This window comes from Magnolia sinica, chromosome 12 (genome assembly GCF_029962835.1).
Source record: "Magnolia sinica isolate HGM2019 chromosome 12, MsV1, whole genome shotgun sequence".
Taxonomy (NCBI): Eukaryota; Viridiplantae; Streptophyta; class Magnoliopsida; order Magnoliales; family Magnoliaceae; genus Magnolia; species Magnolia sinica.
The window spans coordinates 68101325-68173413 of NC_080584.1; the positions used below are offsets into that span (position 1 = coordinate 68101325).

The 72089-nt window shown below is 40.6% G+C and overlaps 2 protein-coding genes and 1 pseudogene across 3 annotated transcripts; 2 read left to right on the forward strand and 1 right to left on the reverse strand.

The window, feature by feature from the left end:
* The first annotated feature begins 1752 nt into the window (after window positions 1–1752).
* LOC131220202 (G-type lectin S-receptor-like serine/threonine-protein kinase At1g11410) lies at window positions 1753–8059 on the forward strand (annotated as a pseudogene).
* Window positions 8060–17739: 9680 nt separating this feature from the next.
* On the forward strand, window positions 17740–33109 carry LOC131221581 (cysteine-rich receptor-like protein kinase 10). 2 transcript variants are annotated; one of them, XM_058216864.1, is made up of 7 exons: window positions 17740–18609; window positions 29902–30021; window positions 30348–30541; window positions 30936–31146; window positions 31990–32227; window positions 32502–32652; window positions 32727–33109. In XM_058216864.1, the coding sequence occupies exons 1-7, from the start codon at window positions 17823–17825 to the stop codon at window positions 33033–33035; spliced, it is 2010 nt and encodes a 669-aa protein (XP_058072847.1). In that variant the 5' UTR covers window positions 17740–17822; the 3' UTR covers window positions 33036–33109. The 2 variants fall into 2 exon arrangements, with proteins under 2 accessions (XP_058072847.1, XP_058072848.1); XM_058216865.1 differs by lacking the exon at window positions 29902–30021.
* Window positions 33110–43660: 10551 nt separating this feature from the next.
* Window positions 43661–44647, reverse strand: LOC131220203 (uncharacterized). The gene is made up of 2 exons (XM_058215166.1): window positions 43934–44647; window positions 43661–43843 (listed from the first exon to the last, which is right to left on the reverse strand). Exons 1-2 carry the CDS (start codon window positions 44645–44647, stop codon window positions 43661–43663), a joined length of 897 nt encoding a protein of 298 aa, XP_058071149.1.
* Window positions 44648–72089: the final 27442 nt, after the last annotated feature.

Sequence of the window (72089 nt, forward strand, 5' to 3'; positions counted from 1 at the left end):
TGGGCACTTAGGATGTCTTTGTGTGAAAATTTCAGAACCTTTTTGGTACTAGGAGCTGTTCTAATGTCTAGACCGAGTAGATATATGAGCGCCCGAGTGTCGAATACCAGCAGGTCACGTCTCCCACTATGTCGTGGTAGGTTGGAAGGGGGTGTGGCCTTATCTGCCTAAGTGAGGGGGATATAAGCTACATTGAGTTTGACCAGCTCGCAAATGAGTCCGCTATCAACGAGCCGGGTAGGTATTGGCAAACAACTGGTCAGGCAGATAGTAAGGTTTATTCCGCTCACTGGGCTGTGCAGCTAGGGAGGCAGCAGTCAGTGTGGAGTGTATTAGACCCCGGTGATATCTTAGAGAGGAACTGTACTGATATGTATACTTGATGTACTGGCATGCTTGCTTTGCATCTCGCATATGACATTTGGCTATATAGGCCTCGCATCGCATGACCTTGGTATGGCCGATAGCATTCATGCCTTGCATCACATAGCTTTGGTACAGTTGATAGCATTCATGGACTTATCGCATATTTTCTCATTACTCTGATATTATACACTTGGCGCTTGCCTTGTGCACACACTTACACTACCCTCTAAGCTTTTGTAAGCTTATGCACGACCGTTGCGGGCAGGTGGCCTTAGATTGCAGCAGCGCTGAGGTAGTAGCGCACATCAGATCATTTTAGAGTTTTTGATTACCTTGTATTTCCCTTTCCGCACTGTACTTAAAGTTTTTGATATAGTGGATATGTTGTGATGTTGTTTTGTGACTTGGTTATACTTGTGGTTATGATCCATTACAAAAATAAAATAAAATTCATACTGAAAATCGTCCTTGTAGGATCCTAGGATCTGAATCTAGCATGTGAGTGCCGGGATCCGAGATTGGGGCACTACGGAGGCTGTCGGCGCTGGATTCGGCAATCGAGAGTTTTGTGAGCCCATTTTCCGAGTTTGGGGCCTGACAATAGTCGTGCTAAAGTAGTTATAAGGGCATATGGTAGGTTTAGGAATAAGGAAAGTAAGTAGCACTAAAACAATTATAATAATCGTGAGGATGTAGGAATCATCTAAATGATTAGCTTAAGGTTATAAATAGTAAGGGAAGTTAGTAGAAGAAAAGGTCTCGTACTAACCAAACAAACCAAATTAAATTTGTCTTTCAATATTATCTTATGCTCCTTAGTATTACCAATCAATTATATTTCATAATGTAATCAACATTTACAATTCATAGTATAATCTATGGCAGTAATCAAGTAGCTGTTAAGTTTAGCTATAATTTGTGTTTACACTCACGTGTTAGATTCAATTCGAGTATCAAGCAAAGTCCTCCATTCGAAAAGGTGCACTGTACTTGTTCTCTGCAGCTAACTGTGAGAATTTCCTTTCTGTTTCTAGTATATCTATATTGAAAAGTCTTTTTGTGTAGAATGCAAAGGTGAAACACATTTTTAAAAGACGAACCCTACCGTATAATAATCTCTTGATCATTTTAAATATTGTGTGAGTCCCTGAATAGGTAACCGATCTTATTCAATTTGGGTTACATACAACGTATCTGCTTATTTCTGCGCATAGATTCCTAATTGTTTGGTTTGAATTGAGTTGCACATTCAATTATGTCATGCTTGCATTCATCACATGACCAAATTTGAAATTTAACCACAACAAGAATATTATAATAATCCTTGGGTTTGCTGTTGTTACGGAGAAACACAGGAAGCGATCAACGACTCCGGTCATCGCTACCATGGCAATGGTTTCAGGGTTGGTTCTCTTTGGTTCTTGCATCTACCTCTATAGTCGGGCGAGTAAGAAATTACACAAAGGTAAACCCCAAAATCCAAATAAACCAATAGTTCCCGATGGAGGGAAGAGATCCAATCTCCATCCCTCTCTACAATGTTGTGTGTTTTACACGTGGCAGACATTTATGATTATCAGAACAGTGCATCCACCAGGTTTCCTCCATTTGTTCGGCACAGACCAAATTAAATTGCCAGATTAGATCATCACACGTAATCTAATGAACTCTCTCTCTCTCTCTCACCCAAAATGAGGCACTGCCGACTTGCCTTAAGCATTTCAATACTACAAACAGTGTGATACTTGGTATTTGTGATGCCCACTATTACCCTAATAAAATGAATGGTTCTGATCTCGTCCATGGGTGCCACGTGAATGGTAATTATATGGAAGCATTGTTCTTCCCAAGCTCTCCGTTAAATACAAAGTTGAGAGATGACGTTTTACATCAACTACACATGCCCTTCCATCGTCCTTGGGCGTTTAATTATGGCCCACCTGACTGAAATATCGCATGACACTGACCAGCCCTCTGCCAGGTCCTATTTTACACGGTCACCTTCACACAAAATACAGAGAAGACCAGTTCCTTTGCAAACCGTTGTCATATGGCCCACCGGGGTGTGTGTCTGTGACATCCAACCTGTCTTACAGAGCTGTTAAACCATGACAATGAAAGTTAGACGCCCACAAAAAAAATATGGCCTATCCAACCATCTATAGTGGGCCACCGAGGTTTTTGGGTGGGGACTCAACAATGATCACATGCCTCTAATCTCTGGTAGTTCAGCTACATTCAAAATGCAAAACTACTAGAGATATAGGCTCCAATTTCTACAGCTTCCAAACCTGATCTATGTTGTGGCCCACCTAATTATTGTATAGATTTGATTTTTGGGGATCTCACCATCATATTTGCCTCATGCAATTCGTGGTTTGGATGGCATGCACTCAACACCGCAGGAGGGTCAAACAAAAAAATAAGACAACCCTCTTAAGATTAGTTCCAAATTTGAGCGATGGGCAACATCATGATTGACTTTTGAGGCAGTCAAGTTTCATAGTTGGACTAACACAATGCAACGGCTGGGATGCCATGCACACACCCTACCAGCCAGTCGAGTAGATTTTTCGAATCTCAGGCGGCTCTCCGTTATATCACCAGAAGCCTCTTATTTATAGATATGGTATGATTGGATAATTTGAAGGAGGGACAATTTATTTGGTGTCTGTCTTTCTTTTTTTCATCATAGGCGGGTCTATCTGTTTTGTTGATACATTCGCCCGAAAGCTCTCTTGTAAAATTCATTAGATATGAATGAAAATTTTAAGTTATATATATATATATATATATATATATATATATATATATATATAAAGGCTCCACGAGTAGCCTTTACACAATAGCCATATTCTGCCAAGACTTAGTAGAGGAACCCACCTGAATACTTAATGCAAAACTTATGGCATTTAATTTTCTTCTTCAAAATTGTAGAGGTGCGTGACCATTTTTTTTTTCTATCCCTTATCAAGGGGGCTAACTAATGGGGACCCTCTAACCACTGGATCTATATATGTATTTTTACCCATCGAAAAGGTATGTAGAATAAGTCACTAGCAACTTCATGAAGGGCCAGGATCATAAAAGCCAAGACAGAAAAGAACAAAAGACCATAATGAACATTATAAATTCAACAGGCATAAATTTATGTCTAATTATCAAAATCGCACATATTATAATATCTCGTTGGAGAACTACCAATGAGCCCTATGACGTGCCAGAAGAAATGCATGTGCCCTAGTGTGCAATGGCTCTCAAAAAGTCAGTTGGCCTCCAGATATCTTGAAAAAAGGTTGTCCTCAAAGACAAAGTTCTACTTTAATTTAAAACTTATAATATTTTTAGTAAGTTTTGTAGTTGTTATTATTATTATTATTATTATTTTATTTATTTTTATTTATTTTTTCAATTTAAGGTTTTGAGTATCCTATCTTGTTTCAAAGTCCATTCTGGATTAGCTAAAGGTGGTTTATAAGTTCGAATTGGTTTAGACATCTTGAATTAGTAATCATGAATGTCATGCTTATATAAGTGACATTAGGAATGTGGAAAACAACAATTCATTATTATTCACAACAATATTCTTATTTTTGGAGAAAATTTACATTGCAATTAAGGTTGTTTATGGATTCACGGATCATCATATAGGAAGAAAGGCAATCACCTTCTCCTCTCCTTTGCATCATGCACTTAATACATTAGGGTATGATGAATGTGATGAATCGCTTGATCATAAGAACATGTAGCTAGAGCGATGCATAGATAGGCAAATGATGGACCATCAAAAAGGTACCCACAGGTCCTGACGACAGGCCTAGTGATGGACTATCCAAAGATCTACTAACACATCTTCAAATTTCATTCAGTGGAAGAGAAAAGCCAACAAGGCCTGTTACAAGATTTGCGTTCTCCACAGGAGTTCTTGCATGCAAGTATGGAAGGAAATGATGAAATGCATGCTCAAGAACTTCCCATGATCGACTTAGCTACAATACAAGCAGCTACAAATGACTTCTATGAAGGAAATAAGCTTGGATAAGGTGGATTTGGCCCTGTCTACAAGGTAAGATTGGACCAAAGTATTAAATACAATGCTAATGCTGAATATTTCAGTTTTTTCAAGTGAGCTCCATGGTTCAATGATCAAAACAATGACATTTTATCCCCATTGTGGGGAGTATGCACCAAAAGTAATCCTAGATGAGGATATTTGAACTGTTCACTGATCCTTGAAGGAGTAGACAGTTGCGAAGAAAAAACAGCGACAGGCAATCGACTTTCAAATAGAGGAAGTCCCTACTGGTCGTCCCTACAGTTGCCCCTCCATACAAGACCGTCTCTTGTGGTGGTGGTTGCTGCCCTGCCCTCACTGGCGCGCTACCACAACCCTTCATCTTGCTTCGGCCTTCATGTTATGGGAGATTTGGAAGGCCGAAAATGGGTTTAGATTCGACTGTCAGAAAGTCTCGGTCCAAAGTGTTTATCGAAGAGCCTTTTGTTGGCTGGGCAATATTGCTGCGTGGCACAGGCCCCTCCAGTCAACCCCTTCCCATCCAGCTGTCCCTTGCTCCGTGCCTTCCCCCCTGCCTCTCGCTTCGAGGTCATGAGGTGGACTAATCCCCCTGAGGCTCGTACAAGCTCAACGTCGACGGTTCTGCCATCGGGAATCCGGTGCCAGCCGAGGGTGGCAGAATTTGTAGAGATCACAACGGCTTCATGATGTTCGCCTTTTTCAATGGTTACGGCGTCGCCTCTAACAACAGGGCTGAAGTTCGGGCTCTTCACGACAGGGTGGAGTTATGTGTCCTTCATGGTCTCTCAAATGTCCTCATCGAATCAGACTCTAAATGGGTAGTTGATTGCATTATAGGAAAATCCTCTGTAGCTTGGAAATGGAAATATTGGACAGAAAGAATAAAGAAGCTCCTTTTTAGGGGATCGTTTTCTCTTGCCCTTATCCCTAGAGAGGCCAACGGTCCGACTGACTGCTTGGCTAAGCAGAGTAGTGCATCTCAAGACACCCAGCGGTACTCGGTCCCCACTGATCTCCCAGTTCTAGTTAGAGGTTCTTATTTTTTGGACAAAACTGGGTTGGGCTCAATTAGGAAGCTAAAAACATCTGCTATGTACAGGACATGATAGGCGGGCCAACCTTTTTGTCCCTCGTCTTCGCCCGAATATCCTCTTTGTAAATTTTTCCTCATCAATGAAATATAGTGGCTTTTTTTTTTTTTTTTTAAAGTCCCAATGGAGGTCTAGGATCTTCCAATATTGAGGATTTTGTGCATAGTCCTGTTCAAGTTCAATCATATCATTGAACCATGGCCCATTCATCGAAACCAAAAACCAATATGTTCTCTAAATTAGTAGCTATTGCATTGGAAAATTTTCAGGGTTTGCTTCCTGATGGGAAGGAAATAGCAGTTAAGAGGCTTTCGAGGAGTTCAGGGTAAGGCTTAGAGGATTTAAAGAATGAAGTTACCTTGATTTCCAAACTACAGCACAAGAATCTAGTGAGGCTCTTATATTGTTGTATAGAGAGAGGAGAAAAGTTTCTCCTTCATGAATACATGCCTAACACTAGCCTTGATGTCTTCCTCTTTGGTATGTTCCTTCTTCACTTAAGTTCTATAAAATTCACAAACTCAGAAACACACTGGTTGCACAGATGAATTGAATCTCTAAAATTCAATTTAGTCAAATAGGAAATGAAAAGAATTAACTATGTTTCCTTATACCCATAATGAACAAGTAGATCTAGAATATCGTCAGCTGGGAGAAACCTCGTAGGGGATGGACCAAGCTCAACACTGATGGCTCGGCAAGGGGTAACCCAGGGCCAGCTGGGGGTGGTGGTGTTTGCAGGGGTGATAATGGTGACTTTATTTTTGCCATTTCAGCTGGCTATGGGCTAGCTTCCAACACATATGTGGAACTTCGTGCGGTCCATGATGGGATTGCCCATTGTTTTAGATTAAGCTTCTCCCAGATTATGGTAGAGTCCGACTCTAAACTGGTGGTTGATTTCCTCAACGGTACTGCGTGCCCCTCATGGAAATGGGTCTACTGGATAGATAGAATTCTGAGATGGAGATCTTCTGCTCAAATTCTTTTCTATCATATTTATCGAGAAGGTAACGGTCCTGCAGATGGTATGGCTCGTATGGGCAGCGAGTCCCAGGTTTCTTCGCTCTTTCGTCGCTTATCGCTCCTCCCAAGGCATGTTAGAGGCAGCCTTTTCCTTGACAAGCTAGGCCTAGGGGCAGTTCGGCTTCGTCCTCTCAGTGGTTATATCTGTGTGCTTTGCAGTTTGCCCTGAGCTCTGTCAGTGGTTTTTTTTTTTGGCAGCTTTTGTCCCTTGCTCCCCTCACATTTTTTTTTATTTGTTGAGCTTCTGCCTCTTTCGTTTAGCCCAGCTTCCAGTCTGGCTGAGCTTTCCTTTTTCGTCATTATTGGGGTTCAATTATGCCCTGTTCACTGCAGGATGGCTGCAGTTTTTCTCTCTGCCCTTTTTTGCTTCATATTTAGGCTATATGATAGGTAGGGCTCGACCTTTTTGTGGTGCCCACCTGAAATACTGATCTGTTCTTCTCTGTTCATACCTTCAATGAAATTTGTCTCTGTTAAAAAAAAAAAAAAGTTAGATCTAGAATATTGCAGTTCAATTCGGTCCTGCATCCAAACGTAGCTGTACCGTCCAATCTGCCTGTGATCACTATAAACTTGTCAAATGCATGCTATTGTTTCATAAGAGAAGTGGGAAGAAAACAAGGGCCAATTGCCACTCAAACACAAGGGCCAAGTACACTGGTTGGAGTCAATTCTTCCATGGTACCCCAGTGGATGGAAAACCGTAAATACCCATATGGGTATACGGATTTTAGCCCCATGGATCCCTAGTAGTTTATATTATATGGACCCTTTTCATTTGCATGGTATTAACTAATGTTGTGACTTTTACTACCACCAATTAGGTGGGAGGATATATATGACAGGCATAAGTGAGCATATTGATGACTGTTATTATTATTATTATTATTATTATTATTAGGCTTGCTTGTGCAATGTTAAATGCACACTCACAAAATCAACACTCTCTGGCCGAACCCTAGTAACTTTGAGTTACAATCTCCTAGGCCACCCTTATCTAGGATCTGGGTCATTTTAGTTTTTCAGAAGCTATTTCTCTATACTGACTAAATAAATAAGTGGTGCTAGAGCCCTGATTTCACAACATTCTTTAATGGGGACAAAGTTTGAACCAGATGGAGGTCCATTGATCAGCTGCGAAGGTTGGCCCTGGGCCAGAGAATCCACCCAACTAATAAACACAATGGGCTTAGGCTGATCCCGAAACATTTTGTTGCCACCCGAACTCTCTTTTTTTAAGATATGAAGACTAAAATAAACAGAAATAGTTTATACCATTTTGCCATTTTCTCTCAATGCAGATCAAATTAAGCGTGTAGAATTAGACTGGGAATGACGCCACACCATTGTTGATGGAATTGCATGGGTCCTTCTTTATCTCCACGAGGACTCAAGACTCAGAATCATTCACAGGGATATGAAAGCTAGCAATGTTCTTCTGGACAATGAGATGAACCCAAAGATATCTAACTTTGGAATGGCCAGGATTTTCAGTAGAAATCAAAGCAAGGTCAATACCAATAGAGTGGTTGGAACATAGTAAGTTCATTTCCATTTTTTACTTGAGAAATGCATGCCATATTACAATAAAAACATTTCCTAGTTGCATGAGTATTAGTCCATCCATGCGTAGGTACGCTTAGTGGGCCCCAAGTGAGCAGTTGAGTGATCATTATGAAAATAGGCAAGCTTCCTGCTGCTCGGCTTAGAGTTCCTCTATTCAAGATAATGCTTGGACATTCTAGTCTATGTATGGATGCACAATTGAATTTATTCATGAAAATTCAGTTTTGTCAAGAACGATAGACAAAGATTAATGATGATACCTAGCATTCATAATGGATAACTAGTACTCAAATTACATTTAATTTTAAAGTAATTGCAATTTGGACCCTGACCACAACATAAATTATAAAGTTCAGTATGGTTATTTCTACTTCACTAGATTAGTAATTGCAATTCAATTTGCCAGTGCTTCAAAACACAAAGTTAATGCTTCTAGTCTTTTATGATCATTTTATTTCCACAGTGGATACATGGCGCCAGAGTATGCAATGGGAGGGCTAATTTCTGTGAAGTCTGATGTGTATAGCTTTGGAGTTCTACTGCTAGAGATTGTAAGCGGGAAAAGAAACACCAGTATCAATCTCCCTGAACATGCTCAGAGACTCCTCACTTATGTTGGTTTCTCTCTTGTTTCAATGAACTTTTTTTCCCCTCTTTCGGGGTTTCTGATGACAAACATAGTATTGAGATATAACACTCCATTGCAGACATGGAGATTATGGTGTGATGGAAGAGCTATGGAGATGGTTGATCTTTTTTTAGTGGAGAAATGCCCAAAAAATGAAGTGTTCAAATGGATCTACATCAGACTATTATGTGTTCAAGAAGTTGCAGTAGATAGGCCCACCATGTCGATGGTTGTTGTCATGCTGGGAAGTGAATCTGTGAATCTTCCGCGGCCTACACAACCAGGATTTTCGTGGCGAGGGCAATGGTTAGATCAGTTAAATCTTCAGCTAGTGCTATAATCAGCTCTACCAATCAGATTACTATCTCTACTACCGAAGCCATGTGAGTGAGACAACCCAGCACTCAACCTGATGCTTGAACGGGTGATGGTTCAATCACAGCTTACAAAAAGTCTAATGTTCACAAAGACACAATGTCCATATACAATTTCATTTCTAGCTTGAGGCTTGATGAGCCTGCAGGATTTGGTAATTTGGTTGCTTGAAGCCAATGTGTTAATTTTGAGTTTATTTTCCATGTTAATGCATATATGTACTTCCGTCGTCCATTGGGACACCATTTTATTTGCAATTGGGGTCTTCTTAATAAAAGAGATTAAGGAGTTATTCTCTCCCTGATAACAATTTTCTCCAAAACAGTATTGTAATGACCTTGAATTTTTGTGCACTTAGAACTAAAATAAATAGTTAAATATTTTTATTTTTAATTAAAAAATCAATAGTTAAGTTGGTAAAGACACTCCTGGTGGAGAGAGAGAGATCGAGGGATCAACTCTTACTACCGATTGTGGGTGAGGTCGGAGGATTGTATTAAGATAGATCTGAACAGGTCATTTAATCGTAAGCATTAAAATGGATCACTGGGTGTATCGATGGTACAGTTCGATCAATGACAATCCATTGGAACATTTTGTTTGATTTGTAAATTTTGATATTTTAACGTGTAATGTAAATTAATAATGACCCTCGATCATCTTAAAATGTTAGTGTGGTCAGATCACCGTAGGTTAATCGAATGGGCCCTATAATGAAGAATGACAATCCATAATCACATGTTAAGAATGGAAGTTAAAAGAATTCAAATCAATGGTTAGATTCCTCATGTGGGTCCGAAATTAAGTGATCAACAAGATGGAACAGATTATATAAACTACTGAAAATATAAATATATTTGATTGTGTTATGTATTTAGATGGTTATTACTTGATTGATTTTGGGTAATATCTTAGAATTTAAATCACCAAAACATTGGTGAGTAATCCCAACATGCATCTTCTTTATTGTTATTAAATTAGTTATATCATTGTTTTCCCTGATTGTGATTCCTTGTATTGAATGCTTGTTTGCTTAAAATTAAAATAACATGTATTGCTATATATGTGACAATTGTTTACATGATGCAAAATCATTCTCATGCATCCATGTCATGCATCGCATAACTGTGCTGAATACCTGGGGGCACTCCTTAGATGATATATAGGTATTTAAAGTACTAGGTGATTTAGGGGACCATTCCTAGATGCTGACAATATGTGAAAGCCTACGAAGATGATAGAATCCTACCCCAAAAAGGGAAAGATGCGGGTTGATGAGATTCAACTCAAGCAAGTGGACTGATCAACCCACTTGATGCATTTACGCATCTATGCATCTCATGACATTAATATATTTTTATTTTAATTATAATATGCATGAACCATGATGGATTTACTCACTAGGCCTGGCTAGCTAATGTTTTATTGATGAAAAAATCATACAAATTTAGTTGACAATGAAACAACTGCTCAAGTTTCAGGACAGGATGGTAGACCAGTGAATGATTTACAAAGGCTATTGCCATATCTTGATGAAAATGAATTGAATATGTTAAATCACTAACATATCTAATTGAACTCATGTTAATCCTTTAATTTTGTCTTTGAGCAAATTTTAATTTTAGTAGTTGAATGTTATGAATAGTTAAAGCTTTTGTTAGTAAATGGTTTAATGAAGCCCCAAATGGGTAGGCTGTGGTACTATACTTAACTTTTGTGAATGTTCAATATGTGAATTGAATGCCTATAAATGATTGTCATGGTAGATATATGTATATGTGATTGAAATAAATGAATGTGAGAAATTTTTCTGAAGGTTTATGTTTGGAAACTTAGTGTACATTTTAACCAAGCCTATGGAAAATGGTATAAATGAATGGTTTTAGTACACATGGTGTACAAGTCATGTGCCGTAACTTGGGTATGATGGTGTAGAATCTGTATCCGAATTTTGGGGCGTGACAAGTATTGTATCAGAGCTATGGTTATCTGAATCCTGGTTCCTTCTTTTCTAATCCTTTTTCATTTCTCTCTTTTTCTTTTTCTACTTTATTCTCTTTCTATAATACCCTGAACTTTTCAATACCCAAGTATCGAAAATTCTTGAGTGTTATCATGAAATTTAACTTAGTATGTACATACATGTCTATAATACCAATTTAGTCAATCTTAACCTTACATCTATTCTCTAACCTAAAATCAAGTCATCTGACCATTAATTTTAAGACAAGATCATCATATATCCAAGTATTCTCACTAGTCCCTCATAACCAACCGTTCAGTCAACTATTCACGGCTATTTAAAGATATTTGACCGTTCACTTTGAATTTGGACCACCCGATCACAGTAAACTAACTACCTGATCTTTACATTTGCTCGTACATGTATTGAATTAAGATTTCAATCTGTTTATCTTGCTCGCCACCTATGAATATGTTTAACCCACCATCAAAATTAAAATATGAGGAAGTTATATATTTGAACAAGTTACTTGAATCTAACGATATACATGTTCTACCCCCTGATCACTCTAAAAATCCACTTTTATTTAGCCGTTTACGAAATTGATCATACATCCACCTACATACATTATCAAAGTATTAACTATTAAGTTTTTCTATTTTTAACATGTCATTTCACTTTCCATCATATTTGTATCCGCCAAACGGGCTGCCTGTTGAGGGTCAAATATTGCATATTGGACCCCATTTATTACTTGGTTTTATAAACATGATAATGCTTAATGTCTTTTTTTTTTAATCATGTTTGTGTTGCAAGGTGAATTTAAGAGCTTGGATTGAAAAAGACGTTAAAAGCATGAATTTATTGCTGAAGAATCACCAAGCCAAAGATTAGATCTTAGAAAACCAAGAATGAAGAATTCACATACCAAAGATCAAAGAAAACCAAGTCAAGAATGAAGAGAATCGATGTTTTGAAGTAAATTTCTATGATCCTTGACTAGTCCTGACTTTGCTTCGACTAGTCGAGGCTCATCCTGGTTTTGCCTCGACTATCGAGGCTCCTACTAAACTAGTCAAAGAATCCTCGACTCGAACTTCAACAACATGAACTTTTAAATTCCCATTACCTTCGACCAGTCAAAGGTGGCCCTCGACCAATCAAAGGTTGTCCTCGACCAGTCGAGGGTTACGCAGAAGTTGCACGAACTGCGTAAATATGAGGCGGTTTCCAAGAGTTTTTCTTCCTTTTCCTTAGCGTTTTTATTCTTTTCTTAAGAGATCTGCAATAGCTTTGAGTATCTTATTTTTTTGATTTTGAGATTGTGGGATTGGTAAATCCTTTTGTTAGCCATCGTCTCATGGGCATGGTTTGGTGATGGAATCTCTTCTAATTATCATAATTCTCCTCCATTGAGAATTATGTCAAGGAAAGTTCAGATTGATCTTAATTGTATATCTTCCAATTGGATAGGATAGGACTCCAATTCCAATCGTGTGACTTGAATCAAGTAAGAGGGCTCCCTGACCCAGATGGGTTCTCGGGGGCGTTCTTCTCGGCGTGTTGGTCTATCATTGATGAGGATCTGCTCTGCGCTGTCCGCTTCCTCCACCAGGGAGGTACGATCCCTAGAGCAATTTTCGCAACTCTCCTTTGTTTAATCCCTAAATGTGTTACTCCCAAATCCTTCTATGATTTTAGGCCGATAAGCCTTTGCAACTGTGTATACAAGATCTTGTCTAAAGTCACTGCAGATAGGTTGAGCTCCATCCTCCCCAAGCTTATTTTAGATGAGCAAATGGCATTCGTCCAAGGGCGTTCTATAGCAGATAGCATCGCTTTGGCTCAGGAAATGATCAGGGACATAGACAAGAAGACAAGGGGCAGCAATATCATCTTCAAGATCGATCTCGAGAAGGCCTATGACCGAGTCAGCTGGCCGTTCCTCAAGGTGGTGCTCCAGAAGTTCGAGTTTTGCCAGGCGTGGATCACAATGGTGGAAAAATGCTCAGCGGGACCTTGGTTCTCCGTGCTTTTCTACGGGGAGACCTCGGGCTTCTTCAAATCGGAAAGAGGGCTTCGTCAAGGGGATCTCCTCTCCCCCAGCCTATTCATCTTAGTCATGGAAGTCCTTAGGAGGGGGATCACGAATCTGATTGAATCCAAGCAATGTCAGCCTTTTAAGACGCGAAGAGGCTCCTTGACTATCTCTCACCTCCTATTTGCGGATGACACCACTATCTTCATCAATGGTAGCAACTCTTCCATTAAGAATCTGAAGTCGTTCCTCAACCACTTTACCAACGAGTCAGGCCTCAAGATAAACTATGTTAAGAGTAGTTTCATCGCGTCCTCCAAGATGGCAGAAAACAGGATCCAGGGCATTGAAAGGCTATCTGGCATCTCAAGATCGTCGTCTAGCATCCTCTACCTTGGCGTCCCTCTTTCTAATGGTAGAATCAAATCCTCCTCTTTCCATCCCCTAGTGGAAAAGATCCTATCCCGCATCTCGGGATGGAAGGCTCGTTTCCTCAACCAAGCAGACCAGATTGTTCTAATCCAACATGTCCTCACAAGCATCCCTACACACACTCTTGCGGTAACAACGCTCCCCAAAAAGATGTTAGTCGCTCTGGAAAGAGGATTCGCCGACTTCTTTTGGGGGTGGTCTGAAGGAAAGAAAAATCTCCATTGGATTCGGTGGAGCAAAATCTCAACCCCAACGAAGGAAGGCGGTCTTGGAATAAAGGCTCTAAAAGATGTCTCTGCGGCCCTGTTGCTGAAGCAAGCCTGGACTTTGTTCTTTGGCCACAAGAACAACCTTTGGGCTAAGGACATACGTTCTAAGTATAGGAAAAATGATGCTCGAGTCACCCCAGCTCAATAGCACACGGATTCTCCAGCTTGGAGGAAGTTAAGGGATCTCGTTGACATTCTGGAGGAGAATTCTCGCTCACTTCTGGGGGATGACAATAGTAATTTTTTGAGTGAAAATGGGTCGGCCCTGGGCCCTCTAAAAAGGAGTATTTCCGGCAATATCCCTCCCCAATTGCTGAACCTGCAGATAAAGGACGTTATTGGTCCAGATGGCCTGATTCAAAATGCCCCATTACCAGCGCTCCTCCCAAATTCGGTCCGTCTCCACATAATTGCAGAAGGAATTTCCCTTGGCCAAAATGAAGATTGTGCCGTTTGGACTAGAGACAATTTAGGGAAATTTTCTATCAGTTCCGCTTGGCAGCACATCCATGACCATGGCTAGATATGCTCTTGGGCCAAGTGGACCTGGTTCCCCCACCTGCCCCCAAAAATCCGAGTCTTCGTGTGGAAAGTTTTCAACAATGCCATCCCATTCGATATGAACGTGAAAAGGAAGGGAATCCACTTCGCGTCAGCATGTTCCTACTGTAATTCGCCTCACCAAAAGGAGGAGCCTCCTGACCACTTGTTAGCAGATGGAGTTCTCGCCTCCTCTGTCTGGTCCCACTTCTCGGCCATCCTCTCTGTCTTTTCTCCCAGGTCAGTTGGGTTTTAGCAAAGCCTCCCAATGGTGGACCTTGGCCAACAACTCGTCCGTATTGGGGTTCATTAGAGGGCTGACCCCAACGCTTATCCTCTGGGAAATTTGGAAGACCAGAATCGCCCATCGCATTGAAGGAATCCTTCCCTCAGCCACGATCACCATTCGTAAAGTCTGGTCATGGCTCATGCGCATCTCCGTCGCTTTTCCTCTTCCCCCCGTTTAAAACCGGGCTGAAAAGGAGATCTTGTCTGACCTCCAGATCCACCAGGGAGCTCCCTCTCCCTCCTCGGTGTCTTATGTGAAATAGCTCAGGCCTAAACCTGGAGCAGTGAAGTTGAACGTGGATGGATCGTCTAGAGGAAATCCAGGGCCCTCGGGCAGTGGGGGTGTTTGTCGAGATGATCAAGGTAGGTTCATGTTCGCTTTCTCTAAGGGGTATGGTCTGGGCTCCAGCTTTAACGCGGAAGTCAAAGCAGTGGTTGACGACCTCATCATTTGTATTAACAAAGGGTTCATGATGATCGAGGTGGAAAGTGACTGCCTAGCGGTAGTCGACTTGCTCTCCAGGTCGGCTGATGCTCCTTGGAATGTCTTCTACTGGAAGATGAAATTTGAAGCCATGAAATCCTCTACATCAATTTCCATTAACCATATCTCAAGAGAGGCAAATAGGGTGGCTGATAGCCTGGCTCGCTGGGGCAGCTCTAGCCAGCGTTATGAGATTTTTAAAGAAATTTCTAGCCTTCCCACACTTTCTCACGGAGAGGTGTCCTTGACAGGATGGGTTTAGGTTCTGTGCATCTTTCCTAGGCCTCGTTTTCCTCTTCTCCTTTTATGATAGGTGGGCCTACTATGGGTTAGGCCCTTCCGAATGTGAATGTCTTGCCCAGTCGGAGCTCGGGTTTTTCTTTTTGTTGTTCCTGAGCTCCCCTTCATATTTGTATGACATTCCTCATTGCAATGGAATGATCTTTTGAAAAAAAAAAAAGTAAGAGGGCTCCCTTATCTCTACAAGTGGATCATTGGAAACCCTAGTTTCCTACCTTTGAATTTCTCAAGTTTTTCATTAAATCTCTCACAATTACTCTCTATACTTTCATATTTAGGTTTTCATCTTTTTCTAGTTCTTCTTCTAGTTGCTTTCAGAATACTCACGAGATTAGTCTATGTGGATTCAACCACAACCCTACACTTGGGGTTGTGAACACTGCACAAATATCAGAATAAACTGTTTAGTTCGAAGATCGTAAAATGGCCCTAACCATAGGATCACTTTCATCTATGCATTATGTATCTGCCATCCATACGTTTTTTCCAAATTATTTTATCAGATTATCTAAAAAATAAAATAGATCCAATTATCAGATGGACCATACAATAGAAAACAGTATTGATCGACGATTAATGACTTAAAAAGTTTAGGAACAAGTTGATATTTGTTGTTTTCCTTTCATCCAGCCTTATGGGACCTTTTCAATTTATTCAACGGTAGTTAATCACAACAAAAACATTAAGGTCCGTCTGAAGAAGTTTTTAATGGTAGGACAGTCAATAACCACTGTTTCTTTTGGTATGGTCCACCTGATAATTAGATCTATTTCATTTTTTTAAATAATGCCCAAAAATGATCTGGAAAAATAGACTACATGAATACATAATACATACATTGAAGTAGGGCCTTATGGTAAGGGCCGCACTGTCTTGGGTGAGGCCGGGGTCTCACCTAATCCGCTCTCCAGGCTCACAGGCATCTGCTCCCTTTTCGTAAGGTGGCCGGGTCGTTGGTACGGAAGAGTAATGCCAGGGGGATTCGTTAAAAGCATTCGCCTGCACTAGCGAAACATGTCACCTCCCCCTCCCGTTTGGGGCCCATTGTAATGTTTGATTTCCACCAGTTGCACCCAACTTATGAGGACATAGAATCCAAAAATCAGGCTGATACAAATACCAGTGGGCCGCAAGATATGAAACAGTGGAATGGATGTCCACCATTAAAATTAACGTTTCTTGGGCCCACTGCAACATTTACATGACATCTAAACCATTCATTATAAGGTGAGTGCATCCTGGATGGAGGGATCAATCAAAGATTAGCCTGATCCAAAACATTGGTGGGCCTAGGAGGGTTTCAATGGTGTGCGTCCCATTCCCATTTTCTGTGCGGTGTTGTCCACTTGGCTTTGGATAGTTGACTTTTGCGATGATGTTGATGGACTGATCAGATTTCGTACACACATTACGTTCGTCCCACATGTGTAGGAATAGAAGTGCTAATCGCCGTAGCATTACAAAGTCTAGAACATTGATATGTTATGTCTTACAATGTCCACTGCTCAAATTTTTCTCTAAAAGAACAATCTGAACCTTTGAATTTGTTGCCTATACCTAAATTTATGTAGTTCATCGTAACGCTGGAAGAGGATTAGGTGCTGTACCACACACCAGCGTCCTTGCTGGTGTATGTACGCATGCAGAACAGCCCGGCAGTCTTCAGTCCGTAATGGAATGAACGATGGAAAGAATATCAAAGTTCTGTGGGGCCCATCATAGTGTATTTAATATATCTACACCATCCATTCATTTGGCGGTAGAACCAGAATAAGGTAGAGCAATAATGAAAGAGACAATTGGAGATGATAAGGTGGAGCTGGTAGGACTGGAATTCGAATATTGCAGGTCAATTCCCCATAGTACGAGTAGCAGAGTATTGAATCAATCAGGTCCATCCATCCAGTGGCCCCTACCTTGAATAGATAACGTTTCCAAACACACAATTATCTAATCATCCTGTACGTCTGAAATAGACGGATGCGAGATGAAAATAGTTCATTCCCAAACAATAATTAATGGGAATTAGAGAACATGAGCCAACCGCCAACATTCTTAATGGATATTTGTAGTCGTTCAAACTCAGCTAATAGAATTGCTGTGGATGAGACGCGCATTGGCTTATGCTTAATGGATGATCCTAATCGTTGATTTCATGTGGTGGATGTTAGTATTGAATTTTCATCTCAATGTCCAAAATTCAACTATATATATTAATGATTCCAACCACCCAATCACCATCAGCTATGAATTGTCGGCCATCCACTGCAAGAAAGATGGAGTGCTCTAGTCAAATCATCTCTTCATGTGCGGCCCTATGGTGTGATAAGGACTGCAGACGAGATCATGGGAAATTTATACAAGTTTCAGAACGAGGTTTCATATTATCTTCCCTTTCCATACCAACCAAGGAAGAAGAGATGCATATTTTCCAACTATCCTTCTTTCTTCTTTTTCTCTTCAGTTCCCTCTCTCAAGCAGAGCAGTTCTACAATGAGTTCTACTACTCTAACTGCTCAGTAGCTGATTACACTCCTAATACAACCTTCGAAACTAATCTCAATGCCCTCCTCCCAATTCTAACTTTCAACGCTCATTTTTCCACCTTCTTTTACACTGAGAGGGGTGGAAATCCCAACACCGTCTTCGGCCTCTTCTTTTGTAGAGGGGATGTTTCTTTTGACACCTGCAATGCCTGCGTTAACCAGGCTACTCAAGATATCAAACAGAAGTGTCCCAATAGGAGAGAAGCAGTCATATGGTATGATCTCTGTATGTTGCGTTACTCAGACCGTAACTTCCAATCCGTGTATGATCCATCAATCAATTCGTTAGCATTAATGCGGAGACAGCAGAATATATCAGACCCACGACGATTTAACCAGACACTGAATGGTCTATTGAAAAATCTTTCTTCAAAGGCCGCATTTAGTCCTTCTGTTCGGATGTTGGTGATGGGAGAAGCTAATTTTTCAGCATCTCAGAAGATATATGCGATTATGGCGTGCACCCCTGATTTATCAAGAAGTGACTGCAACACATGCCTAGAAGCGGCTATTTCCGAGATTCCGGTGTGCTGCTACGGAAATGACGGGGCTGTTATTTTAGGGGCGAGTTGTGCTATGAGGTATGAGGTGTTCCCTTTTTATGCTGCTGCACCGTCCGCCTTTCGTCGTCCTCCTTCGTCAACAACTGATGCTCCCTCCGGTAAGCATGATTTTGCAAATGTTGACAATTGGTCCGAACCCTTTGGGTTCGAGTCGAGTTGCATTAGGGCTCGTTTGGACGCCCTGTAAGATAGTTGTTTTCAGCCGACACCCTGGTTCGGGATAGAATATCGAGGGTCGTTTTGTTGCCTGCATCCTGAATGTTTTTTGTTTTGTCTTTTTCTCCAAATCTATAAAAGCCCACTCAATGAAAACCAATTGGATTGATTTTCATTTAGTGGAGGAAAAGATTGATTTTGTGTAGAAATGTCTGTTCAAGAGTTGCACCCAAAAGTAGGACTTGAGGTTGAGTATTCAGTTTCCTGATAGGATAATTCCTCCTGAGGTTTAGTATTCAGCTTCCTATATGATAAGTCCTCTTGAGGTTGAATTTCGCTTGGATTGATAAGATCCAAATCCATATAAGCCCTTTGTAATGTTTATTTGCCATCCAACCTGTTGATAAGATCACAAAGACCTGGATGAAGAGGAAAATATAAATATCAGCCTTCTCCAAAACTTGGGTCCCACAAGAAGTTTTTAATGGTTAGTCACCACTGATTCCTATGGTGTGGTCCACCTGAGATTTAAATCAAGTTAATTTTGGGCTCATCCTCTAAAATGATTTGGAAAAAGAGATGGACGGCTTAGATATAGAATATGTGCATCTGGTATGTGTGACTTATTTGTGCAACGTGTAGAAAATAACAACTGTTTGATCGCAGACCACTTGATCAACGAGCCTTGTTGGTCCACTACCGAGTGATGCTTAGGAACGATTTTCTAAGTAATCAAGTCATTTGACACGGTCTGATGTAAATTTATGTGGGATCCAAGTGAGTTCACCTTAATTACAGGAGACAACTGAATTGAACTAATCCACGTGGAATTAAAATATTTAATAACGATAAAGGCGGGCCATGCATCTGTTCCGTTACAGGTCGTAACAAACGTTAAAGCCCATAATGATAATTTTTTAAATTTATATATATATATATATATATTAAAAAGATAAGAGTATTCAAAATATGTTTCTAGTTTTTGGTTTTAAACATGTTTGTAATAGTGTAATGAGTCATTGATTGGTAAGAATAATGTTGTAGGTTGTTTGATAATCATAACTTAAGAGGCTTAAACTAGAAATTCATGTGTGTGTGTGTGTGTGTATATATATATATATATATATATATATATATATATATATATATATATATATATATATATATATATATATATATATATATATATATATAGAGGCATGCTCTCCTACGCACCTACGCACGTGCGTACCTTTGCACATGTGTCATGGGTGTTGAATCCAAACGATCCATAAGATGCAGAATCCCATGAAACCTTAGGGGGTAAATTTTCACCCTGATCTAAGATTTTGGTGGGCCATGGTAAAGAGAAATTCAAATCAAGGGAAGAAACTGTTTGCATTTTTATGGCCCACTGAAGTTTTGGTTCAAAGTAAAAATTGGTTCCAGTAGCTTTCATGAGGTTCTGCTTCATGTGGACCGTTCAGATTTTCGAGAATCATCAGATATGATGAGTTCTCAAAAAAGTTCATAGGTAGTCCTTGCGAACTGGTTCGCAGGTGAGCGTTCTGCTACATATATATAGATTCATGCTCATGCTATCTCATGTTTTCTTATTTATATTGTGTCAGTGGTATCATATATATATATATATATATATATATATATATAGAGAGAGAGAGAGAGAGAGAGAGACATGGTACTATAAGGTCAACCTCATGGGAAGTAGCATCAACACGGTGCATTTGATGGGTCCCTTTTAGGTTATGGGATATGCCAAAAATCAACAGTATACCAAACTCAGGTGGACCAATCCATACCATCTAAAACAATGCAAAGACATGCATAAAACATATAAAAGTACTTGGTGGAGCCCGCATGAGCTTTTGATGCGGCTCAAACTTGGTTTGACCACTCTTCCAAGTGGGGCACACACAATGGATGGTTTGGATTTGTGAACCACATCTCGATTGGCCCAATAAATGATTGTGAATGTTTTAATGGGAGGGTAAACCCTCCCCACTATTGTATGTGGTGTGGCCCACCCAAGTCATGGATTGACTTGATTTTTAAGCCTGTGGCCCACCAAGGAATGGTGCATCAGACTGATGGGATTGATGTTTGATGCACATCACGGTGGGGCCCACACAGCTGGACCTCATGGGAAGTTCCCACGAGGTTGACCTCATAGTACAATTTCCCATATATTGTCATTTTACTACAGTACCATCACAGCCGTATAAGTCGACATGATACCAGTCCATGTAGCATGAGTCGACATGATACCAGTCCATGTAGCATGAAGTGAAGTTAAAGCGATAAAGTGATATCAAATAAAAAACATGAATACAAAAACATTACTTATCAATTATGTCACTATAAGAAATTTGAAAAAAATAATAACAATAATTTAATTTGGATGAATACTAGAATGGTATTTTATGACCATTTAAATTATCCAAGACATCCCAAAATTCATGCAACATGTGGAACTCATCACAGTAATGCATCTCTCTAACTCTCTAAAATATTATTTTTTTTCTCAAAAAATTTGAGTAAAATTACAAATTAGATATAGATGAATAGTGCTGGGCCGATTTAGGATCACTAAAATACCCCCAAAATAGTTGAAATTCATACAATCTATAGAAGTCAACTCACTAACATGTATCCCTAACAATTTCGTACCATTTCTTTTAAGAATTATGAGAAAAATAAAAATAAAAACTAATTTCGTGTTGTCAAACAGCCATTTACTCTAAAAGCTTAAGCTATCAGAGTGTGGTGTGCGGGGTGGGAACTCCACACGGGAACATATTGACGAAGGTGGAGAGACACTCACACCATAAATAGGCCGGGCTTAATTTCCCAGTCCCTGAGCCGGACTTGATTTTCCTAACCCCCTGTGGGAGAATAATATATTAGCGAGGCATATTTGCTACTCTCAAGATTCGAACATATGACCTTCTGCTCTGATACCATGTCAAACAACCATTTACTCTAAAAGCTTAAGCTGTCAGAGTGTGGTGTATCAATGTATATCAAGGGACTTTATCACATCAACACGTGTGAATAATGTTAAGCTGATATAAAAGACTACTCAAATGCTCGAAAGAACCAAAACTCATGCAAGATGTAGAGCTCATCCCACTAATATATATTCCTAACCATTTAATACCATTTTTTTTTGAGAAAAAATAAAATTCAAATTAGATCAGTGGACTGGATTGTTAAAGCGTCCCAATAAAGTTTACTACAAGAGAGCGTGAGCTGGATCAAGGTTTGAAATCTCCTTGGGTGTCGATCGCCCAACGAAACCCTAGATCTCGCCCCTCCTTCACCGTTTTCGCCACCAACCTCGCTTTCGACACCATCTCAGAAGACGTGCATCGCATCTTTAGCCGCTATGGAAAACTGGTGGATGTCTTCCTCCCCTGGAACAAAGCCCTAAACCGAGCCAGAGGATTTGCCTTCATCTGATTTCGATATGAACAGGCAGCGCAAAATGCAATTAATTGCCTGAATAGTCGACGTATTGACGGTAGAGTGGTTACTGTCACCTGGGCGAAGAGCTCTGCAGGCAAATCACCCCAACTACAGCATCCTATTGATTCCAAGAAAACAGAACAACCTCAACAAAAACCGCTCCCCCAACCGTCCCATATAAACCCTCCTCTCCAAAACGATTGGCCACCACTACATCGGCATCCTCACCGATTCGAACCTTCGGGTCCTTTAGCCTCCTCGCAGATAAGATCCTTCTCCCATGCGGTCCGAAGCAACCCTACCCTTCCGAAGCCAACTCATTCGTAATGCACAGATCAGTAATCGCGGCTGAGGTTCAACTTTCGGGCAGACGATCAACTAGTGAAACAGCTCAGATGCTCCTTATCATATGCTCTAACGGCAACAGCTAAAGACGACACAACTTCGATTCTTCACCTTAGAGATGTCTTCCGAAAATCGGACATTGGCAGCCTGCAGGTAGATTTCTCAAGGCTCTCCCCCACATAGCTCCTTATCAAATTCCAATCGCGTGAGGACTTGGAACTATTCGCCTCCGACCACGATCTGCATTTTCAAATGAAGCTTCAAAATGTTAAGCAGTGGGCTCCGGCAGCAGCTGGCCTTCTTCAAGGTACCTGGATCCATTTGATTAGAATCCCCCTGCATGCTTGGCACCTTAATGTGATATTAGACATCGCCAAGAGCTTTGGAGAGATCCTGGAAATTGATCCTATGTCTATCCATGGCATTTTCCTAAGTTTTGCCAGAGTTGGGATAAAACTCTCCAGCTAGCACAATATTCATCTCTCCAGGCAACTGAACATGGAAGGGGTCATTTACCCTGTTTTTGGATTTCTGGAAGATCATAAACTCTCATCCTCTCACCTGCATCCCCACCTAAGTAACCCTCCCTATCTCAGTTCCACCAAAGACTGGGTTCTTCAAACCTTTCATACCCAACATTAGCCCTCCCCAAAATCCCCTTCACCTGCTTGTCAAAATGCCCAACCTACCTTGAACCCAATAGATTCTCCAGCAGTTCTATCCACCCTACCCTCCACCCTTATAATTACACCCCCCAACCCTCGACCACCCACCCTAATATCCACCCCAAATTTTGGGCACTCTTCAAATGCCATCCCTTCGCAAGATATCCATTCCTCCCCAATTCCCATCCCTCTCATGGAATTTCCTGATCCTACAGATGCTCACACTTCCAAACCTCAGCTAATGTTGGTACCTCAACCCGTCCAATACATTTGTAGAACCTGTAGAGTCAAAACTATTTCTCCTAGTCCAGACCTAACCCCACAAATAATTACACCCCTTGCCATTGAAGAAGCTTCTGATATCAACCATTCCCAACTGCCTAATTTGGAGGCTTTACTCCTAACAAGTTTAGACCATCCCCCACCCCCAACCCCTGTTCCTACAGATATCCATGCCATGCCTGATACTGAGCCGCAACTAAAGACAGACTCGCAACAACCGCGGTGCACCCCCAACCAGGACAAGACCGTTACCCCTTCTCCCAATCAATTACAGAAACTTGGTGCTACCCATCAATCACCTGACGAGAGTGCCCACCATCCCAGTACCAGAATGGACGAGGCTTCTCCCTTGTATCTAGTGCAGAGAGAACCAAGTGATTTGTCTAATTCTCCAACTATTGATTTGGGAATTACGTTGCAAGAGCTCAGACGATGGTGAAATGAAATCAGCGCAAGGATGACTGAAGATATGGGTGATATCTTAGTCGATTTATCTCCTTACTTCCACCAAGTAAGTCCAAATAACCCCTCCCTGTCAACAGCTTCAGAGGAAGTCGATCCAACTAGATAGCAACAAGTTCAGAAACACTCGTAAAAAAAGCTCCCCTTAACAGCTCAGCACAAAATTAGAAAATCATCGATCAGAACAACAGCAGATAACCAAACCATTACTGTTTGCTACAGCAGGCTCCGAAAGCTAAAGAGACGGGCAGTGAACACTGGATGTGTTACTGATGGATAACGCCATAATTTGGATTAAGCGCGGGGTAGGAAACGCTCCCATGACTCGTGTGCTCAAGAAGCTAGTGAAAAAGTTCAATCCTCAGTTAGTAGCAATCATCGAACCGTTGCTCGGGGACAACAGGAGAGTGGCAATGGGACTAAAGATTGGGTTCCATTCCTCTCTCTCTAACTCTGATATGGGAGGTCAAATATGGATTTTCTATGAGAACCAGCTGAATATTTCCATCATTTCTATCTCTAACCAAATGATAACCTTTGAAGCAACCATAATGCCACTTGCACAACCGATTACTCTCTCAATTATTTATGCTCGATGCAGTAAGATGCAAGGTAGAAGTTTGTGGATTGACCTTTGTTCCCTAAGTTCTCTTATTCAAGGAGCATGGGCAATAGCTGGAGATTTTAATGCTGTGACTCAAAGTGAGGAAAGAAGGGGTATCCGGCCCCCTGACAACTCTTCCATGTCCGAATTTGCTGATGCCAATCTACTGGTCTCATGGATGCGGGTTATGATGGAAACCGTTTCACCTGGTGTAATAATTGAGAAGGCAATGCTCAAGTTTGGGTCAGACTCGATAGAGTCCTTATCAACAGCTCGTGCGCCACCACCTTTCCCTGTTTCCGGGTGGAACACCTCCCCAGAAACAAGTCAGACCATGCTCCTTTGCAACTGCATCTGTCTTCTCAATTTCTGTCTAAGCCGAAACCTTTTCGCTTCCTTAGAATGTGGACTCTTCATGAGACGTTTCAGTCGGTGATCTCGAAGTCTTGGGAAGGAGTCTGTGATGCTGATCCCTTCACAAATATATTTTTTAAAATGAGAAAGACGAAACAACTGCTGAAATTTTGGAACAAAGAGTAGTTCGAAAACAATTTCCAGCATATCAAAAAAGCCGAAGAGGACCTAGACATCCTTGACAACAGGATGTAGGAGGACAACTCCGAAGAGTTCATCAATCAAAGTCTAGACTTAAAATATAAGCTTGAACGTTTGGAGTATATGGAGGAGATTTTTTGGAAACAAAAAGCAAGGAACTCTTAGCTAGAGGAGGGTGATAAGAACATGGCCTTTTTCTATGCGTCGACGACTGAAAAGATTAGACGATCGACTATTCAATCCATCACATTAGAGGATGGAACAACTATATCCAACATGGATGAAATCAAGTTGGCAGCGGTGAACTTTTTCCAAGGCCTGTTTCAGGAGGAGGAAGTATCTTTCTTAGCTGCCTTTGTCCATAACCTCCCGCGTCGGCTACATCAGCATGATAATGACTCTCTCCTAAGTCCTCCCACGAAGGAGGAGCTCTTGTCTGCTATCAAGTCTATCCCTATTGATGGTGCCGTGGGGCTGGACAATTTTTCAGCTGCTTTTTTCAATAGTTGCTGGAGTATCATTGCTGACGATGTCCTCGAAGTCGCTCAAGTGTTCTTTTTAGGGGAACCTTTTCCTCGAGCTTTCAAAACCACTCTTATCTGCATGATCCCTAAGTCCCCCTCAACATCCAAGTTCTCTGATTTTAGGCTAATTAGCCTGTGTAATGTTGTGTATAAAATTCTAGCAAAACTCCTTGCTAACCGTCTCAGCTATATTTTGCTTAAACTCATTTCGCAGGAATAAGGAGCATTCGTCTAAGGGAGGTATATTGCCGAAAACATCACATTTGCACAGAAAACGATGTGAGAACTAAACAGGAAAACCAAGGGGGAAGTCTTATCCTTAAGATCGATCTCGAAAAGGCATATGACAGGGTAATTTGGTCTTACCTAAAACAGTCCTTACTGAAATTTGGATTCAATGATAAGAGTGTGAAGCTCCTGGAAGCCTGTTGGGCAAACAATTGGTTTTCCTTCCTCATCAACGGAGAAGCTACGGGATTCTTCCAATCCTCTAGAGGTCTCCGACAGGGAGACCCCCTCTCCCTGGCTCTCTTCATCATAGAAATGGAAGCATTTTCAGTCAATTTAAAGTCCCTTTTTGAAGAAGGTCGCTGCATCCCTTTCAAATTCCCTCAAGGTAGCCCTTCTTTCTCACATCTGTTGTATGTGGATGACATGTTGATCTTCCTCAACGCAAGTAAATCTTCGCTCTCCTCAATGAGGGACTTCCTACGATTTTTCCAAGCGGCCACAGGTTAAAAAATCAATTCCAGTAAGAGTGTTTTTATTGGTCCTGCTAAATGGACAGCAGCAAAAATCAGAAATACAAAGGCAGTGTTAGGTTTCGGCCAAGTGAGGGGCAATTTGCGATATTTGGGGGCGCCCCTGACTAGAGGGAGAATCAAATCCTAGGATTTTCAAGCTCTTTAGGAAAAGATCAGCAACAAAATCTCTGGGTGGGCAGCCAGACACATAACTTAAGCAGGTCGAGCGACTCTGATTTGACATGTTCTAGGTAGCTATCTGATTCATATTATGGCAGCTATGCATGTCCCAGCGCAGGTAATTCACAATTTAACTAGCAAGTTTGCTGTTTTTTTTGGGATGGGCTGAAGGGAAAAAGAAACTCCATTGGATTGCGTGGCAGAAAGTGACCAAGCCTAAAGCGGAGGGAGGGCTAGGAATCCGTAATATAAAAGAGGTGCTGCATGCACTTCGAATGAAACTTGCGTGGAATGTGAAGAACGGTAAAAACAGAGGACCGTGGGTGCAACTGATGCAATCCATACACTCCAGTGATCTGATAAATGGGACGGTAACGGTCAGGCAACACAATTCATCCCCAATGTAGAATCGAATCAGGTGTTTTCTACATTCAATACAAGATAACTCTCATTAGACAGTGGGTCGCGTAGAAGCAAACATTTTGACAGATAATTGGACCGGTCTGGGGTCGCTGCAATATCTCGCTTCAAGCTATATCCCTCAGGATCTGCAACAGTTGCAACTGAAACATTTGCAAGGGAAGTCAGGCCCGTTACTCCCATCTAGGATTTTTGAATTTCTGCCTCAAGAGATCATTGATGTAATCTTCGTCAGGGGATTCGTCATCACAGAAGAACTGGTGGAATGTGTCTGGCCTCATGACCCATCAGGGGAATTCACCCTCAGGTCTGCTTGGAAGCTCATTAGGGGATATCAACCTCAGCTAATGTGGGGAAAATGGATCTGGTTAGACAAAATTCCTCCAAAGGTAACTATATTCATCTGGCGTCTTCTGCATAATGCCATTCCTGAGGATAGTAGAGTTCAAGCTAAAGGAATTGCTCTTCTCTTAAAATGCCATTGTTGCCCTCAAGAAAATAACTCTGTTCCAGACACGGAATCAATCAACCACCTATTTTTAATGGGTCAACAAGCGGTCCAAATCTGGGTCCATTTCAAGGGGCTTTGTGGAGTCTCTTCGGTCCCTCAACTTTCGGTGCTCGGTAAAATCAATCAGTGGAGAAATGCGTCTGTGCTGGGAGCTGCTTCTCAAAAAATCAGATCGTCTCTCCCTCTGCTGATTCTCTAGGAGTTGTGGAAAGCGAGAAATGAAGCTTCTTACCAAGATAAGTTAATGGACGGCCGTAGGTCCATAGGTCGGATAAAATGGTGGGCCACCCAGACGATCCAAAACTTCCAGGTGCAGCTTTCATATGCCTATTCTAATAGAGTCATCTCCTCCTTCCCCACGCCCAGGCGTAACAGGTCAGATTCTATTCTGGTTAAATGGAAACATCCCACTCCAGGATGGGTGAAACTAAATGTCGATGGATCCGCTAGGGGAAACCCAAGTTTCTCAGGAGGAGGGGGTATCTGTAGAAAGGAAGATAGCTCCTTCATCTTCGGTTTCTCTGCCGGTTATGGGTTCGGTACCAATAATAGTGCAGAATTATGTGCAATCTTTGATGGTTTAGAGTTATGTCTTCTTAAAGGGATCAAAAGGATAATTGTAAAATCGGACTCAAAACTGGTAATTGACATTCTTGTTAGTGAGTCAAGATGCCCGTGGTTCTGGAAACCTTGGGTAGATAGAATTAACAACTTGAGGATATCCGGCACATTCACATTCCAACACATTCTTTGTGAAGGGAATGGTCCAGCGGATAGCTTGGTGAAGGTGGGAAGCGAGACTCAGGTGAAAAAATGTCATGACCATTTTGACTCTCTACCCAGACAAACTAAGGGTCTCGTCTTTCTTGATAAGGTCGGTTTTGGTTCGATTCGAACCATTGCTTACCCCTCCAGATCCTGAGTCCAGTGTTTTCCATTTTAGTGATTTTGTTGTACAGTGGTTGAATACGATAGGTGGACCACCCCCTTTTCTTGTTGGGCCACCCCAAGATGTACATTGTTGCCTATTTCCTATTGATTTAATGAAGTTTTCTTTTTTGAAAAAAAAAAAGTTTATTATTTACAGTAAGTGGATATTTTTAGGGTGTTTGAGTTGTAGTCTAAGTGTAAAACTCCGTCCTAGGTTTGAGTTCCTTATTTAAAAAGTTGTAAATTTTTTTTTTGTTTGTTTTATATATATATATATATATATATATATATATATATATATATATATATATTATCAATCAAGTTATTTCGAATTAAAAAAAAAGAAAAAAGTGTCCCAATAAAACTAGGTGCATTGTAACTTATAATGGTCCGAGAGAATTAGAGTATTTTCCCAAAAATTATGCTTATTTTATCGTTTCACATGGTCCCACAATAGTCAACTCCACACCTCGACATGAGGTCCTTGCCTCGGTGGTAGACTCTGAGGAGTTTCAACACGAGGTCTTGGGTTTGAGACCCATGGGTGGTGAAATTCCACTACGGCATGCATGGTGTGTGTGTCGGGTGCGTGTGAAAAAAAAAAAAAAAAACTCCACACCTCAGCACCATGGTTTACAAAGAAATTAATGGCTTCAACATTTAGAACTCCATGTATTTAGGGAAATCAGCAATAAATAAATAAATAAATAAATAAATGAGACAAAAAAATAAATAAATAAATGAGAAATACTCGAATTCTCCTGGAGCACTATATGTTATAATGCTCCTAGTTTCATTTGGACACTATCCTATCGCTTGATCTAGACTGTACATTAAGTCCAACACAGGTTCTATGGGCTACCATACAGGTCCTATCGCATTAATCTGACTAATAATCATACCTATCTGATAATTATCCCTAAATTTGGACAGTCCAAATCATTTACACAAAAATAGGTCCAATCCTAAAGTAATTGGGGTCGATTACACAAATCCTTTACACCATCATTAGCCTTATCTTTGCAGCCCAACCATTATAGATTGCTTATTTTTCTCAAGTGTCAAAATGTTCAAATAATCCTAACTATCCCATCAACGGCTCAGCAAAAGATGGCAACAAAAACAAGGACAAAATCAAAGATGGATTTGATAATCCAATCAGTGTTGTTTTTTTTTTTTTTCCTAATAATCCAATCAGTGTTATTTCTTGCATTGTAGCTCATAAAATGAATTATGGACTTTGTCGATCAATTGGACTGTCCAAGTGACAGATGCAACTAGGAACGCTATTAACTTAGTCTTGGAGCATTGGAGCATTTCTCAAACTAAATTAAACAAGATTAAAATATCAGAAATTAAAAATAAATAAATACAAAAAAATACAAAAAACCACCTTTTTCTGGTCTTAAGAAGGCAATCAATCACCTTATCCTGTAAGTTGGAACTTATCTTTTTTTTTTTTTTTCCTATGTCCACAATGTACATTGAAACACTGACCTAACAATGTGTATTGCAGTTGAAATCAGAAATGTTTTGCTTTTCTGACAGGGCATGGAGGGAACCAATCAAAGATTATAATCTTCACTAGTGTAGCATCGGTTCTGGTGTTGGCTCTATTCAGTTGTTATGTTTGCTGCTACCGACGGCGAAGGAAGAGGTCGCCAAAAGGTTGGGAAAAAAGAACAAAAAAAGGCTGGGCCAGACCATTGGGCTCTTGGGTGAAGCCCACCATGGTCCAGGGTTGGATTTTATTTTTAGGCCTGTGGATTGGGCTTTGAACTGCTTTTTATGCCAGAAAAAGAAATAATAAGTATGTCATGCCTAGACCAGAAGATATTTCCCAAGTCCTGGCTTCAGCATGAATCTAGGAATGTACATCTTCCATTTTCCACAAATGATCCGAAGTTCAGGCCCTAGACGAGGGCAGGGTCTAAATTTTAGGCTGAAACAGAAATGCCAATGACTAATTTCATGTTTTCTCATTTCTAAATCAGTGAAAGAGAAGCGGCACCATGCACTATTAAATTATTCAGGGCCTCCGGTTGGCTTGGAACTCATGGACTCAAGCATGAATGGTGAGGAAACACAAGATCTGCCGTTGATTGACTTGGTTACAATACAAGCTGCTACGAACAACTTCTCTGATGAAAATAAGCTCGGAGAAGGTGGATTTGGCCCTGTATATAAGGTAAAGGCACTTGTATGAATGTATTTGGATTCACAATCGAACCAATTAGACGTTTTTATTCTATGAAAATGGAATGAGGAAAGTTTTAGGCTGCGTTTGATTGCACCAAATATCATGAGTGCAACCAACACAGCCTTAATTTGTTGAGCATAACAAGGACGCAGACTCTAGGTTGTACTAACATCTATGTAATTGCAATATAATGGCTACATCCTCATTACAATTACTGAGAAAACTCATTAATTTGGTGAGGTCATCTCGAATCAACTGAATGTTTGAAGTTCGATTTGCTCTGGCATCCAAACACATCTTTTCTTGGAGTAGTTGAATAAGTCCTAAACTGAATAGGCTACATGAATTTTCTAATTAACCATTGCATGGAAAATCATTTCAGGGAATGCTATCTAATGGGAAGGAAATTGCAGTTAAAAGGCTTTCAAGAAGTTCAGGGCAAGGTCCGAAGGAATTCAAGAATGAAGTCACATTGATTGCCAAACTCCAACATAGGAACCTTGTGAGGCTCTTGTATTGCTGTATAGAGAAAGGAGAGAAACTGCTCATCTATGAATACATGCCAAACACTAGCTTGGATGTCTTCCTCTTTAGTATGAATCCTTTCTTTCTTCTTCAAATTTTGAATTTCACCACACAAATACACGTGTAAGTTACATGTATGCATGGCTATGTGGTTGTAGGTGCCCACAAGCACTATAAACAAACCTAAACGGCAAAGCTGGTAACATGTGAAATGGGACCCAAATTGTCAGCCCAATATGACTACTCTTTAGAAGCTCAGTCACCATAACAGCCAATTAACAAACAAACATACTATTGGATCATAATGTCAAAAGGAAAACATAGGTAAGTGGTTAAGATCATCTAAATTAGTAATTAGTTGCACCGGCCAATCTCCATTTCTATTGTAAATAGAACTAAATAGTATATATGCCCCAAACTTTTTTTTTTTGGAGGGGGGGGGGGGGTGTGTCGGGGAACAATCATGTAGCCCGGCCTACAATGGATCATTGGCCTTTAAATAAATAAATTAACTCCAACCCTGTTGTGAAATTTCCTTAACCCTACTAATTGTGTTAGTTACAACAATCATGAAATATCATGATATTTAGTGCAATCGAACACACCTTATGATACGCAGTGTAAATTTAATTGAATATGAGTTCTAACCAACCTAACCATGATCCAACTCATCATCATATAAGCCTTATCCCAACTAATTATGATCAGCTACACAAATCCTGTTACTATCAACATTCATGATAAAAGTTACGGCAGAAGTTCGAATGAACTGCCAACTTGGGCAACCCTAATATTTTATTTGGGCTTGACAGCACAAAACTCTCACAAGCATTATGTAATAGTATATCACATAGTTTGATTAAAATCAATGAGTAGAATATGATCCAACTCAATATGCATGTTATTTTCAGATCCAATCAAGCGACCTCAATTAGGCTGGGAAAGGTGTCATAATATTATAGGTGGAATTGCAAAGGGCCTTGTTTATCTCCACGAAGACTCAAGACTCAGAATCATTCACAGGAATTTAAAAGCTAGCAATGTTTTGTTGGACCATGAGATGAACCCAAAGATTTCCGACTTTGGAATGGCACGCTTTTTGGGAGGAAATCAAAGTCAGGTCAATACCAACAGAGTTGTCGGAACATAGTAAGTAGGCATGCAATGTTCTACTTTGGCAATACATATCACACTTTCCTTCTCATAATCAGACTCATCATTCCATGATTACTAATGAAATCGTTAATTAATAATGTTGATCACACACCAAATCATTGGACTGGTTCTGATTTCTTGGACAGGACATTTAGACATTGGAACCACCTGATGATATTGCACGTCTGCCAGCCCACAGTCCTTAGGAATTTCTCATTTTTTTAGACACTGTTTCTAATGCATCTTCCACCATGGTCATTGCCAACAGTGGCTACATGGCACCAGAGTATGCAATGGGAGGGCGATTTTCGGTGAAATCTGATGTCTACAGCTTTGGAGTTTTACTGCTAGAGATTGTAAGCGGAAAAAGGAACAATGGTCACCATCTTCCTAACCATGCTCAGAGCCTCCTGACTTATGTATGTTTCTCAGTAACTCGAATTAAAACACCCCTTCTTAGTCTCATATTCTTACATGAAATGTGATATTACAGGCATGGGAATTATGGTGTGATGGAAGAACTATGAAGTTGATTGATCCTTTGTTAGCCCAGACATGTAAGACAAGTGAAGTGTTGAGATGGATCCACATTGGGCTACTATGTGTTCAACAAGATGCGGCAGATAGGCCGACCATGTCCTTGGTCGTTCTCATGCTTGGAAGCGAATCTATGGATCTTCCACAACCTACACAACCAGGATTTTTTGTCTCAAGAGTGGTCATTGAATCAGATCAATCTTCAGGAAGAGCCAAAATGGTCTCTATGAATGAGGTAACTATCTCTACTTTCCAACCCAGATGAGTGGGCCTATCTGATCAGTCAGTCTCATGCTCTATTGGGTTGGGATGTGATCTCTGCGGGCCATTGTTCAACCTTGGCTTACCATGTATATTTGTAATGATGCCTTCTCCATGTAAGTTCCCATCTTTTATCGATACATAGATGCTTGATGGACTTGAAACATTTGGGGATTATGTTAATTGAAGTTTTAATATATATTTCAAGATCCTATTTGTTGAGAATCATTTTCCAGGTCCGTTTAGTCTCGTTTGCTTCCATGTTTAGTTTGGCTAGTATCTGGTTAGCGAGTAATTAGCTGACTTGGACATCAGGTCTACATATCTTAGTTAGAACATGAGCTGCTTAATGGGTTGTCATATCCTAGTTTGTCTTGAGTTTGGATAGCATCCTATATAGGGTTTAACCCATCAATAAACACATGTGCATACATGTTCACTCTTCCATGGAATGCAAAGTAAGTTTTTGTTTCTCCTCTTTACATACTTCTCTAGGCCACCACCCATTATCCCCTTTGATGCCAAGACATTCATCTTCATAGTCTTGTTGTGTAAATTTCAACATGATGTCACTCCTCATATGCAAGATCTAAGTAGTTCATGTTGAGGCAATGGTGTTTATATGCGTGAATGAAATGCACAGTGTTTCCTAAGAGGCAACATCTCTCTCATTATTATTAATATTATTAATTTTTTAGAAAGGTGGGATCACACCACCTATAACCTCGTTGATTTGTCAAAATTCCATATCATATATCATGGCCTATCTTTTTTGTTGTTATTGTTGCTGGAGAAAGGTGGGACCACACCACCTGTAACTTTGCTGATAAGAAAGGCTACATACACAGAGTAGGCACCCACAAAAAAGGATTGGGCCTTGCCTCCAAAATAACCAATAATAGCACTATACAAACTAAATACAAGGCCCCAAAAAAAAATAAAATTGTCCTAACTAGTCAGACCCAAACAGCAAAGGACTCAAACAGACCAGGCAACCAAACAGTCTTATCTGATACCCTGGCCCAGGTTTAGAGAAACCGTTCTTCCTTATCATCCCTAGCCCCGAATTATCCAAAGAAACCAGGCCCCGGATTTCACACGGAAGTTCTGTTTTCCCTGTAAACAATCTGTCTTCACTCCCATTAGTCCCTAGCCTACCCAGGCCATCTGCTACTACATTGCCTTCTTTTGGAGTATGAGACATTTTGAGATTCAGATTCATGCACTCATGAGTGATTTTGCCTACCCTATACCAAATTTTCCAAGGAATGGTAGCAAGCGGGTTGCCAAAGGCAACCGTAATGTTTATAGAGTCTGATTCTGCTATAACATTAGTCAGACCTAATTAATACAAATCTTCAACCCATCCAACAATACTAAGCCTCTGCCACTGTGTTGGATACCGACCCATAAGCATGGTGGAAAGTAAATAAGACCTTACCCAAGTGGTCTCTACAAACACAGACCCTCTCCCCTCACAAGGATTGCCAAGGGAGGAACCATCCACATTTAATTTGAGCCAGCCCAGTACAGGTTGAATCCACTTAATCACTCCAATTGTGCATGCCCTTCTTTCACCTTTTCGGAGGCCAAAGGCTTGAAGGCCCACCTTTTCAATCAACACACTATTATCAATCCTTGTATGCAGCGGCCAACCTCCTTCAGCCATGCTTTCGTCAAATTTCTGGGCATTTCTCCCAATCTATAGTTTGTATACAATGAAGATTGGAACCATCCCACGAAGCAACTTGAATTTTGAAGAGTCCCTTGCCCGACAGCACCAGTGCTCAATATGATGTTGAATGGATTGATTTGGTTCAACATGCATATAAGAAAGACGGCTAAAATGGGCCCAAAGCTAAGATGGAAGCTTACCTTTGCAGAATAGATCTGCAAAATCATAATAAGAAATTGATTTTCCAAGAGCTGACAGCCCCTGGTGGTTGGTCAAATTCAAATTATCAGACGGCAGAAGTTCACCATGAAGCAACTGGACATTGGATGTGATATCAACTCTCCTCCTCAACTCTGGTCTAACGGCTCTGGAAGGAAGCTCCTCTTCAGGCCAGTGATTACTGCCCTGCAGAGACAATTTATCAAAATGCCTCAACAACAGATCAACATCCTGCCATTCCTGCTTGAGCAGCAGCCATTCATGGATGTGATCATCCCAACAGAGAGCAAATCCCGACTAATAACATGGACCCCAAATCTGATGTTACCTTTGTCCTGATTCTCCATTTCAAGATCCAGTTGCTGATCGCCCCTCCTCATAGATCCATTCAGTAGAGACTAGCCAGGATTGGCCGGGCCCTCTTCTGCTGACAACAGAGGATCACTTGATCTTGCAGCAATGAGCCCACGAGACCAGCCTTGGGACGAAGGTAGAGACCTTGTACTTGACCAAGAAATCCCTGGATGCAACAGTTTGTCCTGGATATATAAATTCCTCCTACACCAGTCCTGACAGCAGAATCTGCTTCATTAGGACCATGATCTAATGTCGACACAACAGACGCATCTGGATGCAAGATGATGTCCAACCTGCCGAACTCTTACATCAACTGGAACTTCCTTGTTCATGATTTTCCAAACAAATACTGCAAGTTTCAGGGCACGAATTTATTCTGAACCCAATGGCACCAAGACAATTTTGCTCGTTTAGCAAGCACTAACTCCCACACTGCTTTAATGGAAAATTTCCCTACTGCTTCCAGGGCCCAAATCAACCTATCTCCCCTATCCACAATTATAAAATTTATCCTCCAGATTTGAAGAATCATCTCAGTAGGCAATACATCCTCTACAGAAAAAAAATCCCACAGCCCCTCTTGCCTCCAGAAATCCACAACTTTTGCATGACTCAGATGCTCCAGGATGCAAACATTTACCTTTCCAGCTAGAATTCCAGCACCTGTCTAGTTCTGTGTCCTAAAAATAATTCCACAGCCAATCATCCTTGTCGAGTTGTGGATGGTCATTGGGAGTTTCCTAGCTAACTCTTTTCATATGCTTGAGCCCCACTACGTGAGCTCCCCTAAGTTCGAATAATTTTAGACCAGTACTTCAACCCAATGAACCTTTCTCATAAGGAATTTTCCAACAACAGATTCCAACACATTTTAATAAACAAGCTTAGCATAACCTCCTCAAGCCTCCTAATTTGTAACCCCCCTTCCGAAAAAGGAAAGCTAGTTTCAACCCTTTTTATTTATTTATTTACGCACATACCCTCATACCCACACACACCATAATGGGTACTCGAACCCATGACCTTAATGTTGAAACTCTTGTGAGTCTACCAGTACGCCATTAGTAGGGAGTCTGTTTTTCTGATTCTTCAACTCACCCAAGAAAAAATCAAAGAATAATGCTTCCATTTTTTTTTTACAAGCGGAAATCAGGATGTCAAAGGCAGCCATGATATGTATAGGATAGCTTGCCAGGACATGTTTGATTAGAGTAATTCTCCCCACCGGGGATTAAAGCTTTGCCTTCCAAACCTCTATCGTTCTCATCTCCTTTTTTATTAGGAAAAGCATCTGGTAGGCACGAATCTTTCAACTTGAAACTGAGACCCCTAAATATGAAAAGGTAAATGATGCTTTATTAAAAGCTTGAAACCTTCTTTACAGTTAGAACCCCACGAACTGGATTCCTTCCTTGACATGATGAAGCAACTCCTACCTTCATTTATTTTCTGGCCTAACACCTTGTCGCAACTGCCTAGGAACTTCTTCAATCTCCTAACTAAGGATTGCCTTCCATTGATGAAGGTAATAGTGTCGTCTGAAAATAAAAATAAAAAATAAAAATAAAAAGATGAGAAATCATAGGGATGCACGTGGCAACTAAAAGGGCGGACATTGTCCCCTTAGCATGATATTTTTCACTCCCTTACTTAGAACCTCCGCCAATATAGTAAAGATGCTTTCGAAACCGGGTCTCCTTAACACAACTCTCTGGATGATTCAAAGAAGCCTGAAGCCCTATCATTAACTATAACCTAGAACCAGTTATTATTCTAGCATCTTTCTACCGTAGCTACTCATTCCTCTGCAAAGTCAAACTTGTCTAGAAGCATAAGAATGAAGTTCCAATCTAACTGATTGTAGGCACTGATAGGCCTGAAATCCCTTAAGAATTCAGGATTGGATCTATTGGGTACCAGACATAAGAATACATTAAAAGGATCTAGGGATGATTCCTCCCTCAAAGAATTCACACTCTATTTCACAAATATCGTCACCAACAATGTCCTATAACAGGGCTTTTTTTTTTTTTTTTTTTTTTTTTTTTTTTTTTTTAAATCCTAGAAAAACCATCTGGCCCAGCGCACTATCCTTTATGATAGAGAAGGCTGCTTCTTTCCCTCATCAATAAGGGGGTTGCTCATCAAAACATCATTCATCTGCTTTGACACCAGCCTAGGAATGCAATCAAGAATATTAGCCATCATCTGAGTACCTTCCAAGGTGAAGAGATGGTTAAAGTACCTCATGGACTTTGCTGCAATGGCATCATGAGGTTTTAGAATATCATTGGGTTCCATTTTGATTCTTTGCACCACGGACCTTTGCTGCCTTTTTCTGAGATTCATGAAAAAAAATAATAACAATAATAACATGTGTTACGATCTCCCTCTTCTCACTCCACATGTTTCTCGCTTTCTACATCCAGAAAATTTTCTCTTGAAGCTGCATCGTAGCCAAATGTGCTTTAGCTTGATCCAACTCACAATCATGCTTAGACCTAGAGACCAAAAGCTCATGTTCTGCCCCAGTCACCACATCCTCTGCATGTTGATTGTTGTGAAACACATTCCCAAATGTTTTTTTTTTTTTTTTTTTAAGACACAGGGTGTCCCTGCCCCTATTATAGGCGAGACTATTCCATGAAGATACAAACAATCACCCACAACCACGTGTGTCGGGTAGTGCCAAGGAGGAGGGTGGAAGACACACTTGTAGGGAGCAAACCCATGGTGAGCCCAAACATTCCCAAATGTTTTCTTATTCCAATTCTAAAAAACAACTTTGAGGTTCCTCATGCTAAGAAATAATTTCACCATAAGAGACCCTTCCACCCCTTCACCCCACCAGGCCCTAACTTCCTCCGGGAATTCATCATCTGTCACCCACATTCTTCATAACTGGAATGATTTGGGAAAGTTCCCTAAAACATCCCCCTCGGTTAAGTGTAGGGGACAGTGGGGAACACTTGAAAATGTGAGAATTGTCAAAGCCAATCAAGTTAACCTACATTCTGTCAACCTAGCACACATAAGACTTTTGCCTTTTCTATCATTGCACCAAGTAAATTTAGAGCCCAAAAAGCCTGCATCTATTAGCCTCACATCATTAACAACTTTGACGAATTCCTCCATAGCCCTCCTAGTTGGATCGCTGCCACCAGGACGGTCCTCCCCACAAAGTTACAATAAAATCACCACACACTAACCACGGGCCATCAAACATCATTTGGACCATTTGCAACTCATCCACTAGATTCCTTTGACCACCCTTGTCACAAATAGCATACACAACCAAAACCGAGACCTCTTTGTCGAACTCTTTTAATTGGAATTTAAAGAAGAAATACACTGCCTAGACGATGCTATATATGGTGCATACCTGGGTAAAGCTCCGATAAATAACCCAAATCTTGCCTTCTGCCTCCTCTTCAACGAATAACATTTCAAAACCAAGCTTAATAGCAATAACTAGAAGTCATGATTCATTCACCAGGGTTTCATGCAGTAGGAGAAGGCAAACCTTGTATTTAAGGATGATCTTCCGCAAATACCGAAGTGTCGTAGAGTTGCCCAACCCCTTCACACTCCAACATAAAATCGCTAATCAGTAGAAACCCAGCCAGTTCGATGATCCCGTCTTCTAAGCCTCAACTGCAGAATGCTCAAGTTTCTAGTCACCATTCTCACTTAATTTAAAGCTTTTTTTAGAGTCTCTCTATTCTTCTTCCATCTCTGAACTACTCATGGAATGAAATGATTCGACAATTTCAGAGTCCCAATCTTCTCAAAGGTATACTCAAAGAACTGAATTTTCAATGAGCACCCAATCCTTGGTTTGACACTACAATTTGGTTAAAATTATCTGTTAATATATGTCAGCTCCCCACCTTATCTTTTATTGTAACTCGAGCTTTGTCGCCAAGGCAGTCCTTTTTTGCAGCCCTGGATTAATCGAACACACATATCTGAATACCGGAGTTACCCTATTCTTTTTTGTCTCCCTTCCTAAAGCATTAGTGGACACAACCTGATTGGCCTATTGCCCCTCCTTGGGGCCATTCTCCAAGTCTGATGCCACACAACCATTTTGTCGAACACCTACTGGGAATGAAGAATTCACCTACAGGGATTTGCTGGCAGCATATCCACTATCCATTTGCCCCTTCCCCTCATTTGTGAATGTTCTCACCACCCACTCCTTAGTACCCTCCTACTACCTTGCATGTTGGCCTCTTTAGTCCATCGATCGTTTACCTGATCGGATCATTGATATTTGCTCAAAATATGACATAATAGTTATATATAAAAAAAAACCATATATTTCCAAATCAGATACCTAATTTAGAGTTGCTGCCTCCATTTGCTAGCATTGATTAGCTCTGTTTTCTTCTGCAACTCTTTATCCCTCTGTAAGGCGGTGATGGAAAATACATACTCTCACAATCTGGTTACTTCAACCATGTAAACCCTAAATCGATAACTCTAAAAGCTGTCAACCAGATGTAGGGCCGAGATTTCAGAGTCCTTTACCTCGCCAGCCAGAGCATTAACCAATTCTTCTCTTGTTTTATTAGAAACCCGTTTAGGAACAACAATCGCCTTCTCTTGATGTTGCAGTTTGCCCCCATTGTATTCCATCTAGAGATTGAGCTTGAGAAGTTTCCATCTGCAAACAATATGAGGCAAGGCCTACTATGATTCATATCATATTGTTTTATCACGGGAGACAACAACTTCTCCTCCAAGGATGGGAATGGTGTCAAGAGAAGGGAGCCTCAGATTGTGGCTTACAGGCCTCAAAAGATCAATGTTGCTTATGCTGTGTCATTCAGTGCAGCTTTCTGTGTATGGCCCATAAGAGCGCCAAGCAAGAGTTGAGACAAAGAAGAGGAAAATCCACTCTTCTCTATGTGGGGCACTGTGAATAATAATGTAGCAATGTTATGTTTTCTTATTTTAGTGGTTGGAGATGGTTAGAGATCATGTGCCATAAGAGCAGCAATTTTTGGAAATTGTACCATAGATGCCTTGATCCTTCCTATTCATGGACAAAGGAAAAGAAAGAAATAAACCCTATTTGGAGGAAACAGAGCTTCAATTGGCCAGAAATTTGACGCAAATCAGCCCATCGAAGGGCTGACCGTAGAGATCGGGTGGATAGGAGTTGAGATCGAAGAGATCTATGAGAGAAGGGTTTCAGATTTCTAAGGATGAGATCGAAAATCTCTCAGGGTTTTGGTTGGATTTTTTAAGCTTGGAAAAGAGAAATGGAAGGATGAGAAATGACTACCTTTTTTCTATAGGAGAGCGTGTGAGGGTGAGAGAGGAGATTTCGAGAGAGATTTGAGTGATAGGTTGTTTAGGGTTCAGGTATCAGAGATTTATGACGGATCAAAACTTCAGCCCAAACACCTCAAAATCACTACTTTTAGCTGTCGCAATTAGCGACGGACAAATTACAAGTTTTTTTTTTTTTTTTTTCAAAAATGGCAACCTTCATATCATGAGAAGAAATTACATGGATTGTACTTCGGGAAGACCCGAGGCTAGCAAAAAGATATAGCCTCGTGAAAGAAAGAAAAACTATATTGGATCCACCATCCTAATGGCACCCAAACCTACCTTGTCTAAAAACACCAAGCCACGATTCTCATGGGGAAGGTCCTGGGAGGAGGAAAAATCCTTGTTGAGCTGGGTGGTGCCTAACTGGGCAAGGGCATCTGCTGGCATGTTCCCCCTGTCTAAGGGTGTGAGAGACGCGGAACAAATCCTTCAAATTGAGGGAGAAAATACAAGCCACCCAATGATGCCACTTCCACCCCGCCTTAGAGATGTTGTTGAGCAAATCCACCACCAGCTTCAAGTCTGACTCGACCAACACATTCCACAACCTGAGGCTTGTGCAAATAGAGAGACCTTTAAAGACCGTCATAAGTTTCGTCTTGTTATTTGATCCTACCCCGAAGCCCCGAGAGAAGGCAAAAAGCATATCACCATTATCTCTCCTGCAAATACCACTGCCACCTGACGGTCCCAGGTTGTACAGGGTAGAGCCATCAACATTCAATTTGACCCAGCCCTAATCCGACCTATTCCAAACCACGACAATAGCTTTCTTGCTCACCTGCTAAGCCATGGGAATATGGAGATTCCTGTGTTGAAGTTGGTCTAACCAGGAGGGATGGCTGAAAACCAACTAAGAGTCCCCATTAAAAGTCCTACCTAGCCACCAGTTAGTTCGAGAGATCACTGTCCCAATAGTTATCTTCATATTATCAAATCTGGAGGAATTGTGAGCCTTCAATATTTCCCAAAGCAGGAAAATGGGACTGAGGGCTCTGATATGACAAAGCTGACCTCCAATTGGAGACGCCCCCCATAATTGATTTAGCCTTTCCAGCGGTGAGGCGTGCTTAACGAGGGAGATCCCAAAAATGCCGCCGAAATGACTCCAAGCCATCGAAGCCAGGTGACTCGAGACAAAAAGATGCCCCAGAGATTCCCGATGGCCGGCAGATGGGCAGCATACACACCGGGAGGCCATAAAGATGCCTTTAGATTGAATATGATCGTCCACTGGGATCGCCCCTCCAACCAGTCTCCAAACAAAAATCGACAGCTTGGGTGGGACTTGAGGGTGCCAAACCCATCTCGACCAGGCATGCCTATCCCCTGGCAGCTTGAGGTTGAGCCACGCAGACTTCACAGAGAATGAACCTGCAGGAGTAAAAGGCCATATGAAGGAATCGTCCGAATTTGTTGTGCACAGGCCACTTTGGAATATGAAGTTGACAGTTTCCGGAGAGAGATATTCGAGGACAGAGGAGGGAGGGGATGGCTCTTGGTTCCCAAGAAACTCTTTGACCTTCATGCTGCTGAGGGCATGAGGGATTAGTTTAATGACCATGTCCTGCAGGGGACCTAAACCGATCCAGTCAACATCCCAAATGTTGCAATCACCTCTCCCTAATAGACATCTGACATTGGCTTTCATGAAAGGGAGCAATCTAAGGATGCTGTTCCAGATGGGGGAGGCAGCTGATCTGATACGCCTGGAGGGAGAAGAAACATTTTCAAGCTCAGAAGGGATCTCGTATTTGGCCCCCATGTACCTAGCCCAAACTCTCTTACTATTGCCATGAGTGATTGCCCAGGCCATCTTCAAACGCAAAGCCTTCATCATGTCGCACAAACATCTAATGCCCAAACTGCCTTCTAAAAGTGGGGCCGCAATCTTCTTCCACCTGATCCAATGCAGCTTCTTCTTTCCCTCCATCCAGCCCCAGAAGAAATTAGCGAAGCATTTCTCCATGTTTGAAAGACATCTAGCGGGAATAGGGGAGGTAGCCATCGCGTGGACTGGAATGCTGCCAAGGACGTGTCTAATGAGTATAGCCCGACCTACTTGCGACAGAATCCAGGCTTTCCAACCATCCACCTTGGTCAAGATCCTATCCAGTAATGGTATGAAAGCGTCTCAAGAGAGACTACCCTTTGCAATCAGAACACCCAGGTAAGACTCAATGGTGGACGCCCTGGGAATGTTGAGGAGGTTACTGATGCTTCTGACAAGTCTCATAGGGAGCTTGGAGGAGCTGTAAAAGGTACCTAGCGAGATTGATCTTCTGGCCCGACACCTGTTGGAAAGAAGTAAGAAAACCCTTGATCGCAACCAAAGAGATAGCACTGCCGTTAGCGAAAATTAGGGTGTCATCTGCATATAATAAGTGGGATATGATAGGACATGCCCTTTTGAGCTTGAACGGCTGGCAGGTTTGGAGCTTAAATAGATCTGAAATACCCTTGCTTAAAACCTTTGTCGCAATGATGAAAAGGTAGGGGGATAGAGGATCTCCTTACCTCAGCTCGCGCGATGATTTAAAGAAACCATTCACTTCCCCATTAAGCAGCATGGAGAACCAACAGTTATTCTAGCATTTCTCCAAAATATAGACCCATCTGCTGTTGAAGCCAAAGAGAAGAAGAACACTCTTGAGGAAGCACTAATTGACCCTGTCATAAGATTTCTCCATATCAAGCTTAATCACAATGTTGCCACCACGAGCTTTTCTATCTAGTTCCCTGAATAATTCTTAAGCCAGCGCGATATTTTCAGTTATATTGCGGCCCTGAATGAACGCTCCTTGTTCGGGGGAGATAATGTTGGGCAAGATAATAGCCAATCTAGAAGCAAGCACCTTGGAAAAAATTTTAAAGATATAATTGCAGAGACTTATAAGCCTGAACTAGTTGAAGGAGGATGGGCTTGCTGACTTGGGGATGAGCCAAATTAAGGCAGATGTAAAGGCTCTAGGGATTGTCCCCCCGTTAAACAGGGAGGTGGTGGCTGCAGGAATATTAGGTCCAAAAATCTTCTAAATCTCCTTGAAGAAAGCACCACCAAAGCCATCTGGGCCTGGGGTGCTGTCAGAAGGAAGCGAAAAAACTGCTTGATGGACCTCCTCTATGGTGGGCGGGTTCAGCAGAAAGGAATTATCCTCATCAGAGATGCTGATGGGGATGTGGGCTAACATAGTTTCAGTCTGCTGGGCGAAGACCTGATCAGTGCCAGTCGGCTCATCATCAGACAGCAGATTGCTAAAGAACAGGACTGCAGCGTTTTGAATTTCTTAAGGATCATCAAGCACCGTATCATCTTCCAATTTGATTTCCTTGATGTTCGCTCTCCTAGCTCGGTCAGTGGCTGATAGGTGGAAGAACTTAGTGTTGCAGTCTCCCTCCCTTAGCCAATTATTACACACCTTCTGTTTCCAGAAAATTTCCTTGGCTAGTTCCCACCTGGCCAGGGAGTTTTGGGCAAAAAAATCTTCTTCCAGGCAGGGGACGACACTGTCCTGCTGGCTGTGTTCTAGCTGGTCTAGCCTTTGTTCATCCTCCTTTCGCTTTGTGAAAACATTCTCGAAGGATTCTCTGTTCCAGGTTTTGAGAGCCTGCTTAACTTTCCTGAGTTTGAGCAAAATCGAAATCATTGGAGAAGCAGAGGCTTCACTATCCCAAGTAGTCTTAACTATATTCTGAAAATCTTCATAAAGACACCACATACGCTGAAAACGAAACGATTTCAGACAAGGTGGAGGGGAGCACGGGAAAGAAATCATCAAGGTGTCATGGTCAGAGTTCGAACGAGGCAGGTGAGCAACTTGAAAGAGGGGAAAGGACCGCAGCCAATCAGCATTATAAAGTGCCCTATCGAGCCTCGCCCAAGTTCTGACGTTCTCGCTCTGATTGTTGCTCCAAGTGAATCTATTACCGGAGAAGTCGACGTCAATCAACCCCGCATCGTCAACTGCGCGCCTCAGCAAAATCCCTGTCTCTTGGGTTAAGGAGGGACCTTCTACCATGGCGTTCACTTGAATTTGTCATGGCATTGAAGTCGCCAGCAAGCAGCCATGGCCAGGAACCACTCTGCTGACATCTGCCATCTCATTCCACAAGTTACGTCAAAGGGACCTATTACATTTGGCATAGACGAAGGAGAGAAGGACAGACTCCTGCATGTTTATCAAAGAGCATCTAATAGAAAGCATTTGGTCAGAACAGAATTCGACAATTGCAGAAATTGGGGAATGGAAGAAAACCCAGATTTTGCCGCCAGCCTCCCCATTGGACAAGGAGGAGTGGAAACCGAGCTTGAGACCTGTGGCCACCCTTCTCGTATCCCTGAGCATAGGTTCAAGGATAACAACAATGTAGGGCTTATGAACTGCGATCAACCTTTTCAGAGTTTCGATGGTAGGGGAGTTTCCTACGTCACGAACATTCCACATTAGGTAGCTATCCATCAGTGATGCAACCTATGTTGACAGCCCTTCTCTTTAGACGCCTCAAATGATCATTCCAAGCAGCTAGACATGAGGAGCGTGTGTGAGGAGCTCACGCCTTAAACCTACCCCTCAGCCTTCCTCGAGCTGCGGTCACTTTGGCCTCTCCCATATTGGTGAGGTTCAGATTTTCCACCTGACCGAGGGGCTGAACCATGAGGTTCTTTGCTATAGGGTCTTGACTGTTATCCTGCCTCTGCTAAGAGGAGAAGAGTACATTCTCTTGGAGAGGTCTACCAGTCCCATCGTCAGCAATGAAGTTATGAATTGGCCTAGTAGTCTGGACATTGGTCGAATATGGGGAGAGGTCCACCATGATATTAATTTCCTCATGTATCTGAGCAGCAAAACAAGGAGACCCACCATTTTCCTTTTCAAAACAAGGGGCCGAAGGCAACACGACCCAGGAGTGATTGTCAATGTCACCATCGCTATCTCCAGTGGGGTGTAAGGGGGAGCTTCCAACTGACTTTGCTCTGGCCCTATGGCCCATTCGGAGAACTGGGGGAGGGTGCATTGAGGGCTACCTTTTCGTTGGGACCTGATAATACCCCAAGTCAATCTGATCATATGTTGTGAACTTAATGGGGACGCCCCTACCCATGAGGTTGAGAGGCTCGACTTTAGCACTGGCAGAAACGAGGTGAAAAGGAGAATGTAAGGTATGGGATATTAGTGGGGGGCTAGGGGCCTCTGGATGGAAAATGAAGGAAGGCAGTGGCTCTCCTGTTGCATTGGCAGTGGATAAGGGACATGGATGGTCTGAAACAAGGGGAATGGGTGGAGGATCAGGGACCTCTGGATGGGAAGGTAATGATGGAAAAGGCTCTGCTATTGCACTGGCAGTAGGTAATGGAAAATGACGATCACGGGTTAGGGGGGGCAGGGGCTATAGGAGAGGTAACCATGATAGGTAGGCTAGGAGTGGTAGAGGTGAAGGCCACGAACCCCACCTGTTCCTCAAATGATAGACCGCGATCCTCCTCCTAGGCATTTCTACAAACGGGTTGGCTGAAGACATTGTCAATGTTACTGGCTATTGCAAAGCTTCTGTCCTCCTGAGCATTTAGAAAAACAGGTTGTGAGAGGCCTTTGTCTATGTTACCGGCTGTTGCACAGCTTCTACCCTCTTGGGCATTTTGACAAACAGGTTGACTACGATCTATGTCTTTGTTAGCCGCTGTTACAAAGCACCTGTCCACCCATTCCCTAGTGGTCTCCGTGTATAGTTGATGCGTACTGATATGCCATCTACTGGGTTTCTACAAGTTGGACAGAGGTTCCATGTCTATACCCACACAGAAAGGAATCCTATCCACAAGTAGTTTTTGAGTCCAGCTAAAAAGCTGGCCAGGATGAAGAATAACCCTTACCTGGGCAAAGGCCTAAAACAAACCATATCTACTATTAGGATCAATCTGGGTGACGATACCATATTTATTACCAATTTTATGGAGGACATGTTCATCTTAGGCGTGCGTTGGGATGCCAAAGAACCTCAGCCAATGTCTCTCATAAATCGGAGTATGATCTGGTGTCCACCGGACCACTTCATATAGCCCCATAGAGTGGTGAAGACCGTGATCAGTGGAAAATCATACTGCGTCTTGCTCCTCCTTGAAACCAAGCAGAAACGCGTCCCTAGATAGTATAGTGACATCCACCGCCAAGGTGTTGAAGCTGGAATTCCTGATCACCTCCATTAGATATAGGATGGAGGTGTTAGGCTCCACAACTCTACCGATGAACGCTTTCTAGAGTTCCGCCCGAGCCTTCTGAAGGGCCTGCCGATTAACCCTTATACATTCTTCGGGTGGAGGTGGGGGGGCCAGACAATGATGGGGCGATGGAGAGACCCTACTTGTAACTGGTGGATGGGCTGTGCATGGAATGGCAGGGGAGGAAGCAGGCCTGGGAATGGCAAGGAAGAACGCTGTCCTGGGAGGGGTTATTGGGTGAGTTGGGAATTTGGTACGCACTTCACCTCTGGCCACCTGCACTGTTACAACTCTGCCATCAATCCATTTTCCATAGAGTACCCCAATTGCCGCCCTAGCATCGTCCTTGTACTGGAATCTAACGAAAGCAAAACCCCTAGGTTTGATCGTACTCGGGAAGAGAGGGGTGTAGACATCAACCACCTGGCCATATTTCTAGAAAATCTTCACTACATCCTCATTAGAGCATGAAAAGGGGAGGTTCCCAACAAATAGATTGAAAACTCCTTTGTTGCTTGATTTGTTGCGAGGAAGAAATGGTGTTCGGTTCGGTGACCGACCCCTCTCTCCGGCACAAATATCCACCCAGCGTCGGGAGTGGTCGCCTCTGGATGGGGCTCAGCTTCTACGGCGCCAATCACCTTCCCTATGCGACCAAACCCTAGGCATCTCAACACATCGGCGCTCAAATCCTATTTATTAGGTAGAAAAGAATGTTTGATCCCTCATGCACCCTACAAGTTGCGATGGATAATGTCCATTGCTAACTTGATGGATTTCAAATTACCCACGAGACAAGTCATTTATTATACCAAGCCCTTTTACGACGGTCGATGTCTGTTGCATAATCCACCATTTATTTAGTACCTTTCAGCGTCATGTAATATTTTGCTCAAGTAATAGATGGCATGCTCCTTCCTGTCATCATTTTCTTGCGCAAGTAGTACTTGAACTGATTCTGCCATGGTCGAAATGTCTAAATAAAATGGCTTATCCTTTCTTAGGAGAATCAGAATAGGAGGTTCCATGTGTTACCCATTTAATAGGTCGAAAGTGGGCATATGTTCTGGTTGCTAAGAAAATTCATGGCCAGACTTTAACTTAATTAGCTATGATAAGGGACTGATCTTTGTTGTCGATTTTGAAATGAATTAGTGTAGAAAATTCACGTGGCCAATAAACCTCTAAAATGCGTTCTTGTTTTTAAGAGGCATAGCTTCTAGGATGGCTTACACCTTATTCTAGTCGACCATTATGCCTCGTTGATGAACGAGAAATCCTAAGAACGTCGTGGAAGAGACTCCAAACTCTCATCTGATGATGTTCGAAATTCAATCAGCGTTTCTAATCAGTTCAATGAACCTTGCCTTTAACAACTTCTCGATTTCTTCATTGATTTTCATGGTCACCTCGGGGGTCATCCTTCTTACTGATTGTTCGAACGACCTGAAACCTTATTTGATCTGTATGTTATGTTCTACCAATTTCTGATAATGCACGGGCATCTCATGGTAATCCCAAGCAAAGCAATCCACATAGCTACAGAGGAATTGGATCATCTCCATCTATGCCTGCGGATCTAATTTTGCATTGATGAACATCGGATGTGGAACATTTAATGTTTCCAGATTTACCTCGATCAAGATATCTTACACGTCGGTTTTAGTGTCATCCATCTTAGTAGGAGCCGACTTGAGATCATAGAATCTTATCTCATCACCTGCCACTATTTCCTCAATGAGATACTCGACTATGTGGATATGGCAGCCATCTTAATCATCTATAGTAGCGAGATACTCCTCGAGCCTGTTGATTATGACCGTGATTTTGACCTTTCTTTTCTCTCTACTGCTATGCTCCATTAATGAACCTCTCATTCGATACCTCAAAGATTTCATGGGATTCCTTAAAGGCCACAATGGTTTTTTTTTTTTTTGGATTCCATCCCTCTAATATAGTTATGATTGGAGGATAGGGGCCAATTTTAAATCGGTTTAAGTAAAATATCCTTCAGTGTGGTAGTCACATTCCTTATGTGGGTGTCTAATTCAACTTTGGTTTTGGCTAATTTAGCTTATGTAGCTAAAGAATCTCATTCATGGATGGGACCAGTTTCAATGAGAACGTTTAGTTCCACTATGAGTTTTGCAGCAGTTGTCACTACTACCTTTCGCCCGTTCTTATTTCGCCTGAGGAGGCATAATGGACCAACCCTTTTTGTTATAAAAGTTTACTTCAACTAAGTTTGAATCAGCCTTAAATGGCGGTTTGTTAGCACAAACAATTTCCGCTTTTGGCCCTCCCCATATGATTAGGAACTGATGGAGGGATGATGGGACACGTTGATTGGAATGGATCCAATCCCTTCTAAGGAGGGCTCTATAGTTAGTGGACGGCTCTATAATGAGGAATGCATCCATGACTTTGCTACCATCAACTTATAACTCTATATCGAATATCCCATTGGTGTTGTGAAGACCCCTATTAATCCCGACACTGTAATTTTCATTGGTAATAAATCATTAGCCATTTTGTTAAGTTTCTTGACCATGACCATGACATGATATTTAGAGAGACGTCATTTTCTAGGATCATAATGTTCATTTCCCAAGTATAGGGTTGTGATGTAGGAATAAACTCGGTGAGACCGAGGTTGAATCCCAAGGGACTGGAACCTGTATGTTATATAAAACTAAGTATAACTAGAACTAGGCTAAGAGGAAATCTAAATCAGAGGGATTTTAAAGGAATAATGGTGAATAGATTAATTAAAAACTAATAAATTTAAAGGTGGTAACTAGGGTGCCAAGGATCCACTTGTAGAAATTGGTAAGTTACCTAGCAATGATTCAAGGACACAACTGGAATCAGAGTCCTATCCTATCCAGTTGGTAAGAAGAGATTTGTCAGGTCTCTAAACTTCTCATGGATCTAATCATCAATAGATAAGAGTGGTGAAGATTTGGAAGTGATTCCGTCACCTAACCATACCCAGGAGACTATGGCAAACAACAACAATTTACCAATCTCATAGCCACTCATGAGAGAATTGTGAAAGTTAGGAAGGGTTCCATCACCCAACCATGCCCATGAGACGATGGTGAACAACAGGGTTCCCAAGTTCACAACCTCAATACATGAAAAGAGAATATCTCAATCTATCGTAGTTCTATTGTAATTTGAGTCACAACAAACCACTTAAACTAAAAACATTCTTTATAATGAAACTAGAATTCATGAGAGTTCAATAAACATCAATCAAAGCAAAGCTAATACCCCAATCATCCTACAAGCTTCACCTCTTAGCTCTAGCTAAGAGGTTTAGCCGGGCATAGACATGGCAAGGCAAAACATCTTAAACAAAAACATAAAACTAAAAGAAAAACAAACTCTAATCTATCTCTCTCTTTCTTTCTCGGCCTTCACGGCTGCCAGTTCCTTCGATCCCCTTTCCTTTCTCTCTCTCTCAATTATATAGATGTCCCTAAGTCGGCTCCGAATTGGACTGCATGAGGCGGTCGTTTCCTGCGAAAGTATTTACATAGGCAGCGAGCGTTAGATTGTTTACACAGTAACTAAGGCGGCACTAACTCCTCACTTTCCTTTCTTCTTTTCCACAGAACCAACGTCCCTTAGGACATTTTTGGACGGCGTCCATGATGGATGGTTTAGATCAGACATCCGATCATCGTTGGTGGGCCAGGATGATTCGGAACGTCCGGTTCTTTCGGACTGCGAAATAGAGCAGCGTAGTTGACGTTGTGATGATGGTGGACCCCTTTATCTATTTCAACAGAGAAATCCACTCCGTTTATTGTGATCCTCTCGAAAAGCCAGTAAGAAATGGTGGGTTTCAGATTGGATTCGGTGTGGCCCACAAGATCTTCTGTGCTACCGTTCGTCTTGCGTGCGGCTGAGATCTTCACACGTATGCTTGCATGGTGCAGAAGGGACACCTAGGCGTGGGTTGTGGCTACCCCATAGGAGAAATGGACAGTCCAGATCATGGATCTAGGCAATGAGTGGGGCCCACTAGAAAAATCAGCGTCCGCAGAGATGGACGTTGTTTTGCGCAGAGGGTCAGTGTAAGTTGACCGGACCTTTTGATCCAGTGCACTAGCATGGTCGGTGAGGTCCACATGTGATTTTTTGAGGGATCCATTCCATTCATCTGCGTTGCCACCCCCTTTAAGGGGTTGAGACCAAACTTGAAGCATTTCCCGATACCAGACGGGCCCCCAATTGCTGATTTATGGGCTGATTTGTCCTTTGGGTCACTTCCACAAGGATCCAATTGCTCAATTTTGACATGTACGAGTAATTTATGGTCCTTCAGTCATATATGAAGTTTCGAGCCGAACGGATGGTGAGAACCCTATGTTTTACATTTTAGACATCTTTTAGGCCACTTGAGCTTTAGTTTCTTGATTTTCTCGGATCTCTGGCATATAAATCCGTCGATCATGGTCCCCTGGGGTCCGTCCCTTGCCTTGATGAATTCTGAGCATTAAATCCATAGTTTTAATACCCTGTTTCAGTCCAAGCTAGTAAATATACCTTACAACATAAACACAGTTAAATTGGGCCGTGTTCGTAAATCCAAGCATTAGTTAGGGTTTGATATGCAATATTTGACCCTCAACACAACCCCCAACCAACATCTTGCTAGTCCCGAGCAAAGTATGCGAAAAATATGTTGAGAATTAAAGGTCGATTTCGATAAACTTGAGTGATTTTTGAGAAACAATCCAGATCCTAGAATTTTATGATTCATGAATGTTGGGCATTATTTTCTCCTGGTCTCAAGCGCATAGTAAACTTCATAGTCAAGTTCAAAGTATTAATCCATCGATCAAAAAAATTCTAAACATTGAGTTCCATGGGTGTATAGTGTAATCTCGGCTTACCATCATTAAGAGATCCAATTGTCAATTTTTATGATACATTGATGATCAAATAAGCATTTAGGACAACTAAAACCTAAACCAGTACTTGCCTTATAGTTCTTTTTTTTTTTTTTTTCATTCTTCTAGCTTTTGATTTTTCTATCAAGGGGGAGGGGAATCGAATCCGCACCTATAGGGAGCAAACCTATGGTGAAGATCGTACACCCAACCCTTTCCTGATGACAACTATTTTTTAGCTGGGTATTCTTTTTATTTCTTTCTTTCTTTCTTTCTTTTTTTAAAACTGTTTTTCCTATATTCTTCTTATTGAACATGATGAACAAGTTACAATTCAATATCGAACTAAAACCTTAATGTGCAAGCGAGATGTGTCTTGTGAAATCATGACTCAATCAATGTTTAGAACTTCTAATCATGGATTAACTATTCAAACGTACTGTGAATTCTAACAGATACTAAATCCAAGAGTCATAAATTACCAACATCACGTACCTTAAAATTCTAAATCTAAGATGGCTGTCAAAAACACTTCGAGTTCACAAGAATTTTCAGAAAAATTTAAAAATTTTCACAATTTTTGCTCAAGATTAAGAAAATACTGATTAGGTAACCTAATCTCCCACCTCTAACCTAAAATCTACATTGTCCTCAATGTAAAAGATATATGAGCATGCAATGCACATGAGACAACGAAAGTAAATGAAACATGATGGAAAGATAGTACCTAAATGAAGGAATTGAGAGAGATTTTTCAAGAGATCGCAGTGTGAGAGCAGGTCAGCACGAGAGTGAAATCATGAAAGCAAACCAACCTAATGGCATAAAACCGTCTAACCTAGACAACATAAAGAAAACTACCCTAGTCCAATGAAAGTAGAGAAAAATTACTCGATTATGCTGCAAGGTTCCTGTTCTGGCCAATATCTTGATATGTTTCTCAACAAGATCATCCACAAGCCCTTTTTGCAATAAGCTTGGATGCCCTAGAGCATGAAATTCCAGAGAAATTTATGTACCTCATCAAAAAATTTTCATTAAATCACTTTAGGTATCCAAAGTATATATGATTCACTTGTGACAGAAGAAGTTTCAACGTTAGAATCCCATGGTGAATCAGAGACTACAAGTAGATAAAGTTCAGAAAACTTCTCAAGAAGTGATGTAGTCTCAACACATTCTGAAGTGTCTGACTTCGGTTCCATTGTCAGCTCCTCCTCCTTTAATGGTAGACAGTGAGGATATGGGGAGGGAGGGGCTTCTGAGTAAGGGTTCTCTTGGTCTGTGACAACTACCAAGATGTTGTCTTGCAAGGCATTCACTATGTCTCTTATCATGGGATCGTTTGAATCTGCAAAGTGTGCCAAGCAATCATCCAAAGAGTTGAAAAATTCAGTTAAGAGTGACTCATTCTTCACATTGAAGTTTGTGATGTGCTGCCTAAGGAATCCATCGTCTTTAAAAGTAAACGGAGGTACGCTCTCTTGCTTTAGCCCTGCACAGACAAATTGAGGGTCAGTAGATGAAGCACTGATGTGCGGACTCTGTTCATTAATACTACTCAGAAGAGGCATTGAATCGTCAAAATTCAACAGTTCAGATGGTGGCCTCAACTGGGTGGTTTCAAATTCTAGAGTCGTATTGAGTAACTCGTCCATCTCCTGAATTATATCATCATTCAATTCAGGGAAATCGTCCAAACATGTCTCACAAGATATAGAAGGGTCAGTTGTAAGGAGCTTATCTACTTTTAAATCAGACATGTCAGGTGAGTGGAGTAGCTCATTATGACCGCTCCCTTCATGTACTTCTTTATCATTGACCTAGACCAAACTTGAGATTAATTTCAAGGGAACTGGGGCTACACATTCATGATCGTCATCCTAATAGTCATCATATTCTAGTTCATTGCAGTGCACACTTGAGATGGGATCTCTTTCCTCACATTCTATTCCTAGATTGGGTTGAGGTTCACATAAACCAACTTCTTCCTCATCATTGAAATCTAGTGTGTCATGTGAGTGAAGTATGCCATCATCATTATATTTGAAAGACACCCATGTCTCTTCACCATTCTTTTGAACAGTCATCGAGATCGACTCATCAGGAAATTGAACTGTATGCTCATTAATAGAATCTAACTCCTCATTCCAAATTCCAGAGTTCTCCACAATCGATCATGTGAACTCCCCTGTTGAATATCTTTTATAAGTTCTTGTAGTCTTTAGAGTGTATTTTGCTGGCTGAGGTCTAGAGTTTGGAAGAAATTTTGAATTGAATTCCCTTGAATTGTTTCTGGTTGGATCTCAAAGGCAGGGGATCCAAGAGAATAATCATTACAACATGTTGTTGGTTCAACATCCCAGTTTTGATGTTTCCACTAGTAATGATGGAAAATGATGGTTGATAATACATGGGAGAATATGATGGTTGATAATAATCCTCATTCCCATAATTATGATCCACTACCAAAAAATCAAGTAAAGGCTATGGAAGTTGAAAGCTTTTAGCTACGGATTAAATCCGTAGCAAAATAGCTACGGATTTAATCCGTAGCTATAGCCTAAGTTCTCTGTAGCTAAAACATACCTTTCAATGTATAACCTATATGGTGCTGAGGGGGATCCATGAGGTCCACTGGAATATATGTATTTGATCTAAGCCGTCCAAAAATTCGGATATATAATGTTGTTGCATAAGCCCAAAAATTATGTGGATTGAATATTTAGGTGGACCACACCATAAGAAATAATATAAATTAAATGTGTACTATTAATTTGTTGTGTGGTCACCTTAAAGATTTGATCTAAATGAATTTTTTATCATCCTTAAAATAATAATTTAAATTTATTGGATGGAGTGGATATATGAAATACATCACAGTGGGCCCCACGTAACTAAAATCCTAAAACAGCTCAGGGCCGTCCGTCACGCGCCCGTCGAAAACCCTATCTCCCTCCAAAAACCAAACCCAACGCCATTATCTCCCGCCCTCCAAAACAGAAACCCACTCTCCATCTCCGTCTCCATCTCTCTTTCTCTCTCTCGCACTCAGTCTCTCTCGTTCCCTTGCCCTCTCTTCATCTCCCGATCTACCTCACCCTCTCTCACTGTCTCAAGGCCGCATTCTGCATCTCCCAAAACCCATTTCGCTGCATGAAGTAGAAGAAGAAGAAGCATCGTACGGTGAGTATATTTCTTTTTCCCTCTTTATCTCTTTCTCAAATCTTTCAGAGGTTCAATCCGCATTCCCCTCTCTCTGTTTTTAAAATGTAAGGGCCGTTTGGCCGGTCGGATTGGAAGGGATTGGATGTTATTGGAAGGGATTGGAAGGATTTGCCCCTTCTGTTTCTGAAATCTAAGGGCCGTTTGGCATTTCTGATTGGAAGGGATTGGATGTTATTAGAAGGGATTGGAAGTTAAATTCTGGGATTGGTCGGGCGTGCCAAACAGAGTCGGTGATCAACAGCCAATGCCTGAGACGCGTTTGGCTCGAGGGATTGGAAGGGATGGTAAGGTTTAATCCCAGTATTGGCCGGGTGTGCCAAATAGACTGGATATATCAATCCAAGGATATAGCAATCCCATGTATCTGAAGACAATCCACTGTCAACACCATCAATACCTAGAAATCCAGGCCATCCACCATAATACCTTTCAATCCCTTTCAATCCACCCAGCCAAACGGGGGAACGGACTGGCTACTCCCCATGACACCAGCCAATGGCTGGTGGTCGGTGCTCTGTGGGCCCCACCATGATGTATGTGTTTCATCCATGCTGTCCATCTATTTTTATAGATAATTGTAATAATTGCTCAGGAGGCATCGCCGGCTGCTGAGTCGGCAGCAACGGGGATTGTGCAGTCGGGAGAATTGTGAGCCGGTGTTAGGTATTGCCTTGTGAATTATAATTCTTTGTTTAGGTTTTGCTGGTTAGATTCTGCAGATTGTTATTTACGGTATTAATTTATATGTTCGGTAATTGGAAGTTAGAATTTGTGAGGAGAAATGCGAAGGAGATTCGCTTGGACGGTGAATTGGGGGGGGAACATGCTGTTGTTACACAAGGGTGCAAGATCTTGGCCAGTCATCAGGTGGGATGAACATGCCTTGGATTATAAACCTGTGGCTGTGGTCCACTCATTAGGTTGCATGCTGGTTTCTGAGTAAAATGGATGGTGGAAAGAAAGGGCAATGAATGGTCCATAGTTAATGTACACGTATGGTCCGCCTGATGAGTAGACCAGTTTGGTTTTTTGCCCAGGGGATGTTCATGTTGGGCTCCGTCTGATGAATGGTCTGGACCTTTCAAACAACCTTAGAGGAACGGATGGATGAGCAATTATTAGCAGTGTTGTCAAAATCCTAATATCTACGATTTATGATTTGGGTTGAATTTTAAGTAAAACGATTTGAATCTCACCTTGTATCCCATTTTATATAAATCCTACGATTCTCTGATTTGAATCCTATGATTTATGATTCAAATCCTGATTTACAATTCAAATTATGCTTGGTCTCTTCTATTTAAGCTTCCCTCGGCTTTCATATTATGTTTTTAAATTGGTGGGGGCTTTAAGAATCGTTTAGAAAAGGTAAATTATTTTATTGTGCTCTTTATGAGAGATTAAATGATATATATTTTCTTCAACATTAAATCATGGAGCTGTCTCTCTCTCTCTCTCTATGTCTCTCTCTCTCTCTCTCTCTCTCTCTCTCTCTCTCTCTCTTTTTAAGATCTCTTACTTCTTAACTAGTTGAAACACCAAATTAATGTATGACTTATCTGGAATGTTTTCATGGGTGCTTACGATCATGTGGACTTATCTGTATTGTGGAATAGTGGTTAGAAATCAAAATATCTTTTTCTGTTGGTCTACATAATCAAATGCCACTTTTCCAACGTGATTCTAATTCATGAAATGTCACAAGAACATAAATTATAAAATGATCCTTGTATGTTTTTTAAATGAAATTTCTTGAAAGATAAATAATAATAAAAAAGGAAGATAAGAATCCTTTATCGCTATCATAACATGGTATTACTTGGCGCATATTGATGGCAAAAGGATGATTGATAAGTTTTTAATTTTTTTTGCTTATTTATATTTTTCATTTTTGTAGAAAATCATAAAAATCTTACAATTTACAATATGATTTTCGATTCGATATGATTCAACCCCTATTATGATTTGCAATACAATAATGATTTTGACAACATTGATTATTTGTTCCAAACTTCCAACGCAACATGGAATTAGCTCCCCCAATTTCCATTAGAAAGGCCTCCTTGAGATGCACCTCTTTTGGTGAACCCACAAGATTTCGAAAGTTCTCTACTTGCGTTTAGGCCATATCGACTAAAACCCTGCTAGCTAAGTTAGCCTTCAACAGACCATTCTTTCTAGGCCTTGGCAACCTCCGTGCCATACTTGAAAGAAGGGGCCAATCATCTGAGGCATCACCAAAATTTGCTTGAAAAATCGGAGAATCTCCACTATAGGGCCCTCACAAAGTCATAGTGCATCAATACATGATCTACCTAGTGGAGATTATGAAGGCAAAGGATTCAAATCTGTCTTTCTTCTCTTTAGGTGATCTTGCTTGAACACCTTACTTCTCCCGACTAGCCATCGGAAAGCTTGACACACTCATATAAGATCATATCTTCTTTGTTGGAGCTTCGTCCCTATGCTAGAAAGGCCAGAACTATAGTAGAAAGAATTCACAAAGAAGAGCCTTAATCTTTCCGGCTTTTAAATCCACTTGTCCCTCTCACCAATCAATGCTTTCCATTAATAGTGGCTCTAAGAACCCCACAAATTCTTCAATTTTCCCTATGTTGAATCCCTTCAAATTAGTGGAGACCATGCAATTTGATTTCCTTGAGGAATAAACACTCGGATACTGTGACTCCTTTTTCATGTGCACCAAATACAGACTTGGGAAGACAAGGCTGAGTGGTCTAGCAATGCACCAGACATCCTCCCAAAACTGTGCCTGCATTGCATCCCAATTACTGTGAACAATCTCCTTTCTAAAAAGGTTTTTCACTTTAAGTACCACTTTCCAAACGCCCCAATGCTTGTACTGGGATGAAGCTTCAGTAAAACATCCATTGGCACTTTCAATATATTTACATTTATTAGCTTACTTCCAGAGACATTCTTCCTCCACCCTGAACTTCTGTAACCATTTTCCCAAGAGCTCTTTGTTAAAAAATCCAGCAGTTAGGTCTCTTGGGGAGCTCCTGTTTCAAGTTGTGTATAGTTCTCGGTTTTGTTTCTTGAGTTGTTTAGTTGCTCTGCTTAGTTTTATTTTTCGAGTTGTTTGGCTGGTTCCTTGCTTTTGTTTTCTGTTTTGTTTGGCTTTTCTATATTTGTTTTGTGCTTGTTCTTTTGGGTTACTTTAGAAAAGGGTGCATGCATTTGTTGGTGTAATGTTCTTTTTACCTGCTTGTTGCTTCATGTTATGTTGGGTTAGCTTGGAAAATTACATGATCAAGTTGTATATTTTAACAATTGTGGCCTGTTGGATGTCAGAAGTGATGTCTTGTATCATTTTGCATTGGATTGGATGCTTTGTATCCTAGAAATGAAGTGTCAAAGGGGTTGCGTGGGTGATGCCCGCTTCAATTGATGGTCTGCTATGTTCTTGGCATGAGGATCTGGGAGGAGTGATTGGGAGAAAGAAGTGGAGAATCCTTCTCCTGGCTGTTCTTTAGACTGTAGGCAGAAATGAAAAATCATTTTCCAGAATCCGAGTGTCTTTTCAGCTGGGGTGTTTAACAGGGTTTTGTTATTCTTTAGAGATTTGGTGCCTTTAGCTCTTAGGACCTTTTGGGTTTGGGTTTCCTCCGTCTTGGGACTGGTATTGTTGTATTTTATTTTATGCTTTTTTTTTTCCTTTTTGCTATTTCCTGCTTGCTGGTTTGCAGCTATGCCTCTTGCTTCATCTTTCAAAAAAGAAAAAAAAAAAAAAAAGAGGAAAAAAGAAATGAAGTGTCAAAGGTATGCAAACTTCACAAATTTTTCATTAAGCATTTTGTAAGAAAATCTTTTTGTTAACTAAGCAGTTGGTTGGAAGGAGGAAGAAAGGATATGGTCCAAAGAGGTACAAAACAGAAGATTTTTTCTCAAGGAGTAACAGGATATTGTGAGACTAGAAGACATGTTTTGGAGGTGAAATTCCTGTGCTATGCAGCTCAAGGAGGGGTGATGAGGACACTAGCTTCCTGTCACCATGTTGTAAATGCTATTGAGGGTGAATTTAATAAAGAAGATAAAGAATGGGGGATGCGCTAAAGGAGTGCTTTCTTAGTGAGTGCTTTGAGTTCTTAGGGGTGTGTCGGTGTGGAATTAATTGTCTGGTAGTTCAAGGCATAACAAACAAAGATATGTGAAGTATTGTTGATGGTGTTGATTGATGTGTTTTTCTTTACGAGTATAGATGAGAAGAGGATCTGGAAGTTCACAATTCTCAGTTAGATCATTCTTCCATGCTTTGAAATCTAGGGCCTGTTTGGGTTGTGGGAAAAGAAAAGAAAACTCGAGGGTTTTCCATTATTTGGACCTTTTTTATTGTTTAGATAGCAAAGGAAATGGTGAGATTGGAAGCGATTGCTAGCCTTTCCATAGTCAAATTTTCATGCACAATATAGAACGTGAAAATTGTGAGAGGAATGTGAGATTTCCACTTTCTATCGAAACAAGATCCTCAAAAAATAGAATCCATGGGAATCCATGTTTAAATAATGCTCATAGAGTCTATGATTGGATAATCACTGTACTTTTCTCATCTTTTCCCAGTCCAAACAGGCTCCTAGTGATGAATTTTCCCATTCGTATAAGGGAATTGAGTGTGCCTAGGTTGGAGGCACTTGCCTGGAAAGAAACAACCAATAAAATTCTCACCCTAAATCTCCTGTAACGTGGCATCATTTACTTGAAACTTGCATCATGTTCCATAGGAAACTGTGGTGATTGAATGCCCACCATTAGGGCCTGTTTGGCCAGGCAGATTGGATGGATTTGGATGGTATTAGAGTAGATTGTACGAATTTCAAGGTAATGATAGTTGCGTCAATAGATTGGTGCAAGATCTATGGGATTGCTATATCCCGGGATTGCTATTTCTGGTCTGTTTGGGACGCCTGGCCAATCCTGGGATTAAACTTTCCAATCCCTTTTAATCCCTTGAACCAAACACGTCCCAAGCAATTTTAAAGGGATTAGGGTGGATTGGATGAGATTTAAAGGTAATGATGGTGATGTCAGTGGATTGTCTTAAGATCCTGAAAGGAATTTCAGAATTATTTTTTTATGGGTTTGTCAGATTGTGACATCAATTTAAATTTCTATGTTTTTTATTTTTTTTTAATTTTTTTATTTACAATGTCTTTTATGTTACTGGCATAGGCATTCATATATATATTGAGAAATATGATTGAAGTATTGGACTAGCATGTGCATTTACACCATTTTTTTAAATGTTGGTGACTCATCCACCATGTGTCATAAAACATGTTAATCCACTGCATTGCATTCATCAGGAATCAAGCTTGGGGGTAAACATTTTTAGCTTTTATTCAAAAACTCAGGCTGTTTTAACTCAAGTAGTTTTTTTCATCATGATGAGCCAATACTATATGAATGGATTGGATGCATAGGAAACAGTGGTAATTCACCATTAAAACTTAATGTGGGTTGAAGAAATTTTGGATAGAGCTGATATTTGTGTGGTTTCTTCATCCTAGGTCTTTGTAAGCATTCCATTGCCCTTGTGTGGTGAAGTCTTTGACTGGTACGATCCATCATTTAGCTTGATATATTAGAATTGCATGCGAGACTTTTCATATATGCAAGTGGTTTAATATTATACTTATTAATTGCATTATTAATTTTTTGTAAAAATACAATGATAGCAAACTCCTTAATACATTGTATTTGGTAGATAATATCTGTATGGGTCCAATCATCTGATAGCACTTTCTTCATTTTCAACTTTTAAGGAGGATGGTGCATTAGGTTAATTTTCAACTTTAATTTTTGGTAAGGTGCAGGTTGAAAATGGATCCATTGGTTAATCGAGATTTGGCTGTAATGAATAGGGAGTGGATGATACTAAGTTTCCCTGACCCACACTTTCTTTCTGGAATCAGAAGTTTTTCAAAGTTTGCACAAGAAAACTTTCCTGGTAGAGAATTTGTTCCTTGTCCATGCACCACTTGCAGACGTGCACGTTTTCCGGTTTCTTATGATGATATGGAAATACATCTAATGAAAAATGGATTCGACCCAAGCTATAGGGTTTGGAACATGCATGGGGAACATGTATCACCTAAGTGTACTGTACGTGAATCAAGTTCCCAACAATATCATAGTGTCTCGAACTTAAATGAGGTTCACAACGCGATCGTTCAAGAACTTGGTGGTAATAACCTAGATGAAGTTGTACAGGATGAGCCCAACGTGACCCCTATAGTTGAAGGCGTCTTCGGAGAAAATGAAACTAATGAGTTTGAAGCAAATCTACGAGACGCAATGACTGAGCTATACCCTGGGGCCCAAGATTTCACCGTGCTGACTTTCATTGTACAGCTTTTCAAATTAAAGGTGAATCATGGATAGAGTGAAAAAAGCTTTACAGAGCTCCTTCAACTACTAAAGAAGGTGTTACCTTCTGGTAACAAGGCCCCAACTAATACCTACCAAGCGAAGAAGATCATTACAAAGTTAGGTCTTGATTATGTGAAAATCCATGCTTGTCCAAATGACTGCATCTTATACTGGAGAGAGAACGAGATGAAAACCATTTGTCCAAATTGTAAAACTTCTAGGTACAAGACTGAAATGGGTTCTGAGAAAAAAGGATCTACAATACCTAGGAAGGTGTTAAGGTATTTTCCATTAACACCAAGGCTACAAAGAATGTTCAGTGTGCCATGGTTGGCGAAAGAAATGTCTTGGCACTCAACCAGAAAATTTCAGCATGAAAAGATGGAGCATCCAGCTGATTCTATTGCATGGAAGAATCTTGATGACAAGTATACAGATTTTTCAGCTGAGCCTCGCAATGTTCGATTGGGTTTGGCTACAGATGGGTTTAACCCGTTCGGCACTTTCAGTATGTCACATAGTTCATGACCTGTTATGTGTGTGACGTATAACCTTCCACCAAAGCTTTGTATGAAACCTCAGTTTACTATGTTGACTTTGCTCATTGAGGGACCGCGACAACCAGGAAAGGATATTGATGTTTATTTACAGCCATTGATTGATGAACTGCAAAAGTTATGGCGAGAAGGGGTCACGACGTTCGATGCATACCATGAAAATAAATTCAACATGCGTGCTATTCTGCTTTGGACAATTCATGACTTTCCAGCATATGGTAACGTTTCTGGTTGTAGGACAAAGGGTAAGTATGGTTGTCTTGTATGTGGTCCTAACACAGATTCTTTGTGACTCCAATATGGAAAGAAACATGTTTATATGGGCCACAGATGATGGTTGCCAATGTCAGAACAGGCTAGGAAGGACACAAGTGCTGGCACGTTCAACAAGAAGGTGGAGATACGACGTCAACCGATCCGTCTGGATGGGATTGAGGTTGAAAGACAAACCGCGAGCTTGAATATGCAGTGGGGGAAGACTAGGAAGAGTAATATAAGGGGTATTGATGGAGGCCGACAAGAGCTAGCGGATGATGTTGAATCACCGTGGTTCTTCAAAAGGTCTATATTATTTGATCTGGAGTATTGGAAAGATATTCCCGTGCGTCACAACCTTGATGTCATGCATATTGAGAAAAATATATGTGAAATCCTTGTTGCCTTGATGTTGAACACGCCTGGCAAAACCAAGGATGATGCTAATGCACGCAGGGACCTGAAACAATTGGGAATTAAGAAGCGTATATGGCTGAAAAAGAACAATGGCAAGGTGATTTAGAAACAAAGTCCTTTCTGTCTAAGAAAAGAAGAGAAAAAACTTTTCATCCAGACTTTGCATGAGTTGCGTGTTCCGATCGGTTTTAGTGCGAATTGGAGGACCATCGTAAAGGAAGATTGTGTGGATTTAAAGGGAATGAAGTCTCATTCTTACCATGTGTTGATGCAACATCTGCTCCCAGTTCTCATCCAGCATGCATTCAGGGATAGAAAGGTCATTTGTCCTATAATTATAAGCTTTTGCACCTTCTTTAATGCCTTATGCTCGACAACCATAGACCTTCAAACACTCCTTACTCTCGAGAGAGGCATGGCTAGGATGTTATGTCAGCTTAAGACTATATGCCCGCCATCGATATTTGTCATTATGATGCATTTGTCGATCCATTTGGCTTACGAGGCTCGCATATGTGGTCCTGTATACTATCGATGGATGTATCCATTCGAAAGGTACGTTGTGAGCTTAATAAGAATAAATCGGCTTAACATCTACATTTGCATATATATATATATATATATATAATGTATCATTAACTCTGTCAGGTTCATGAAGACATTCAAGGCCTATGTCCGTAACAAGACACGACCTGAGGGTTGTATTGCAAAGCAGTATATCCAAGAGGAGACAGTTATATTCTGCAATCAATATAAAGGAAAACAGAAAACAAACCTACTGGAAAAGCTGAAAAAATGGTTTAACAGAGTCATTCCAGGACTACGTAAGTTGGAAGATATCGTTGATGATGACTCTAATGATGACGATGTTAGTCCAGTAGGTACGAGTCAAAGTGTTATCCTAGTGAGTATCGAATACGAACAAGCTCGTAGATGGGTACTGAAGAGTCATCCTAGCTACGATGAGTGGGAATGGTATGTATAATAAGCTCATATATATATGTATATGTATATATATATTTATCTTCTTTACTTTATGTGATTTCAATATAATAATGTTATTGAATATCGCGCAGAAAGCACAAAGATTTCTTGCAGCGATGCTATAAGAGGATCAACAGGGTGCCTAACGAGGACGAATTCATATCTTGGTTGAAGAGGCAACCAGAGTTCACTGAATCTGACGATAATGAATTTAAAGATGTTGTGAGAGGACCTCTAGCTTTTTCTATGCAATACAATAAATATTGTATTAATGGTTTCCTCTTTGTCACTAAGGACTATGAGGAGAATGAAACGAACCAAAACAGTGGGGTTAGGACAGAGGGTATGACAACCTTTCGATCAAGTGCTAAGGATATCAATACAGTGGATGAAAATCAATCTTACTATAGAGTCCTTCGTAGAATTATCCAATTGGAGTACCGAACAGGGTACAAGCCCGTCCTATTTAAGTGTGATTGGGTGAAAGTGACACATCATGGTGTTTCTTTTGATGCAGAAGCGAATTTGAGATTAGTAAATTTGGCTAGTCTTTACAGTTCAGATAAAGTCGGTGACGAGCCCTTCATTCTTGTAGAGCATGCCACGCAAGTTTTCTACTCCAGAGATCTAAAAAATCCTGACCGGCATGTGGTCTTGGAGGTTTCCCAAAAAAAATTTGTCAAAGAAGAGACGTGCGTTCTATCGGAACAATTAAAGGCTGTAAGTAATGCCGATGTAAGACCTGATCTCACCTCATTAGCAATGGTTGATGAATTGATATTCAATGAATCTGAAGATGTCAGTGTTGTGGTCGAGAAAACAAAGAAAAAAAATGATCGAAGAGAATCTACTGATTTGTTTGTATTTTCTAAGCATGTAACAGAATGATATTTATTGGAGGAAGTTTAAACAAGGTTTGGATAATATAGTGAATTTTTTGTACTTTATCTGTGATCTAAATTATTTCTTAACTATTAGCTTTTTAAAAAAAAAATCTTTTCTTATCTTTTCATATTAGGGAAGAAATAGCACATGGATTCACAAGCAGAGGTATTGGGTGCGCAGGTGCTTGGGAGTACAGATTCAAGCAATACCAAAGGTAATAAGAAACTTCTCCTTAATTATATATGTAAATTTCCTTTTCCTTATATATTGGCAGTAATCAATGATGTGTATATAAAACTGTTATTCTTTTTATGTAATTGTGTCAGCTTCTTCATCTAAAAAAAGAGGCATTACTAGGGGGGTCTCTTTACTTGTGCCACCTGATAGGAAAAAAGTCCTAAAGACGAATGAATTCGGGCAACCGAATGAGGAATGTTCCGATCACAGGGACTTTGCATCGCATGTCGGTGTCCTCACCCGTTCTCATATCCCGATCATATACCCGGACTTTCACCAAGTGCCTTATGAACAAATTCATATGATCATAGAAAGATTGTCACAGTTTTATGAGTTTGAGGGTCAAAGTTGGGCTGCAAGTCTTGATTACGTTACAAAACGCATCAATGAAGCGTGAAGGAATTACAAGAGAAGATTGACTGTAAAATATATTACAAACAAGGATCCTATTGCTGTAAGAGATGGTCCTGCCCCCCCAGGTATCCCTATGGAGGATTGGAAGGCCTTCGTGGATCAACGTACCACCAAGGAATTCAAGAGGGTAAGCGTAAGGAATAAAGTCAATCGGGCCAAGCTAAAATGACCTGCGTGTCTTGGGAGGCACAGCATGGCTGTTACTCGCCATAAGATGGTATGTATTTAAAAATAAATATTATAGTTTAAAATTGAATTTAAATTTAAATTATCATTCATCTAAATCTATTAATTATGTGTATTTCAATGATATATAATGTGCCAAAGGCGATGGAGAAGAATCTTACCTCTGATGTCGAGATAGGTAGATGTGAAGTCTTCTTAAGAGCCTATACAAGAAAGGACAAAGTTGTCCAATATCCTGAACTTGCTGTAAGTGTATCCCTTGTACCACTAACTAGTACCCTTGTGAAAAGCCTAAGTATAACTTTGAATTATATTGCATTCATTTGTATTTTTTCACAGTAAAAACTAGATGAGCTCTATAGTAGCAATTCTGCTTCTAGGATGACCGGCATGGATGATGCCCTTACAGAGGTAGTAATAAAATTTAAAAATTAGTAGCATTTTATGGTAATTATGAATATCCTAACAACTTAATTTACAATGTTTTACAGTTGGTTGGGTCTAACAATAGAGGGCGAATGCGGGGTCTAGGTTGCTCAATAAGCAAGGTCAGACTGAAGAAGTCAGCCCCTGCTCGTTCAAAGGTAGAGAATGTGACAAAAGAAAAAGAGAGCGTAACTCAAGAGTTATCTCAGGTGAAGAAAAAATTGGATGGTATGACCCAAGATATAGTTGAGATGAAGAAAACATTGGTTGATATGCAGAAAGATAGACAATATACTCAAAATCTCTCATCACCAACAGTCGCTAAATCTACTCAGGCGTCGTCGGTATGCAAGTATAAATTTTTTACTATAATGAGCTTACAATTATATTATAAACGCTAACAATACCAATGCCATTTTATGTGTAAATGTAGTCGGATATTATATATATCGGTAAGAGATGCGACTTGTTTGGTTTTGGAAAACGTGGTGTAGTTGCTCGTGGTGAAGTACACGAAGTTAATCCAAATGCAACTGTCCATTGCGAGCCGTTGGAGGATGGAGCTTTTGTTGTTGTCCTGACTGAGGTTATACAACCTCACGCTCCTTTCTGGAAAGAAGATGGGTTCGCATCTACACTTGGAGAGGCCGGTCCAGGATCATTTGTGCAATGGGGGAAAGAGGCTTTGAGAATTCAATAATTTGAACAAATTTGGTACTGTATAATTGAACATATGTTGTGTGCATTTTGAACGCAATTTAAACTTGTTGTGTGCATTTTGAACTAATTTTGAACTTGTCGTGTGCATTTTGAACTAATTTGGCACTTGTTTTTTTATTTCTTTTAATATTGAATGAATTTTGTACTCTATATTTGAACGTATTTATAGTCTTAGGCTCCATTTGGTCATCACATTAGTATTTATAAAAACTTTATTTTTTGAAAACCAAATGGAGCCTAAGCTCTTTTTTAACTCCGCCAATGCAACTCCTTGCATTGCCGGTCCCAAGCCCGGGTAAAGGAGGAGGGAGAAGGGCTTTAGAATGAATCGTCAACTATGGAGGAGATCTTGAAAATGCAGTGAGTATCTCTGGTTTTATAGTTTTACTTGTACATTCCTATGTTGATTACTCAAGCATGACGGTTATGCGCATTCTTTCAGGTGGATGTTGCATGTGGGAGGGTTGGAGCTGCATATTTTAGATTCAAGCATCTGGTACGTCTCTTGTCAAGAATGCACATGTGTAGTTCATTAAACAGTACATTATGTGATATCATGTGCATGATATCTATGTTGTAATTTCCCTCATGTATTTTGCTTAAAATTCATGTTTATGTATGATTCTCATGCATTAACATGGATTTGAGCTAAAAAAGATCGAAATAGAAAATTTGAAAAAACAGGGGAGATTTTCTTTTATAAAGTAAGTATTTGGGACCAAGTGGTTACGTATTTGCTCCATTAAATTTGCTCAAAATTAATGGAGCAGACCCGGATGTGCGTCGGAGCTATCCGGATGAGCGGGGGTCCTTGGAAGGTGGGAACCGCTGTTATGACTATGATGAAGCTGTTCATTTCCTATGAACAGCATTGGAGGGGCTTGTCCATTTGGATAGGTCGTGTTTATGTATTTGATCGAAATTAATGGAGCAGTTCCGGATGTGCGTAGGAGCTATTCGGAAGAGCGAGGTTCCCTGGAAAGAGGGAACCGCTATTATGACCATGATGAAGCTGTCCATTTTTTATGGACAGTATTGGAGGGGCCTGGCATTTATGTCGGATGGCCGTATTTATATCTGTATTTGCTTTGCAGGGACCATACCCTTAACCTAAACCAAAACCTAAACTTGAACCTACACCTAATCCTAATCGTAACTCCCTAACCTAAACCTATCTTTAAACTTGAAAACCCAAACATAAACCCGACCCCGAACCCAAACCTGGTTTCCTAAACCTAAACCAAAACCTATAACCAAAACCTATAACCAAAACCCAAACCGACACCTAAACCTAAACCTAACCCTAAACCCTAACCTAAACCTATAACCAAAACCCAAACCGACACCTAAACCTAAACCTAAACCTAAACCTATAACCTAACCTCAACCTAGACCTAAACTTAAACCTATAGCCTAAACTCAAATCCCTAAACCTAAACCTTAACCTAGACCTAAACCTAAACCTAAACCTATAGCCTAAACTCAATTCCCTAAACCTTAACCTAGACCTAGACCTAAACCTAAATGTATAGCCTAAACTCAATTCCCTAAACCTCAACCTAGACCTGATCCTAAACCTAAACCTAAACTCAAATCCCTAAACCTTAACCTAGACCTAGACCTAAACCTAAACCTAAACCTATAGTCTAAACTCAATTCGACAAACCTTAACCTAGACCTAGACCTAAACCTAAACCTATAGCCTAAACTCAAATCCCTAAACCTTAACCTAGACCTAGACCTAAACCTAAACCTATAGCCTAAACTCAATTCCCTAAACCTTAACCTAGACCTAGACCTAAACCTAAACCTATAGCCTAAACTCAATTCCCTAAACCTCAACCTAGACCTGATCCTAAACCTAAACCTAAACTCAAATCCCTAAACCTTAACCTAGACCTAGACTTAAACCTAAACCTATATCCTAAACTCAATTCCCTAAACCTTAACCTAGACCTAAACCTCAACCTAAACCTATAGCCTTAAACTCAATTCCCTAAACCTCAACCTAGACCTAATCCTAAACCTAAACCTATAACCTAAACTCAATTCCATAAACCTTAACCTAGACCTAGACCTAAACCTAAACCTATAGCCTAAACTCAATTCCCTAAACCTTAACCTAGACCTAGACCTAAACATAAACCTATAGCCTAAACTCAATTCCCTAAACCTCAACCTAGACCTGATCCTAAACCTAAACCTAAACTCAAATCCCTAAACCTTAACCTAGACCTAGACCTAAACCTAAACCTAAACCTATAGCCTAAACTCAATTCCCTAAACCTTAACCTAGACCTAGACCTAAACCTAAACCTATAGCCTAAACTCAAATCCCTAAACCTCAACCTAGACCTGATCCTAAACCTAAACCTAAACTCAAATCCCTAAACCTTAACCTATAACCTAACCTCAACCTACACCTAAACTTAAACCTATAGCCTAAACTCAAATTCCTAAACCTCAACCTCTAACCTTACCTAAACCTATAACCAAAACCCAAACCGACACCTAAACCTTAACCTAAACCTATAGCCTAAACTCAATTCCCTAAACCTCAACCTAAACCTAAACCTAAACCTATAGCCTAAACTCAATTTCCTAAACCTTAACTTAGACCTAGACTTAAACCTAAACCTATAGCCTAAACTCAAATCCCTAAACCTTAACCGCTGACCTAGACCTAAACCTAAACCTATAGCTTAAACTCAATTCCCAAAACCTCAACCTAGACCTAATCCTAAACCTATAACCAAAACCCAAACCGACACCTAAACCTAAACCTATAACCTAACCTCAACCTAGACCTAAAATTAAACCTATAGCCTAAACTCAAATAGCTAAACCTTAACCTAGACCTAGACCTAAACCTAAACCTATAGCCTAAACTCAATTCCCTAAACCTCAACCTAAACCTAAACCTAAAACCTAAACTCAATTCCCTAAACCTCAACCTAGACCTAATCCTAAACCTATAACCAAGACCCAAACCGACACATAAACCTAAACCTAAACCTAAACCTATAACCTAACCTCAACCTAGACCAAAACTTAAACCTATAGCCTAAACTCAAATCGCTAAACCTTAACCTAGACCTAGACCTAAACCTCAACCTATAGCCTAAACTCAATTCCCTAAACCTCAACCTAAACCTAAACCTAAACCTATGGCCTAAACTCAAATCCCTAAACCTTAACCTAGACCTAGACCTAAACCTAAACCTTAACCTATAGCCTAAACTCAATTCCCTAAACCTTAACCTAGACCTAGACCTAAACCTAAACCTATAGCCTAAACTCAATTCCCTAAACCTCAACCTAGACCTGATCCTAAACCTAAACCTAAACTCAAATCCCTAAACCTTAACCTATAACCTAACCTCAACCTACACCTAAACTTAAACCTATATCCTAAACTCAAATTCCTAAACCTCAACCTATAACCTAACTTAAACCTATAACCAAAACCCAAACCGACACCTAAACCTAAACCTAAACCTATAGCCTAAACTCAATTCCCTAAACCTCAACCTAAACCTAAACCTAAACCTATAGCCTAAACTCAATTCCCTAAACCTTAACTTAGACCTAGACTTAAACCTAAGCCTATAGCCTAAACTCTAATCCCTAAACCTTAACCGCTGACCTGGACCTAAACCTAAACCTATAGCCTAAACTCAATTCCCTAAACCTCAACCTAGACCTAATCCTAAACCTATAACCAAAACCCAAACCGACACCTAAACCTAAACCTAAACCTAAACCTATAACCTAACCTCAACCTAGACCTAAACTTAAACCTATAGCCTAAACTCAAATCGCTAAACCTTAACCTAGACCTAGACCTAAACCTAAACCTATAGCCTAAACTCAATTCCCTAAACCTCAACCTAGACCTGATCCTAAACCTAAACCTAAACTCAAATCCCTAAACCTTAACCTAGACCTAGACCTAAACCTAAACCTAAACCTATAGCCTAAATTCAATTCCCTAAACCTTAACCTAGTCCTAGACCTAAACCTAAACTTATAGCCTAAACTCAATTCCCTAAACCTCAACCTAAACCTGATCCTAAACCTAAACTTAAACTCAAATCCCTAAACCTTAACCTATAACCTAACCTCAACGTACACCTAAACTTAAACCTATAGCCTAAACTCAAATTCCTAAACCTCAACCTATAACCTAACCTAAACCTATAACCAAAACCCAAACCGATACCTAAACCTAAACCTAAACCTAAACCTATAGCCTAAACTCAATTCCCTAAACCTCAACCTAAACCTAAACTTAAACCTATAGCCTAAACTCAATTCCCTAAACCTTAACTTAGACCTAGACTAAAACCTAAACCTATAACCTAAAATCAAATCCCTAAACCTTAACCGCTGACCTAGACCTAAACCTAAACCTATAGCCTAAAATCAATTCTCTAAACCTCAACCTAGACCTAATCCTAAACCTATAACCAAAACCCAAACCGACACCTAAACCTAAACCTAAACCTAAACCTATAACCTAACCTCAACCTAGACCTAAACTTAAACCTATAGCCTAAACTCAAATCGCTAAACCTTAACCTAGACCTAAACCTAAACCTAAACTTATAGCCTAAACTCAATTCCCTAAACCTCAACCTAGACCTAATCCTAAACCTATAACCAAAACCCAAACCGACACCTAAACCTAAACCTAAACCTAAACCTATAACCTAACCTCAACCTAGACCTAAACTTAAACCTATAGCCTAAACTCAAATCGCTAAACCTTAACCTAGACCTAGACCTAAACCTAAACCTATAGCCTAAACTCAATTCCCTAAACCTCAACCTAGACCTGATCCTAAACCTAAACCTAAACTCAAATCCCTAAACCTTAACCTAGACCTAGACCTAAACCTAAACCTAAACCTATAGCCTAAACTAAATTCCCTAAACCTTAACCTAGACCTTGACCTAAACCTAAACCTAGAGCCTAAACTCAATTCCCTAAACCTCAACCTAGACCTGATCCTAAACCTAAACCTAAACTCAAATCCCTAAACCTTAACCTATAACCTAACCTCAACCTACACATAAACTTAAACCTATAGCCTAAACTCAAATTCCTAAACCTCAACCTATAACCTAACCTAAACCTATAACCAAAACCCAAACCGACACGTAAACCTAAACCTAAACCTAAACCTATAGCCTAAACTCAATTCCCTAAACCTCAACCTAAACCTAAACCTAAACCTATAGCCTAAACTCAATTCCCTAAACCTTAACTTAGACCTAGACTTAAACATAAACCTATAGCCTAAACTCAAATCCCTAAACCTTAACCGCTGACCTAGACCTAAACCTAAACCTATAGCCTAAACTCAATTCCCTAAACCTAAACCTAAACCTATTGCCTAAACTCAATTCCCTAAACCTCAACCTAAACCTAAACTTAAACCTATAGCCTAAACTCAATTCCCTAAACCTCAACCGAAACCTAAACCTAAACCTATAGCCTAAACTCAAATCCCTAAACCTTAACCTAGACCTAGACTTAAACCTAAACCTATAGCCCAAACTCAATTCCCTAAACCTCAACCTAAACCTAAACCTAAACCTATAACCTAAACTCAATTCCCTAATCCTCAACCTAGAC

Bases quoted from the DNA above. Each gene is read 5' to 3' on its own strand.
- LOC131220203 (XM_058215166.1), bottom strand. From the start codon at position 44,647: ATGGTAGAAGGTCCCTCCTTAACCCAAGAGACAGGGATTTTGCTGAGG. The intron at 43,844-43,933 runs GTGCTTGATGAT...GGCACTGATCAG, and splicing joins TCAAATTGGAAGATGATACG to GTCTTCGCCCAGCAGACTGA.
- LOC131221581 (XM_058216864.1), top strand. From the start codon at position 17,823: ATGCATATTTTCCAACTATCCTTCTTTCTTCTTTTTCTCTTCAGTTCC. The intron at 30,542-30,935 runs GTAAAGGCACTT...AAATCATTTCAG, and splicing joins GATTTGGCCCTGTATATAAG to GGAATGCTATCTAATGGGAA. The intron at 32,228-32,501 runs GTAAGTAGGCAT...CATTGCCAACAG, and splicing joins AACAGAGTTGTCGGAACATA to TGGCTACATGGCACCAGAGT.